Source organism: Cupressus sempervirens, chromosome 11 (assembly GCF_028749045.1).
Source record: "Cupressus sempervirens isolate cs-2001-9-10 chromosome 11, ASM2874904v1, whole genome shotgun sequence".
NCBI lineage: Eukaryota > Viridiplantae > Streptophyta > Pinopsida > Cupressales > Cupressaceae > Cupressus > Cupressus sempervirens.
This window is the reverse complement of record NC_143128.1, coordinates 333,727,682-333,799,770: the sequence shown is the minus strand read 5'-3', so window position 1 is coordinate 333,799,770 and position 72,089 is coordinate 333,727,682. Positions and strand designations below refer to the sequence as shown.

The 72,089-nt window shown below is 35.3% G+C and overlaps 1 protein-coding gene across 1 annotated transcript; it reads right to left on the bottom strand.

Annotated features, from left to right (window-relative positions):
• Positions 1–19,473: 19,473 nt before the first annotated feature.
• LOC149529447 (E3 ubiquitin-protein ligase UPL1-like) lies at positions 19,474–37,256 on the bottom strand. Its single transcript, XM_089810016.1, has 16 exons — positions 36,892–37,256; positions 34,617–34,715; positions 34,323–34,529; positions 27,724–34,183; positions 26,476–27,614; positions 26,046–26,363; positions 25,760–25,967; positions 25,399–25,676; positions 25,036–25,295; positions 23,359–24,475; positions 23,026–23,172; positions 22,840–22,920; positions 22,541–22,766; positions 20,442–20,581; positions 19,925–20,031; positions 19,474–19,828 (listed from the first exon to the last, which is right to left on the bottom strand). The coding sequence occupies exons 1-16, from the start codon at positions 36,922–36,924 to the stop codon at positions 19,726–19,728; spliced, it is 10,923 nt and encodes a 3,640-aa protein (XP_089666142.1). The 5' UTR covers positions 36,925–37,256; the 3' UTR covers positions 19,474–19,725.
• Between the last annotated feature and the right edge of the window lie 34,833 nt (positions 37,257–72,089).

Below are 72,089 nucleotides of genomic sequence, written 5' to 3'. Positions count from 1 at the left end.
TTATTTATTTATTTAAAAAACTAGAGAAGAGAAAGTGATGAAAATTAGAGGAAAAATAATAAAAAATAAAAATAGAAAAAAGGAGAAAAAATAAAGAGGGATTTCTATTTTCAAGGTGCATTGATGATGTAAATAGAAAAAAAAAAAAAAAAAAAAAATAGTTGTCATTCCATTTATCCAGGTGTGTAGGTGGCATTTTAGAAGTTTTTGGAAGATTCCTTAAATCATGCATTTAATAATTGTTGTGATCCAAACAAGAAATGTAATTTTCTAATTAGGCCACATGGTGGTGCTTAGTTGTATTTGGGTGAGAATTTAATATTTGTTTTGAGGTAGCTGTATTTACCTTTTATCCCACATTGGTTGTGTTTGTAATACCTTAGATGGTAAGTGCCTATTTAAGAAAGGCTTATGATTATTTTTAATCAAGCTCTTTAAGTGTAAGCTCTTCAAGTGTAATCTCTTGTAGTAAAGCTCTTCAAGTGTAAGCTCTTCTAGTGTAATCTCTTGTAGTAAATCTCTTCAAGTATAAGCTCTTGTGGTAAAGCTCTTCTTTTTGGAATTTCTCTATGGAAGCTCTTAGTGAAGCTCTTTATTTGAAGACTCTTCTTGTTGAAGCTCTTATTTGGGAGTTCTCTTATGTTGGAGCATTGTAAACTTCTTTTGGAAGAATTCACATCTATGATATCATCTTGTTTTTGTAAGAATTTTCAAGTATAATAAAAATATTCTTTGTGAAGTATTTTGTCTTCTATTTTTCTCCATATTGTTGTGTTTTTGGTTCTAAGTTGATGAGGGTAGACCAGCCCTTCATCATATGGTATCAGAGTGGGAGTTCTTGAGTGTGTAGACAAATCACCGAACGTGAGGTAGTTTTCACCAAGACCTTGGGTTGGGTGAAGTTTTTTAGAAGAAGTTCTTGAGTGTGTAGACAGATCACTGACTGTGAGGCAGTTTGCACAAGGATCATGATTTTAGCTAAGTGCGTAGACAGATCGCCAATTCTAAGGCAATTTGCACAAGGTTTTTGTGTTGCAAGAATTTTTTCTTATATAGACTTGAGCATGGAGAAGAGAAAGAAGAAGATGACTTTTGTTATTGGATGGATTCTAAGGATTCCTAGACTTGAGAAAATTAGAGCAAGAAATCAAGATGCATTACGAGTTGCATTATTTGATTTGCAGAAGCAAGTGAATGAATTAGAAATAGCATTGTGAAAGAGAAGAGCACGTCATCATAAAAGAGATGTTGACAATTCCTTGGATGCAGAAAAGAAAGAAGATCCAATGGAGTATCATACGTGGTACAAAAGAAGATCAAGATGATGAAGATGCATATATTTGTGAATCTAAAGTTGAAGAAGATGAAGAGCATGGAGATGAAAATATTTGTGAGCCAAAAGTAGATGAAGATGATTTGAAGACTGCAGCAATAGAGGATGCATATAATTCCTTGGTTGGAAGTCAAATGAGTGAAGTAGTTACTTTCCTTGTTGAACACATGGAATACGAAATCAAAGATGAAGATGTGAAAGAGGTTAATTCTTACGAATATGGAATGTTGTCTTTGAGATGAGTTTGAAAGATATTTATGATGGCTTACATGAGGATCTTGTTAGTGATGTGTGATATGCAAAGAAAGATTTGTATGGAGCTGGTGAAATTTTTACAAATTTATTAAATCCTATAAGATTGGAGGAGAATGAGAGTTATACTTGGACAAATTTCACTGTGGAGGAGTATTTTCAATAGAAAACACTTGTTCCAACTAGGTGTTGGAAAAGAAGAAAGGAAAAAATATATTCACAACAGACACTTGTTCTAGCTATGTGTTGGAAGAAGAGGAAAATATATATATAGACAGTGGCTACTGTTGGAAATAATCAAGACTAGCTAGGTTACTAAGACGGGAGGGACGAATTAATAACCTCAAAATTTTTGACAAATTCAACACTTAATAACATAATCCATTTACCATTAAGAGATCTAATCTACTACATGCATGAGAAACTAAAAGCACAAAAAACTTTGAATACAATATTTGGTGACCCAGAAACCTTCCAAATAGAAAGTAAAATTGGGGTGGGGATGATACCCACAAAACTTCAATACTACAGCATAAAGTTGGCTTGTTAAGGCTTACAATGATCACTTCTGATGATCTTCCCTGTTAGGAGCAATTAGGACTGCTAGGTTCACCTTGTTAGAGGTCTTACAAACATACAATGAAGTATGCACTCAGAAAAGAGATTTAAAGAAAATAATGTTAAGTCTACCCTATTAAAGGATTTGAAGTTGATTCACATGTTAGGATGAAACAGTAGATCTGACTTACAACTAAATTGTTGATAAAGATCTTTGAAGTACCAATCACCTCTTTGTAATAGATGTAACTTGACTGCTCCTAATTTGACCTTGCTATACACTTTACTCTACTTTTGATTCACATTTGCATTCTTATCATCACATTCACTATCACTCTTCTCAAAACATTACTAAAATTAGGTATGATACAATACATTACATATATAACAACCCAATTCACATAATAACAAGGTTGGCCAAAACACAAGTTAACACCAATATTACTAAGTCGGCCCAAATATAGAAACTTGGGTTCTGAAAACTAACTTGGTGAATTTTTGATACTCGACGCCCACTGCATTACTCGACATCATCATGCATTCAGTAGAAGTAGAGGCTTAGTCCATACTAATCACTTCAACATAGTTTCGAACTCAGTATACACTGGTCACTTGGTAGATACAATGTCACTCTGTAGAAACTGAATTCAATGTTTACCATGTCTGCACTTGGTAAACACTAACTTCTCATCACTCAATTAACACTAGCTTCTCATCACAAGAACTGATGACTCGATAGACACTCCAAAGCTTGGTAACCACTGAACTACTCGGTAAGAATTGTGAAACTTGGTAACCACTGGAATGCTGAGCAAACACTAAAAACTGATCAAAGAGCTTAGTAACCATACAAAATTTGAATAAGTGTTGTCATTAATAACAAACATGACTTAATGCCAACAATCTCCCCCTTTGGCATTAGTGACAAAAACACTAATTAGCCAAAACTTATGTACACTGTCATGTTGATTTTGAATTTTGATTTTTCAAAATTTATCTTTGTAATTATGTTGTATATACATTTGCATTTATCTCCCCCATACAATGTACATATCGTATCAAGCATAATATCATACTGATTTTATATACAAATATCTCTCCTTCTTATATACATGTCTCTCTCCCCCTTTTTGACAATAATGCCAAAGATTTAAAATCTACTTATATAGAGACACCAAAATGTGAGAGAAACTCATAATGTACCTTAAGAATAAGAGTTAAGGTCTTGTCCCAATTTTCTTGCAAAAATTTGCAAATTTGAAGTGCAAATTGGACTTCTGCAGAGAGTTCAATCATATGATCTGCAATTGAAAAATTATTGTCATGGATCAATGTTTTAGAATAAGCAATGTGCTTATGCATTGTATCCATGAGAGAAAGGATCATGTTTTGGATGTCTATGAGTGTATACCAAATCCTTACTTCCTCTCTTAATAACTCTGCCTGCATATCTGATAGGAATCTGATCCTCATGTGGTGTGCAAAGCTTGAACTAGGGTCAAGCTGCAACTTCTATGCACTAGCCTTCAAATCCTCATCAATCTTATTCAATTTTCCTTTAATTTATTTTGTATGCTCGATAACATCACATAACTTAGCAAAAAGAGATGTTACATTTGTTTAAGAATTTTCAAGATTTGCCAAAATTGAAGAGAGCTCTACCTGATGGATAGCTATCTGCTCATCAATGTGCTCAAGCACTATATTGTCAAACTTCTTCTTTGCTTTCTCTATTAGTTTATCCTAGCCATTGGAATCCTCATTGGATTTGCTAAGTGCCTCTTCTAATTACAACAAAATGTGTTGAGAAGAATCAACATCAACACCTATAGCCTTTTTCAAAATGTTTTTAGCATTCTCTATGATTCTAAATTCCCTATCTCTTTCTTCTCTTAGTTTCTTCTATTTAGCCTTCTTTTCAAGTAGCTAACTAACTAATCTCATCTGCTCTATAGTAGCATTGTCAAAATCCAACTTGGGAATCTCAATCTCCTTATCCAAATCTATGTCTTCCTCAATTTCTTTTCCACTAATCAGAAGATTTAGTTGTGTCTTTGGTTCAACTCCTAACATTAATGCTTTAGATTTTGAAATAGAAACAATAGTGGAAATAGTAGGGCTTGCAGTAAAACTTGTATGGTGCCTACTGATGGAATACTTACTGGAGTGCTAAAAGAATCCAAAACTAATGTACTTGCAAAGCTTCCCAAAATTGAAGTATTTACAAGTGGAATACTGACAGAAGTATGCACAATTGAAGAACTTACTGGAATATGTACACCTGAAGTAGCCAAAATTGAAGAATCCAAAACTGTAGAACATGAAACTGTACTTACTGCTGATGATCCTGACTCGAGAACTAAAGAAGAGGAAGTGGTAGACACTTCCATTAGAGATACTTTGAGTTGAGAGGGAGCAAAGATTGATTGGACATTTGATGTGTCTACGGTGGTAACAATTACACTTGCTAAAGTTGTCTCCATGCTTGATGATGTTGTTGATTTTACTGGAGAATGAGGAAGGGAGGCTAATGATAGCCGCAGCTATCTTAACTGGATCACTTTCTTCTTCTTCTTCTTCTTCTTCTTCTTCTTCTTCTTTCCTAGCTTCCTCCTTAGCTTCATCCTCTTTTTCTTCTTCTCCATCCTTCATCAGTTCCTGATATTCTTCAGCATCAATGGTGACACAAGGGGTATTGTCTTCTTCATTCTCTTCATCCTTGTCACTGTCATCATCATCATCTTTGATCTCAACATGATCTTCAATAGGTTTGTGAAGATGGAACACATTCTTCCATAAGTTTGTGGCATTCTTCACAGCATACTCAACATCTTTCATTAAAACAAGACAAGTATTGAACTTCAGAGTCATTTTGCTTTCATTGTCTTTTAGTGCTTTCTTCACCTCTTCATCTGTCAAGTTGGGCACCAACTACTTTAGAGTTTGAACAAAAATGTCCTTGATAGTCTGAATGGTGTTCTCCCATCTAACCTTGACCTTGTCCAACAAAATTGCAGGGATTTGTGATGCAAACTGATCAAGAGAGAATTTCCATCTGCCTAACTTATCCATGATCAAATCTTCAACCTCTTTTTGTTTTGCTAGAGACCTGGTTTCATATTTTAGTGGTTTGAAGTTGTTTATTCTAGAACCTTCTCTTAATTGTTTTAATCTTTCCTAAAATGTGGGAGGAGGTTGGTTAAAAACAACATCACTGTCATCTTTTCCTGCTTTATTCTTAGATCTTCTTGTGAATACAACTGTGGAGGGCTTGGGTGGCTTGGTGATAATCATCTTGCCTTTCTTCCTTGCAGGATCTTCTTCCTTTTCTGATTCTTATTCCTTCTCAGATTCCTCCTCAGCTTCACCTTTTCCCTTGGTAATCATAAGAGTGGCACTTGTTGTTTTCAATTTTGATATCCTCCTCTTTCCTTTATTTACTGCCTGTGGAAGCTTGATTTCGATTTCTATTCTGGCTTTGGTTTCATCATAGGTTCCAAAGATAGGTGTCTTTGGATCTACAGGCTCATTCATCAAGGCTTCAATTATTTCTTTTTTCTCATCAATATTAACCTCATAAGGAAGAGGTTTTACCCACACTATTCTAGGCCTTACTGCCTGGATGTATACCTTGTCACTATCAACCATAAAATAGACATCATCCTTATAGTCTTCAACCAATTTTTGTGGTATCCTGAACCTGTTATTTATCTTTTCCTTAAAAGCTTGAAAATAATTGTCCATGATGCTATCAAAATTTTCACCCATTTCAGCTATAAACTCATTAATCTGGTATAACACGGTGTGTCTTTTCTCCATACTGATGTGCCTTTAGAAGGGAAAAACTTTTGAACATAAAAGAATAAACATGTCAACAGTGAACCAAACTTACATGGGTTATTCTTCGAGGTTCTAATACTTTCCATATTCTTGTTCAGTTGTTTCAACATCAAATCTGATAGGTCATATTCCAAATTCTTCTTAACAACCTTATAAGCTAGGTCAACTGCTTCATACGGCACACTATTGAGTCGACTAGAGCTGTAAATCTTATGAGCTATGATATGAAAGCCAAATATGAGTTCTACATTAGATACATTGCTAATTTTCATTCCTCTATCGTCTCACTTGGCTAGGGTTTTCTTTTGTAGCTCATCCTGACCTAGGGTTTTTGTGACTTTGACCTTGGTAAGCATAGGGAGACCAGTAATGCGATGAATCATTTTCTTTGTAATCAAAATTGGCTGCTCTAACCACAATTGAACATTATCAACTCGGATCAAGATATACCTAATCTATTTAATCTAAAATTTTAATGGTAGGTTAGGAATATGGGTTAAGCCTTTCTCTTCTAGGTGTTTATGCTCGAGTTTAAGAGTTCCATCCACACAGAGTCCACCTAGAGGCACTATCCATTTCTAGGGTTACTATCTCCTATATAGCACATTTAAAATGAGTTCAAATGTCATTGATAAGAAGTACCTTTGGTGGTATCTGTGACTAAGCTCCATTCGAATCGAGCATTTTTGCGATCGCTAACACTAATTTGAAATTTGGAGCTTTCCACTCAATGCCTCGCACCAACATTTTAGATCCTTCCTTTGCCTTTTTACTGCTACTGTATGCCATGATCACTCGATAAAATGAGAAAATTCTTCAAAAAACTTCTACTGGAAGTCTTGCTCAAGATTTCTTAAATGCTCTGTAAATCACTATGTTCTGAATATACTGAATTCATGGTGGAAATGAAGTTGAATTCCTACCTTTTGATAAAAAAATTCCATTAACGCTCAGTATGATGAGAGCCATAATGATATAGTGTGTGACAGTTGGTCATCCACTATCTACACAAATCGCTTGGTAGAAGCTTGTAACTCGGCAACCAAACAAAACCTTGTTACTCTCGACTTCACTCGATATGACCCATCCTTACTCGGTGGTCAATGATGTTGAAATTTTGTGATCCTTTTGTATCTAGAATATTGATTTGGATCTTTTGCTTCCTTTCAATTGGTACTGTTTAAGATGTGACCTTGAAAATACAATTCATGTTCTTCCTTAAGAACTTAATTGGAAATGGTGGATTCACCAACTTCTTTAGTGACTTGACTATCATCACTTGAACTAGCATGCTCAGTAGATTTAGGAATCCATTGTTGTCTCATCTACTTCCTGATGCTATCAACTTTTGCTTTCTTTTCATCTTCAACTCTACCTATATTCATGCAAGCTTAGCTTATATGACTGAGACATGTGTAACATCTTATTGTAGTATATTTTCTTCTCATGTGATGTCTAACACAATTTATGCCAATGTGTCCATATTCTCCACAGTAATGATATCTACACCAAGTATTGTAGTCCCAACCAAATATTGCCTTTACAAATTGTTCAGCTGGATTGAATGGTTTAGATATGCATTCAGATGCCTTGTGACCTTGTTTCTTGCATTTGTGACACTTGCCTTCAAATTTTGGTTTTTCTTTGCATTCATTAGCTTTATGACCATGCTGACTACAATTGTAGCATTTTCCATTGAATTTTCCCTTTCCATTACTCCAACATTTATTTGATGTATGACCTATCTTACCACAGTAATTGCAAGTAGGTCTTTGATTCCTTTGAGCACCTTGTTTCGAGGATTCACCTTCTTCTTTGTATCCAAGTCCTACTTTACCTTTTTGCCTATAAAGATTCTACTCATTTTGTTGATTCAATTGATCCATGTCTGCTTGGGATTTCATTATTCTTTCATTGAGTTGCTTCTCAAAATTTAGATCAATTTTCATTCTTTCATTAATTTTCCTTTCATTGTTTAAATCATTCCTTAACCTTTCATTTTTAGATCTTAGACTCATGTTTTATTCATTTGCATTGGAGAGCTGATTGATAAGACTTTCTTGCTGAAGGGATTGATTTTGAATTTCATTGTTCCTTGCCTCCAAGTCTTCTTTTACCTTATTTCTTTGTTCCAAAATTTCACACAATCTTATTGTATGAATTTCATGTTCTCTTTTCAATTTTTTTACCTCATCTTGCAAGGAGTCATTCTTTTCTAGGAGTTCTTTGATTGCATAATTTGCTTAGGAGTTCTTTGATTGCATAATTTGCTTCATTTGAACTACTTGAGGAGAAAAATTCTTCAATCTTCTCTTCAACATACTGGTGGTCATTCATCTATTTTGCAAGTTCCTTCCTTCTTTTTAGGAATTGGGAAAGATGCTCTTTTGCTTCCTTGAGTTGAGCTAAGGCCATCTCTAGATCTAGCTTTTCATTGTCAATATCTGTGTCAAGTCTAAATATCTCCATTGTCCTTGATCTTTTCTCAAGCTGTCAAACTTTATCCTGAAAACCACAATGCTCTGATACCAATTGTTGGAAATAATCAAGACTAGCTAGGTTACTAAGAGGGGAGGGGTGAATCAATAACCTCAAAACTTTTGACAAATTCAATACTTAATAACATAATCCATTTACCATTAAGAGATCTAATCTACTACATGCATGAGAAACTAAAAGCAAAAAACACTTTGAGCACAATATTTACTGACCCAGAAACCTTCCAAATAGAAAGTAAAACTGGGGTGGGGATGATACCCACAAAACCTCAATATTGTAGTATAAAGTTGGCCTATTAAGGCTTACAATGATCACTTATGATGATCTGCCCTATTAGGAGCAATTAGTACTGCTAGGTCCACCTTGTTAGAGGTTTTACAAACATACAATGAAGTATGCACTCAATAAAGAGATTTAAAGAAAAGACTATTAAGTCTACCTTGTTAAAGGATTTGAAGTTGATTCACCTGTTAGGATGAAACAGTAAATCTGACTTACAACTGAATTGTTGATTAAGATCTTTGAAGTACCAATCACCTCTTTGTGATAGATGTAACTTGACTACTCCTAATTTGACCTTGCTATACACTTTACTCTATTGTTGATTCACATTCGCATGTTTATCATCACATTCACTTTCACTCTTCTCAAAATATTACTACAATTAGGTATGATACAATACATTACATATATACCAACCCAATTCACATAATAACAAGGTTGGCCAAAACACAAGTTAACACCAATATTACTGAGTCGGCCCAAATGTCGAAACTCGAGTTCTAAAAACTAACTTGGTGAATTTTTGATACTCGGCATCCACTGCATTACTCGGCATCGTCATGCATTCGATAGAAGTAGGGGCTCAGTCCATACTAATCACTTCAACATAGTTTCAAACTCAATATACACTGGTGACTCGGTAGATACAGTGTCACTCAATAGAAACTAAATTTCATGTTTACCATGCCTACACTCGGTAAACACTAACTTCTCATCACTCGGTTAACACTAGCTTCTCATCACAAGAACTGATGACTCGGTAGACACTGCGAAGCTTGGTAACCACTAAACTACTCAGTAAGAACTATGAAACTTGGTAACCACTTGAATGCTTGGCAAACACTGGAGACCGATCGAAGAGCTCGGTAACCATACAAAATCTAAATAAGTGTTGTCACTAATAAAAAAATGACTTAATGCCAACAGCTACTTCATTTTATCAATCCATATTCACACAAAAAAAATTGACCATGGGTGTCTAATGCAGGAGCATCTTGCATCACAAAAAAATGGGGTGTAATCAAAATTTATTACTAATTTATTTTTAAAAATGGAGGAGAGAGGAAGTGATAAAAATTAGAGGAAGAATAATAATAAAATAAAAAATAGAAAAAAGGAGAAAAAATAAAGAGGAATTTCTATTTTCAAGGTGCATAGATGGTGTAAGTAGAAAAATAAGAAAAATAGTTGTCATTCCATTTATCAAGGTGTGTAGATGCCATCTTAGAAGTTTGTTGAAGGTTCCTTAAATCGTGCATTTAATATTTTTTGTGATCCACAAAAGAAATGTAATTTTCTAATTGGGCCACATGGTGGTGCTTAGTTGTATTTGGGTGGGAATTTAATATTTGCTTTTAAGGTAGTTGTATTTACCTTTTATTCCAGATTGGTTGTATTTGTAATACCTCGGATGGTAAGTGCCTATTTAAGCAAGGCTTATGATCATTTGTAATCAAGGTCTTCAAGTGTAAGCTCTTCAAATGTAATCTCTTGTAGTAAAGCTCTTCTAGTATAATCTCTTATAGTAAATCTCTTCTTTGTGGAAGTTCTCTTGGTGGAAGCTCTTTGTTTGAAGATTCTTCTTGTTGAAGCTCTTATTTGGGAGGTCTCTTGTGTTGGAGCATTTGTAAACTTCTTTTGGAAGAAGTCACATCTATGATATCATCTTGTTGTTGCAAGAATTTTCAAGTATATAAAGTATGCCTTGTGAAGTATTTTGTCTTCTCTTTGTGTCCATATTATTGTGTTTTTGGTTTTGAGTTAGTAATGGTGGAGCAGCCCTTCATCAAAACCTTTGTCAATACAACCTCGCTCTCTGTCTACTACTTTGGTAGTCTTTACATAATTACTGTTATGTTGACATCAATGACAAACATAGTCATTGGTGCAACATTTCAATACTACCACATGCTCTGCAATGCTTGGGACACTCCCCTGAAGGTATACCATCAGCATTCATGCTAACACAACCTTCCTTAAAAATTTGATTTGCTCGAAGAAAGATCTAACTCCATTTTGATTAGAAAGAAAGCACAACTACTGAATGGCTCTTACTCTTTTGGGGTCAATTTTTATCCCATCTTTCGAGACTAGATGACCAAGGATCTTTCCCTCTGTAACACAAAATGCACTTCTTGGGTTTTAATAATATATCATGTTCCTTACATCTCTGAAGAACTAGCTTTAGGTCCCTTACATGCTTCTTTCTCCTCCTAGAAAAGATGGTCATATCATCCAAATAGATGATGATAATTTTGTTTAGCAAGTGACTGAAGGAAGAATTCATGGCTCTTTGAAAAGTTGTGAAAATGTTTATTATCCCAAAAGATATTTAGCTATATGTAAAGGTACCCCAAGGGGTGGTAAAAGAAGTCTTATGTTGGTCTTTAGGAGAAACACTAATATGATTGTAACCCAAAAAACCATCCATCATAGACATCATTTTAGATCCTGCTAACATTTGAAGGATGTGGTCCATGTTAGGCAAGGCAAAATTATCCTTTAAACTTGCTTCATTTAGATTCCTGAAGTCCATACAAATCTTGATTTTGTCACTCTTCTTACAAACAAGTAATATATTAGCCACCCAGGTTGAATGGTGGATAGGCTAAATTATGCAAGCTTTCAACATTTTGTCAACTTTCATGAAGATTGCATTAGCCGCTCTAGGATTATATTTTCTTAACTTTTTTCAAAAGGGGTGACTCCAAGCTTAAGTGGGATTTGATTTTAAACTTTAGATAAAAAAATAAATAGTGAGTGAATAGGAATGTAACACTGTAAAAGTATACATTGTTATCAAGCTATTGGGATACCTCTAGCCTATTACAGGTTAAAATGTATTGTTCTAGTAATCCTTGGAAAGAAGACAAAAGCTCAATTGAAATATGCAAGTAACCTTTGGAAACCTCAAATGATAGGATTATAAATGTGAAGCTCATTCAACAAGTGAGTTAGTTAGGAATACAAAAAGAGCGAGAGTATCTCAGTCTACTATGAGGAATAGAACCCTAATCGAGTAATAAATTTATCCAAATATGATGGTAAGAATGTAACTAAATGGTGAGAAGTATGTAACATATATTATTGAATCAGTAAGATAGAAAATGTAAACTTCTAAGTTAGGGTTATGTGTGTCTATTTATGTTAGCGGGCTTATTGTATAAGCATGAGTGATACTAAATTATAACTATCAAGTGTATACTCTTAGACCTTAGTATTAAAAATTTTGGATCAATTATAACCCTATAATATATAGTCAGTAAAGACGCAATGAGATTATCAACCTACTATGAAATAAAGGTTCAAGTTTTAGAGTAAAGTGATAGGAGGATTACAAGCTATGAGGCATGATAGGAAAAGTGATGATTTGATCTATACCTTGGTAAGGAGATAGTTGTAATAGTGGATAAGCAATCTTTGACAACATCCTTCTAATGATTTTATACCTACCTAATTGCAAACCTACAACCTAAGGATGACTTCATAAGTCATTTATGACTAGGAGACATGAAATATGGACTATTGATAAGAGCAACAGCATTTGCACTCTTTGATGATAATTATAATTTGTGTAACCAATGAAGTAATATAGGACAAGGATATATATGTATACATGATTCTACCAACTTTGGTGAAATTTGATAGCACAACTTCAAATTGTATATTGTGGTGAATTTGACCTAAGAAATATGGTGGGTAGATGTCGCAATATGTAGTTATAGTGAATGGAGGATAGGGGATTAGGTATTATAACTACAACTCAAAGTATAACTCTACCTGTTAGTAATGTCCCCACATGTTTAGGTTCTTCAAAAGGAGACCCTTATAACAACAAGAGGATAGAAGGAAACTCATTTTGGTTATCCTCACATCCGCACTATAGGGTGGTTTCTACTCTAGACACACCCCTTGGTACAGTAAACCCTAACCATAGGGTGATGTCGATAAAGATAGCTATGTAGTTAGTGTGTGGGATCAATCATAATTTGAGCAATATGGTCTTTAGACCACCATCTAATTTCAATGCAAGATCTCTGCAATGTATTTGGAAGACTTAAGATTTCTCCTTCTCCTCGATGACCTTGGTATGGCCGCAATATGTCAATAATGTAAATTTTGTAAGCAATTGGATTTTTTCCTTATTTGTCTAATTTCAATTTTTTTGTATATTCTTCCTTCTTACCAACACTATGATATTGCCTACTTAGCCAAATTTATTATTGATGGTTCTATTTTGCCTCTAAGACATGCTTCATTTCTTGATTTAAAAGTTTACTATTGTGGCCATTCTTGACTTCTTTTGTTTCATACTTTTGAATTGGATATTTCATCTTTCATTTTAAAATTTAAATTTTGAGCCACCTTCTTGTGAACTTTATTGTCAAAGTGACATATGATAGGCCAACCAAAGTGATTCCTAACAATCAAGTGGAGGTATAGAATCAAAGTATGGGGTTATTAGTGAAAGTATATGTACTCCACCCTCTCCTAGGACTTCTAGAATAGGACTAGTGGATATATGTTGACTGTTATGAGTAATGGATTGCACCCTAATATATACTAGTTAAGGTTACGAGTTAAGCTAATGGACTTTTAGATGCAAAAGGTGCATGTGTAGTGATGGACTTGTTTAGTGTCCTATCAAGGAATCAGTGCACAATGGAAATTCTAAGTTTAAAGTGATTATACTTTGATAAAGATCCAATTTATAATTGCAAGAAGCCCTATTGAGGGAGTCTCGTACAATTGTTACCTCAATGAGTGAGTATATGGAAATTCATAACACCTTATGGTATTATTCTAAGAGATTCTATAAGTATATTCATACCAGTTTAGAATGTTATATATGTGACCTGTATGTTTTAAGAAGTGTTCGACAAGGTAATAGAGTGTCATGAACATGCATTTATGATAGTACCAACAATATGTGTTTAATGCAATAAAACAGTAAGGTCTACATTTATGTGTCACTTGCATTTACTGTAAAATTGAGAACAAAAGTAGTAGAAGTGTGTTATAAATGCAATTAAAAGGTAATGTATGTACTTCTGTGTCACTAACATTTACTTCAAAAAACTAGGTCATGAATATAAGTAATATAAGGAAAAGGATCCGAAGAGGTTATTTGGATCATAGTTCAAAATCCATTCTCTGTAACTTATCGACGAGGCAAAAAAAAGTTCTCGACAAATATAGGAGAAAAATGTGTTGGTGCGTGTGTAACAAAGTTGCATCCTCATGGAATATCGATGGCAGACAGCCATATTTAGAGACTCTAAACTCTAAAGCAAACTAGAAATAGAAAATTGTCTTGGTAAAAAGATAAGCAAATATAAATGTCACGTAAAATATGAAACTAATCTACTTCTTCCTCTTGCCCTTCCCACTACAAAGAAAAAGAATTTAGAAAACTTACATGTGAATCCAGAATTTGCTTTGAATCCACTTGTGATCTATCTACAAGGCTGCCAAAAACTATTTCTTTCTACCAAAACCCTTCTCCTTCCCTCCAAACACTCAAAATTGCAAACCAACCAATGAATGGGCAAGTCATTGGGTGTCCCAATTTTACTAGTGTTGCCCAAGTGAAGTAGTTAAGTTATCATGATAAATTCATAATTTATCACAGAGAAGTGGCCAAATTATCAGCGAGAATTCAAGGTCTTCTCGACATGAATTTATTGCCAAAAAACCCTCATTTTGGAAAAGTTCTCGCTAGAAGTAGAGATATCGACTACTTCTCGAAGAGATTTTAATCTATGATTTGGATCAATACTTACCTATGACATGGATGAAGCTATATTCAAAGCCAATAGATTTAGGGTTATTGAGTAACAAGATATAGAATGCCATGAAAATGCATTTATGCAATTTACTTGTGACTTATCTTGGTAATCCTAAAATCTTTCACGTGATTAGATGAATTAGTGCTTAATATATGGTGGATCACCTTTCCATTTGTCATTAGCTTCATAGATAGCAAACAATGAAAGTACTCTCCAAGCTATTGAGTCTTTTTTTGGTTACATGAGTTATTACAAGTTTAACTCAACGATCTTTACAAACACAATAAAACTAGCACTTGCACCCAAAGGAGCAAGGGGTATGTTGATAGTGGCAAAAGGTGGAAGTCTATATAAGATAGTTGTCCATGTATATTTTTACCAAATATTTAATATGACACGAAAGGAATGTATACAACAAAAAATAAATTAAACATTTTTAATTTGAAATAAATAACAATCAAATCCACAATAGTCACATTCATATTCTTAAATTCATTAAGAAATGCAGAAGAAAAAACATTTATTTCTTGTTGAAACTTTGCATGTCCACTAGAATTTTTTTAATAATTTAAAAATTAAACTAAATTAGAATACATTTTTTTAATTTTTTTAATTAATTAAAAGTCCTAATGAATGGTGGTCCTTGCATAGGCATCGCCTGAAACTTACACCTTTCATATTGTCATTCCTTTTAGTTTCCTCAACTAGGTTCTTTAGGAAGTTTTTGCTTGGTTTCATCAAGTTTCACAAGGTTATACAAGTTTATCTGGGGCCCATCTTTCTTAGTCCAAATCCATATGTCTTGAATGGGAGAATCAGCCACCTGACTGATTTAAAAAATATAACTTTCAGTGGGGAGGTCCTCACAATATTGTTAGGTATCTTGGTATCCCTTTCTCTATTGAACCTTCTCTTAGAGATACATGGCTTTGGGTTAAGGAAAAAATCACCAAAAGAGTTAAATAAATGGCGCAACAAATCTATATCCCTAGCTAGTAGAGTTCAGGTTTGCCCAAAAATCCTCTCCTCTTACAACATATATTATGCCTCTGCCTGATGTTTAATAACTACCAAATCCTTGAAATTCAAAAGGCCATCAAGAACTATCTCTAGTCGGATGGCAAAGGTAACAAGAAGCTTTATGCTATTAAATGGGAGTGGCATCACATTGACAAGCTCCTTGGGGGTTTAACGCTAAAGGACCTTGAAACTCAGGGCTTAGCTCTTGCCTCCAAATGGATCTTTCACTCTTTGGATGGAAATGATCCTTGGAAAGTTCTTATTAGAAGTAATATTGAAAGGGGTTTCCCTAAGAATGCTAAATTTTGGAAAATTTTAACTTTTTGTGACTTGATTTGTGGCAACTTTCCTATTGTGGTGCAAGAATCTATTGTCTTAAAATCCATTTGGAAAGCCTAGAACCATGTTAGACCTTACATCATGAATAAGAACTTTCATGGTAACAATCAACTCTATGGTGAAAGATCCATTTGGTGAAATTTGCATTTAGCTGGTAAACCTCTTGCCATCTCCTAAGGATGCTTTGCCAAGTAGCAAGAATAGCTACATTTATCTACAGTGTAATTGAATATCATCAGCCATGTCAATAAAGTTTGGTACACTAATTTGATGTATCCTCTTGGAAGAAATACTTCGATAAGTTGTGGAAAAGCACAATTGATCCTAAGATCAAATGTTTTAAATGGTTGTTAATTTTGGATAGACTCCCCATTAGAAAGGGCCTTCCTAAGATGCATTATTGTACTATCTGTAGAACTCCGAAAACTAGGAGGCATGTTTTCTTTGATTGTAGTTTTTTTAAAGAGATCTGGGTCATGTTTGGTATCTCTTTTCCTACCAAATTTAATCTTTTTGAAATTATTAGTGGTCATATTGATGGGATTAAGAAGGATACTAATCCTTTCCAAAACATTCTTTCTTCTAACATTCTTTGGCAGATCTAGAAATGCAAGAACAAGGGAAGGTTTTAGAAAATTCCTAGGGTTCTTATTGAGTCTTTTCAAAGTCTCACTCAGTTTAAAATTTTCTTGCAAGTTCATATTACTATGAAAGTTGATAAAGACATTTTAAAAACTTCTCAATACTAGTTACGCCACCTTCTTCTCAATACTAGTTATGCCACCTTCGCCAGTGAGGTCAAGGATGGGCACTTATGGAGGAGGCATATGGACAAATTCCAACATTTTGAGCAAGCTATCAAGCTCCTGAATAAGGAAGTGAGGAGGACTAATAAAACACCACTGGCAACATGATCCTCTTGCTCAATCAAATTCAAAGCCAAAAGAACATTGTTTGAATGGAGGGCAGTCTAGGTTGGACAGCATGGGTGGATGCTCATGAGGATCTTCTTCATTAGTCGTCCTTTCTTATTTATCTAATGTTTATGGTCTATTAGTTTACTCTTTAATACTCTTGTGCTAAGGCTTCGCCTTGTGTATTTTTTAGACTCTTCAGTGAAATTTTATATTTTGATCTCCCTATATATAATACAAAAAAAGTTGTGTAGACAAAGCATGCTACCATTAGTTTCTCCACAGAACACATGTATTAATCAATTTTATTCTACATAAACATGATAGTTGATATTGGATATATACAAATATGCATAAATCAATAAACTGCATTGCATTGCCACAAGGGGTATCTTTTCAAAATACCTACAACACAATAACTTTATACATTATGGAAAGATGATATTGAAATGCATAAATATAACTAATTAAAAAATTGGTGAAGTAAATACAGATTCATATATTGAAAGTTGTTGCAATTGAGACTTTTTTTTTCTTCTAATAATAGTATATGATTTGTTTTTCATTCTTGAATATTGATCAAAAGAGAATGGTGGCTCTATACGAAGGTTGTCTAGTGAATTAACTCTTGATATAGTTATAAAAGTCAAACCTTGTCGTTCTATTGGACTAGTATCAATTTTTGTTTTCTAAAGTGTCAATCCTTGAATTAATGTATGGTGAGATCCCATGACATGGATGGTGGTATTTGTCTATGATTACCCAGGATATAAGTGTTATAAGTAAACATTTTGAGTCGTCTTAGTCCCAAGATGAGCTATTGCAATTATCAAATCAGATAGCCACATAGAGGTAGTTCTCAAGGTTTACAACCTAGTGTATACACAATATCTACCACTTCCCCAAGTGATCCATTTTCAAAGCCCATTTGAATCCAAAAATTTGTTGTTAACATTGATCGTTGGCCTTTATATAGCAAGAGTTCTTTATATACATTGAACACTTTTATAACGCACTCATTAAATACAAGATCTACGATAAAAGATCTTGGTTGCATAAGATCGCAATAGGAAAAAACATTAATGAAAAAATGCAAACCATTAAAAAACAAAACAACTAGTTGTTTTATGCATCGGACAGGTTTACACTGAAATACTCAACTATAGTAGCCTATCGGCTAAACATATGAAAAAACATAGATGCAGCAAAACATTGGCTAAGAATGTGCTTTACAGTTCTCTTGCTAAGAAACCGTGCACGTCTGCACCCTCCCATTATCAAATTTCTTCGTGGTTTAAGTTGCCACAGCATTTGTCAGTGTTTTGCTGGGTTTGAGCTTTTGGGCTTGCCATGTACAATCCGCGCCCATGTCTGCCAACTACTATTACCGTAAGTTATTTGTATATTTTGTTTATTGTTTGGAATACAACGTCAAGCCCAGTCCCAATGATTTCATTGAGCTTCATTGTTTTTCATCTACTCTCAATCAATCGGTGTTACAGCCCAATAAAAAATGCCATTGTGGTTAACCTGTGTTACAGCCCAATAAAGAATGCCATTGTCGTTAACCTCCTTTTAACTGTTTTTCCCTTAGTTGTAGTTGTTTCTTGTTTTAAATGTTTTTCCCTTAGTTGTAGTTGTTTCTTGTTTTAAATGTTTTTCCCTTAGTTGTAGTTGTTTCTTGGTTTAAATGTTTTCCCTTTGCTGTACTAGTTTCTTGTTCAAAACGCATCCATTGTCAGCAAAAATGGGGCACATATGAAAGAACAATGGATGAGACGACAAGCATTGCAACCAATGGGATGATAATGAATCGAAGCGCCCATTGTAATATGACAGAACGTTAGAGAAGTACTCAAGAACATCTCAATGGAGAAATCAAGAACAAGGAGTGGAGCATCGTTGAGAAATCTGCTTGATGTGAACAATTAAACATGTAGCTAAATATAAAAACTAAGAAATGAATGCGAATAAAATATGAAAGAATAAATAAAAATAAGAGCTAAGTTGTGCAAAGAGAAAACCCCGAAATGTTTAAGTTTGGTGATATGAGAGATAATAAGGAGCTTAGATATGAGATCTTGGTGATATGACGAGAAAGAAAAAGCTTCATGAAATAAGTCCAAAAAAAGTAGGAAGATAATAAACTTCATTACAAAAAAGAACATGGGAGATTAATATTTTTATAGAAAAATTCTCTCGCTTGCAATGTTGATGTGCCAATATTGATTTGTACACCATATATTTCAATGGATTCTTCTAAACAGGAATTACCTACTCAAAATATACCGAATTCTGTTACTTTTAACGTCACAAGTTGTGCCAAAGTAAGGCACAAACTTGCAAGACACATTATGGTTGATGTCTCGGAGCTTGAAGGCAAACCTCGCTGCTTTATTTTATCCTGTATGCCCATTTTTAAGAAAAAAATTATTAAATTTAATATTTATATTTTATTGATTTTCCAAAAAAGTGCTTCCAGAATGCTGGATATCCACAAGCGATAACAATTCCTTCATAAAATAGGCTACAAAGCACGTGATTTTATTTTTTCCGAATAACAATGTGCCAACGCTGTCCGGAGGTGAACTTGTACTATGACTTACAAGATTGCAATGACTAAAAACTACACTCGAAGTTTTACGAATATTTTGAAAGCGAGATGATTATTTTACTTCAGAATTCACTGGGTCAAGATCAATCATGTAAATCTGATAAATTCTGTAAATACAAAGCCCTCACAAAAATGAGGTCAGAGAATGCCTCAACAAAAAAATAGCATTCAATTATCCTGATTATATATACAGTACAGAATTTCACACATTTTGCAGAGAGAATCTTATTTCCGATTCACTCCCTAGACAGAAAGAAGTATTTTTCAACTATCTTAGAAACACTTTTAACCAAAGCCAAAACCTTCATTGGCCTCATGAATAGCCAGAAGCAAGCGTTCTTCCAATTGTTCTCTTGATGGATACTCAGGCAAATCTAGTTGATTGAAGCTGTAAGCAGAACAATTTAACTGGTCAAATTCAAGAAAATCGGTATAGACCATTACTTTAAAAAGGATGAATTCAATGAGAAAATAAGATATTTACCAGGTATGCGCTGATGGCAACCTATCAGGACTTCCATATGCCTTGTGAATTTGGAATCTTTGAAGGCCCGAGATGCCCTGCAATGATTTAAATCCTTCCAAGGGGACCTATTGCAAATAAAGATCCAGTGAGCATGTTTTGATACATACACAACAAAGAATAACTAAGATGACAACAAAATATCAAAAGATCCATATTTGACTGGATCTCTCTTTTCCAGCTTTGCTTCAGTTTCTATTAGATGCTCAACCATATTACCAGTTATAGTACCAACATAATTAAGAACAATTTGTATCCAATCACAGAATTAGTTCACTGTATGCAGTTGTACATGTAAATCCATGGGGCCAACTTTCAATAGACATCTTTAGGAAAACAGTAAATCATAATGTAAAACAGTTTTGTTCTTGAAAGAATCAAAATCTAGCAAAGAATATCAACTTTTGAGGTGCCAATAACGAACCATACTAGACAAGTCCTAGTTGTAAGAACATAATAAAACAGCTGACAACATTACCTTTGATGTTCCAGTTACAAACTGTATTAGCCGAGCCCTATCTTCCTTATTGAAACTCTGCACAACCTCCCAAAACCACTGGATAACAGGAGATGCTGCACTGTAACCAGCATACTCTGTATTTGCTCTCAAGTCATCCACTGCAAACAAATGATGACATTGTTATCAATGACCGATCTTAAATTGATAAATAGACTTACCATTCCACAAATAACACATAAATATACCAAACAAAACAATAAAGAACATTCATAAGAAGTTTATCAATTACAATAAACTACGAGTCTATAACTAGCTCAGATATCTTAAATAAAGATATCTGTTGAATATGAAAGACATCAATCTCAAAGTGCCAATCTCAAATGTTGGGTTTATTCATTTCAAAAAATAATATAAGCACCCCCATATTTCAGTTGTGTTACAGATGAACTGCACCAAACTTACTTAAAAGGTGAAGCAACAAGACATTATAGGAATGCAAAATCAAACTGAATTTAGTCGGTGAACATGGTCCAACTAGGAAGTCAAGCAATAAAAAAATTGAAAATTATTTTTTTTATAAGGTGCAAACTAAACCCACATTTATAATCAAAGAATAGTAGAATACAGATCCCTCAGCTGGTCTTGTGAAAATTATCTCTAGTTAAAGCTACTCCAAAATTATATTCCATAATGACAAATCAACATATGATTCTGTACTAATTGGACTGTCAGTCTTTTTTATTGGTACTCCATGATTAACCTGTCAGATATTAAGGTGTCCCATAAGGAGCTGGATAGTCAACCGACTCTAGAATTTCATTTCAATTAATTATGGAGCAGGATGTAAGAAATATACTTACGATATGCCCCAATATTTTGTTATTTGGGGTTGGCATTTTTGGAAGGATATGTGAGTAGTACCAAGCAAACAGAGTAGGCATGGATCAGCAACTTCCAACAGGAACAAAAATGCCAACATCACGCTTGGGTTACGTTTTATTTTTTCTGTAGCTACTATTTTTAATCCTTTTTGCCCAAAACGTCGTATTATTTTCTTCCAACTATAACTATGAAGTATGATTTTATGAAGTGGGCTTCAGTATCAGTTCCCCATTCCTAGTCAGTGATAGATGGCCTACATCTAGCTTTATAGTTATGTTTTACTACCACATTTGAAATCCTTCTTGGCCACCATCATAATCCATACCCCAAAGAACCACTATGACCAGGACCCATGCAGAAAATTATATCAATGTTAATGGTTGACCAAAGCGGGTCAATATAACTCACCAGGATTAAAGAAAAACCAGGACTGGAAATTCAAGACGAGGAATCTAAAAGCAAAGGATCAAGCAAACTCAATTTGTAAAATATAGCATAATGTGGAAGAACCTAGAATCTGTAAAATAAAAACAATTCTGTAAATGTCAATGATTGAAACTGTATATCAATGGGACTGCAACAGTGACTTGCAATATCTAATCAGGTTTGGGATCAAGCAAACTCATCTCACAGTAGAAGACAGGCATAAGCAATAAAGCAAACAACCCAGGCAACGCAATGAAACAAAGGAAAGGGAAAGGGAAAGGATCTGCTATCACCTTTCAAGAAAATTCATTAAAGGACCCTATAATAGAAAACTCTTCATAAGACCCAAAGAATAAGTGGTTCAATGAAAAAGATGGGGAAACGCTCAAATCAACCTTCTAGAGGAAACCAGACAATAAAGAAGAGAAACAAAATACAAATAAACATGGGAGGCAAAACACGTGTCCATATAAGTTTATAACATTGTGCCAGTTTCCAGATTACACATCATTTGAATTATGGACCAATACGTCTGGTCAAATATCATGAGTTGAATTTTATTTGGTAACTATCAAGTTTAATCCTCTTTCACAATTACAAAACTAGCGCATCTACTCAGCAAAAACCAATGTGGTCAGTGACAAACATCCTCAAAGAGAATTCTTGTCATACTTGAATATTGTTTCTCCTTTCATGGAAGAGTAACCACCCATGCTTGTGGATTTTAGATCAACGGATAAACAGATTAGCCTGAATTCTATTAAATTTCTGCAAACATAAAGAAAGAAAAGAGTGGAAATCAAACTCACAATCAATCTCTGGAAGACCGCTAATTAATAATTCAAGCTCCTTGTCATTGAAGATGGAAATCAAGTTTCTTGGAACCAATTCATTAAACCCCTCCAAGAAAGCATTTATTTGAGGACGAATTGCTGTAGTGAGGCGGTGTTCAGCAACAAGATCAACATATTCATGTTTGTTTTCCTCTGTAACTCTTATATTTCGCCCGCCAGGAATCAGCTCATGATCTGTGACCTGCAGATTAGCCTCAGTCAGCAAAGTGAGATACAGGAACATCACAGAAAACACCATTTACATGTCTCTTTACCTCTTCCTTCTCATAAAGTATAAGCTTTTCCTCATCCGCATCCATGCTAAATGTAAGATCGGGCATGTCCCTTATATCATTCTGTTCAAAAAAACCGCAAATTAATTCAAAATAACATCTTGCACGAACTCACCTGCCAATTTATCACCAAGAAATTCGCTCTTTCAATTCAGATTTCTAAATTACCTCAAGCATCCACTTAAGATTTTTATAATAATCAGGATCCACGGCCTCAATATCATGATAAGTAACCTTGGCTCCAAGTATGTGTTTGTAAAAAGATCGAGTAAAATGAACATCCAAAAGCTGTCCATCAAACAAAGCTTTTGCAACCTGCACTTTGCATGACACAAAATTAGACAATGGTTAAAACATATTTCCAAATCCTATATTGCAAATGCCCCTAATAGAAATATTTCACATTGGTGCATAAGATTAAAACTTCAATAATTCTGACACAACTGTTGTTACGTTATCATTAATATGTACAAGTAGAGAAGCAACTATTTACAAACTTACCACTCTCCCGACAAACTTGAAGTAAGAAAGGTGTTCAGTTTGGTAACAAGAATTTGGATTGGGCTGGAATGTAGCTTCATTTCCAACAGTAGTAAATAGCAAAGCATTCTTATCAAAGATTACCCTCGACAATAATTGATACCATTCCCGTGTGAGCCCACCAGCATCAATACCTTCCTCTCCTTGAAAGTGAACATTCAATCGTCCTTTTAGCTCTCTGGCTTGTCTCATTCGAAGTTGATTGTATGAATCCTCCAAGACATATGCTCTTCGCACAGATATGCGCACAGAACTGTAATTCTGGTGATCCTGATGCTGTCTTATTTTTGACCTAAAATATGCACGTTTGTTGTCAAATTCAATTAAGCGTGGAACCTTTAACAAAAGAGAGAGGGACTTCTCAAGCAGTCCTGAATTTTGGCGTACAAAAGCATTCAAAAGCCTCTTGTGTTTCTCAGCAAACTTCATGAGAGTGATGCCCTTTTCATCATTTTTTCTCTGCTGGGAAGTTGAACAGAGGGACTGTGTAGACTCAAACTTTAAGTTTGAAGCTTCTTTTACCTCAGTAGCAGTGGCACTAATGCACTCTAACTGACCAGATGTTGTTTGACCAGATTGCAGCTTTTCACATGTTACAAAAAATGCCTCAATATATGGCAAGACCCTTTGTGTGCCAGGAGGTAGTGGTGGTAAGATGCCATTATTACCAGAAGCTGAAGGTACAAGAGACAGTGAAGATGACCGATTTTCTATCTTGCTGATGCACAGGCTCAGTTCTTGCCATAAAGGCTCAAGACCTGCATTTAGGCTTCTGATTGTACCCAAACTCTCAGCATGCTCTTGCTCAGGCAAGACCTCATCATCCTTTTCTTTTTGAAAAGAAGCAGCAAGGGAGCTCAATGCCTGTAACACTCTTAGAATTGCAGCACCAGATAATGTAGTTGAAAGAACAATGGTTTCTCCCTCCCCAAAAGATTGCAATTCACTAACTGCAATCTTGCTCAAAGTCTCTGTAGCACTTGCCAACTCGCTAATGAAAAGATGTCTATGTGTAGGGACAATTTTCACTAACTTCATCAATACATCCATAGAATGAGAATATGCAAGTTCAGACAAGCTGCAACGTAATCAAAAGAAAATCAGTTACCAAAACAAACTCAATAAAAATTAAAGAGATTATTATTCTATCTAAAACAAAGTTACGCATTAGGAAATCTTCAACATGATTCCGTAGTATAGAAAAACATGTGAAATGGATGTTTATGAATAAGTAATTAAAAAAAAAGCAAAGAAAGATACTAGAAAAAATGTAAACTGCAAAGGAATTTTGAAAAATTTAAATGACCTTCACAAATGAGCAAAAAAAATTTGTGTTTAATAAAGAGAAACCTAATAAACAAAATCAGTTCAGAAAAAACAACAAATATGGCATTTAGCACCATTTACCTAGATGTTTAACAAACTCAATTAAAAGTTGAATAAAATTACATGAATATCCACAATATTTTTAGGCAAAATAACAAAATGTTGAGACTGAATAAATAAACACCAGCACCACCCAACAATTAGCCTCGCCCAACCTAAATTTCATTTGCAACGCTCCTACAAAATAGTAAAAGAAAAGCGAACAATTGATATAAGCTTTTCACATTGTAGCCACATATCTGTTGTCCTTACCCTTCACGTGCCAGCAAGGATGACAATAATCTAAGCTCTGTTTTGGGAATACCAAGAAGAATAGTCTTAGCATCAAATTTCTTTCCTGCTCCAGAAGATGAACCATGAGAAGTCATCTCCAACCTTGAAGAACCTAAATGGTCATCTGTTGTTCCATCTGGAGGAGCGGGCTTTTGAACTGAGTCCAAAGGTTGAGACTCAGACCCTGACTGAGCATCAATTTCAACACTCTGCATTATTACTTTGAGAAGACCCATAACCTGTATTCATCAAACAGGATGTCACTTGTTAACAAGGATTTAAAACAAATGCTAAGATAAACATTTAATTGAGAGCTACTGCTTAGACTTCTTGTACATTTACCTGTTCAAGATGAGCAGTGCTTCTTGAATATAGAGGTTGATTAAGAAGCTTTAACAATAACACAATAGGAAATTTGCCACTATCCTCCTCATTTATGGTTTCCAATCGATTTTCTTCATCGATCATCAATGCTTTACCCCGATCCATATCATGATCTCTTTTGGGTCTATAACATTTTATTTCTTCTGAATAAAGTAGATGTTTTGCAACAAGTGGATGGTTCTGAGCCAAATGTGTTAAAGTTTCCAATACACGACGTGATACTAGAGGTGGAACTCCTGAAAAGAATACCAATTCCCATAAGCATATAAAGTTTATTTGTCCAAATAAACAAATTTAGAAAGACCTCAGATAAACTTACCATCCAATAGTTGTGGCCGTGAATAATTCACATGTCCCAAACAACCATATAATCGATACGATGACATGCCATCAGAATCTGAATTTCCAGCAAAACCTTCTACATCAGGAAGCAACATATTCAAAAGAAGTTGAACAAGGGTGACTCGTGTAACACTGTGGGTACATATGTTAAATAATAGACGCTGAAGGAGTCCCTTGTAAACAGGCTGCAAGAACAATAATTAGTGTTAAAATATAGTGAGAACATGTCATACAGACAAGCAAGATATGACACCGTGATATACCTGTACAAGACGAAGCAGGCGTAGCATAGCTTTAAGAGCTTGAGCATCAACTAAAGGCTTCCCATCAGATTCAATCAATTTATCCCCAAAAAATGTTTTGAGGGAACTTGAACTTCCAACTCTGTCTGACCCCATGGAACCATTTCTACCTCCTATTCCAGAACCATTTCGTCTACTTCTATCAATCAATGTTCTCCGGGTTGCGCCTAGTCTATCTGTTGGGAGATAATACCCAAATCTTTGACGCAGTCTTCGTGCCTCAGTAACAAGTGATTCAGATATATTTGCTAGAACAGCCTCTGGAGATGTCAACAAAACCTGCATTCCAGAAAGGGTCTAATAATTCAGAAAGCAACACAAATTAAATATCTAAAACACAGACCAATAAAAAATTTACACAGCTTCATGAACAAAGAAACAAATAACATGCCTCAGCACGAAGATCAGGAGGGAGTGTAGCAAGTATTGAAGCACTATCCATATCAACAGGTTGTCCTTCAAACTGGCGAGACTGGAGCAATCTCTGAGCACGCTGTTGTGCAAGAACTTCTGCTTGGATGTCCGGAGGAAGCGCTGCAAGAAATTCTGGATCGATCTCATCGGTATTTGGTGGATCATTATTCACAGTTTGTGCTGGTTGATTCTGCTGTGAAGCAAGTACCTCGGTTCTTAAATCTTCAGGAAGGGCTTCTAAGAAGGCAGGATCAATAGAATTTGGTCCTGCAGCCATGTTTGTTTGCTGTTGTTCAGTGGAGGCACCATCAGTCACAGTCTGACTCATCTCTCTTACATTATCAGGTTGAACTGGGTCTCTATTGGTGTTTTCTACTTGCACACCTTCCATATTTCCTGATGTATTTATCTGGTTGAGATTTCCTGCTGCACCGAGAACCCTTCCTAAAGCCTGAATCCTTGTAGTCTGGGAATCTCCTAGAGGTGGTCTTTCACCAGTATCATCGTGGCCATCAGCACTTCCAATTTCAACTTCAAGGCTACGAAGACTTTCACCCAGTGTTGCACCACTACCACTGCTATCTTGGCTTACAGCCTCTACATCCCTCATGGATCGTTCATTGCGTTCATCCTGCACATCAAGATCATGTTGACCCGAAATTGTAGATTGATTTCCCTGTATCGCAGAGCTGTGTTGCAATTGTTGAGCTGCATCCGTACTTGTAATAACACCAATATTTCCCTCAGTTTGTGATTGTACTTGTTCCTCTCTAATTATATTATCTTCCTGTTGTTGTAAAGTTGGAGTACCATCTTCTGCAGCTTGTGCAACACTAGCTTCACCTTTTCCATGCGATACATTGGCATCATTTCCTTGAGCTGTTGGGCCATCCTCAACTGGTGTAACCCTTCGTAACTGAGAAACAAAGAGCTCCTCAATCCCCAATGCTATTGAAGAACTATTGGTTCCTCGAAGCTGCTGACTATCATCTGCCCAATTACTCAAGCGATTTCCTGGCCGTCCACTTCTTAGTGTTCGGAAGATAGAGTCTAGATCAGATTGAGCAGAAGTGCTCTCCAGATTCCTCTCTGTAATAAGCCGGTCACCTGGATTCTCTGCAATGACATACACACCTATACATAAGTTGTTTATACATTAAACCAATAACAATCAAGAATATCAATCATTTGAAACACAAAAAACTATCATAAATTAGTAAATTACCTGTAGACCGATGCAGCACAGATCTAGATGGAACAGATGGTACAAGTAAAGGATGCTGAAATGCTGCCCCACGGTCATCTGTTCTACCAAGAAGATTATAAATTGAGGTAGTGCGTCCCTGCCTACGATTTGCACCAAAAACCTCTTCAATTGGCATCACATGAAAAGGATCTGAAGGAAAATCACCTTCACGACCTAACACTTCAAAATGATTGAACATATCAATTCCATCTTCCAATCTGAATATGAAGTTATTCTCGTCATCATCATCCTCTTCATCTTCCAGCAGGTCATCGGCATCCTCATCAAAATCATCACCAAGCTCATTAACATCTTGGTCATCCTGGTCAGCATCTGGGTGTGATAAATGATGAACATCATCCTCATCTAGCTCCTCATCATCCTCCTCTTCATCTTCATCATCATCTTCTACATCTTCTTCTCCGCCATCGCCACTCATCTCCTCTTCCTCATCCTCATCAGCAGAACTATCTTGTCCACCATTATCCATGCTATAGTCAGCAACCACAGCATCTTCTTCAACACTCTCATGTGCGAAATCCTCCTCAGACCCCATTATCAAATTTCCAGCACTTCGAATGTGGACAAGTGCATCATGGGAGGATTCCATTTGGTCAAAATTTGAATCATTCTGCCGTGGTTGAGCAATTGTATCTGATGATGGCCCTTCTTGATTTTCTCCATCATTTGAGAGCTGATGATGATTTGAATCAGATGCCCCACGATTCCCCTGTTTATTTTCTGAATCTTCCTGACTTTGAATCTGTTCCACAGTTAAGGACTCCAAGGCCTTCACAATGCCATTCACAATCTTAACTGAATCAGGATGGTCTAAGTCTAGATATTGAAGAGTTGAGCATAATGCATGAACAGCTCCAACATCAATTAATGTTTTTGACACTTCAGCCGAGATATTTGAGCCTGAAGGTGAACGTGCCGCAAGAACATCATTCATAAAATCTATAAAAGCGTTCATTTGGGAATCAGGAGGTTTATATCCACCATCATCATTGCCAAAATAAGCATTGAGAAAATTGACAATCTCCATAAATACTCGTCTCCGTCCTTCCCCGGAACGGACACACACTGCCATCAGAAATTGGCTAGCTTTGTTTGAGAGCTTCTGTTTCCATTCAATATTTGGCTGCTTCTCTTTTGAATGATAACCACTATAAGGAAGAAGTCTATTAAGGACGTGGTACAAAGGTCCACCATGGCCCATCACTGTAGCCCCTCCTTGTAATGGACCCTTAGAGTGGCCACTTTCTGTATCACGCCGAAGGACAACATTTATTGCTGATGGATACATTAATAAGATTTCTGTAAGTAACTTCAAAATAAAAGCAGCTCTTGCTAAAGCAGCCGAAGATTTGCATTCAAGCTCCATATTATCCTTGCCAACAACGGCCTTCCCTTTACCATCTAAAGGGTTATCATCAACCTCCATATCTGTGGCAGAACCCAAACATTGAGATTTCCCTCCAACATCATCTTTAGCAGCAGGCGAAAATTGAATTATTACATCCAAAAGTTGCTCAATCACACTTGCAAAGTTATGGGATGATCTCTTATGGCTTTTAGTTTTCCCTCCTACATCAGAAATTTTGATAGATCCATTACCTAAGTTTCCAGCCAAGCTCTTTTCAACCTGAATGGCCTTATCCCCAGTAACCTGCTTGTCTTTTTCCAAAAGCTTTTCTTTTTCTTTTCCCTTTTCCTTTTCTCGATCTTTTGACAAAATAACATAAGGCCTCTCCCCATGCATTTCAATCTGACAAACTGCTCGTGCAGCCAAAATAAAAACCGCGGGATCTCTTGAAATAACAGGAGCCAAATTTGACAGGAAAGTGCGAGGACTCACTCTTCCACCAATGTTTCGAGTTGAAGCTGCTACAATACTGTGGCGGATTTCAGACTCCATGGCTAGCTGAAGGGTATGTGGATCTTCAAGAGTGTGACGAATGATAGTAGTTGCAACATTGTCAAATCCAGAAAACAAACACTTAGTTGGCAAGTTCAGCAATGCAGCCAGTCCACCCTTTTCAAGAAAGCGCAACGCTATAGCATGGACTCTTGTTAGCCTTGCACAGAGCTGAAGCAGAGCTTGTGTGGTAGTAGAGGGGAAATGAATATGAATAAAATTGCAGACAATGTCAATTGTTCTTTTCTGCTCTTCAGCTGTCATGTACCCTTCACCCACACTAAGAGCATGTTCTAGACTCTTCTGCTGGTTATCAACCACATTTTCAGAATTCTGATGGCTTCCATCTCTCCTCTTCAACTGATCAGCAGTCAACACATTAGAATCCGATTTTGGCTTGGCCTGAACCATATGACCCAGAACTAGTAAAATTGCTGTCACATATTTTAATTCTGGCATCTTCTCCATTTCAACTTCTGCAGGACAAAAGTTAGAGAGAACATCCAACAAAACACTCACCAGACCATTTTCAGAAGCCACTTGACAAGCTACATTGTCCTCATGTAAAATTAAAGCCAAAACATGTGACGTCAAGGATAATAAACTATTATGGCTTCCTTCACTTCCATTGCAGAGTTTCAGCTGGTCAACAAGGAAAGAAATAACTCTTCCTCTATCCTGACCATCATTGCGTGTGCACAAAATTACTAGCAAGTCCCTCAAGGGGAAGGCCAGTGAGTCCTTGGCCTGCAGCAAGTTAACACACGTGGATAATATCTCATCAATGGGAGGAGATTGTACCAAATCCTCTTCTTCCTCCGTGACCTTTTGGTCTGTCGCCATCTCCTCTGTCACTGAAGAATCTGTGCTCCCCAATGATAAAGCCAATGCTCGAGCAAGTTCATCATCTTCTTGTGAGGCCTCCTCTGGATGACTGATCAGCCACTCCATTGCTAGCTCAACACGATTGGACCGCACATGTCTGAGGGCTTCCTCTGCTCTTGACCTTGAAAATCCCATTTCAACAATCATTGCAATCGCTGATTCATCAAGAGGTGGCGCAACACCTTGAAATGGTGCATTACCAACATTTCCAGTAGCTTTAACCATTTTAGCATCAACTCCAGTATAGACATGCTTCATTATAGAACAAATCAAACTGATGAATTCAACACTGCACTGGGGAAATAAGGGATGATTCCACAAAGGACGAACCGCTTTCAACACTTGGGACTGAAGCACCTTAGCAAAATTTTCTGGATCCTTAGGTAGAGAAAATTCGCCACCAGCCACAGGCTGCACTAGATAATGCGACGAATTTGATGCTAAGATGGAAGTTGGCCTTACCAGGTGGTCCATAAGCCCTGCATAAGTAACTAATGTACTGAAAATCCAAGCCTTCTCACTTTCATCTTTATGCTCCAGTTCTTTTACTTCTGTTTCCATCATTGAAGGTGTCTGCATTACCGTCCAGAGTAATTGGCCAGTAGCTTCAAATGTTGTAAGTAAAGACCTTATCACACCATGAGCATAGAAACTGTTCAATAAAACAGGATTACATGATTCCTGCCGGTCCACAATAACAGCCTGAATGAAATCAACCACCTTACCCAGATAAGAACACTTTGCTGAGATAGGCATTTCTGTTTGTTGATTATTATGCCCAGCAAAGTTGAGGTCCTCCAGAAAAATGTTTGCAAATGTAGATGCAACATTCTTTGAAGCAGGACCAACAGTTGAAGAATCATCTCGGCGTCGAGAGGGAAGATGCATGACCTTACCCATTTCTGAAAATAAATGACTTATGTGGAATGACAATGACCTCAGAATTTCATAACAGAAAGAATGGAGTGACTTTGGCTTACTGCTTTCTGTTTTGCTTCTAGATGTTCCTTCATCAGAATGAGAAGAAATTTGACGGTTGGATATTTGTCGACTGCGAGAAGAATCCATGTTCAGCCTTCGTTGAAGCCTAGCACGATGACCAAAATCATGAAATAGGTGGATTAAATCAAACAGTTGATGTTCAGCATTCCAAACAGTTGACTGCCTATGCTGATTCAGAATAAGATCCACATATTGTCCAATAGATGAGGGCATAGGTTCATCTATATCACTAGCAGGTGCCTCTGAATCAGTTGTTACAGCCTTCACACTAGGCCCATCCTCTTTCTTCATCCCTACCTTTGAATCTTCAAAAAGTGCAATTTGCCACAGAATTTCTCTATGTATCCTACCAATATCCAAGAGTACATCCCTGCTTCCATTTCCAAATTCTGTCATTAGCGCTGCCAACCATCGATTCTCTCTTGTAGCATCAGCCAGAAACACAAAAAACTGTAGCACAAACAAGCACCAGAAGACTTTCTGGTTCAATCCATTTTCTGCAGCTAATAAATTTGTTCCAGCAACAGGAACTAATTCATCAATAGTAGCCCTCAGATGACCCCTAAGACATTCGCAATACACCTGTGCAAGTACATTTGAGTGTTGGTGAGTGAAGACTTTGGAAACTGCTACCATGTGAACAGCTACAGTCATCCCATCAGGAGATAAAGGAATGCCTGGAAGTGTTAGAAAACTCATGAGTGCTTCAATACCCTTCTTCTCAACAAATATTCTACAAATATCAGAAGTTTCTAATGCTCGATGCACAAAAACCATTGCATGGGAAATGCATAACTGTAGAAAACGCTCATTGGTCATATTCTGAGCAGCTGCACCAATGACTGCAACCCCTGCATTATGCTTATCCTCAAAATCTGTTTCCATAGGGACAGGACAATCCTTCATTTCTTTTGATTCCATACCTACTATCTCCATTGTAGCAATTCTCCTAAGAATTTCAATAATAACATCTACACCAGGTCCCCTTAGAGATGGAACATGGCGCATTAACTCTTCCATTGCATTAGCCAAAGGAGCAACCCCTTCATTCAGTGATAACAAATACTTCCTTGATGTGAAGACACCTACAAGAAACTGCAAAGCATTTCTTTCAGTAACTGCCTGCAACCCAACATTGTTGAGACATAGAGCATCCAGACCATTAGGGATACAGCAAAGTGCTTTTGAAGAAGGCAACAACAAGTCTTCTGAAATAGCATCCAAAAAAGCAGTGGGAAGTCCTGCTGCATGAAGCATTGGGAAACAAGTTGGATCTTTATGAATAAGTTCATTCATTAGTGTGACTCCAGAAGAAAAAATGTCACCTCCAAACTTATGGGAATGGCGAAATATTAATGATAAGCTTGATGGCAAAGAACTCTCCTCTGAGTTTGGAGCCCTTGCAGTGGTCCCTGGTGCATAGGTTGTTAACCCTAGAACCTTAAGCAAGGCCTTAATAAGACGCCTCCGACAATATAAAATCTGTCCTTCATATCTCAATTCATTGTATGATGATGATGTTGTAATGTCACTCCCTTGAGGAACCTCCACAATCCTGTTGACCTCAATTTGCAGCCTTCTGATTGAATTGTCTAGACCCCTAAGATCCCTGAATAATGTAACTGCAGGACTGCTGTAATCCATAAACTTTCGGAGAATCTTCACACCACACACAACAAGATGCATGTGAGTAGGATTGATGTCCTCTAACAAAGGAAGAAGGGCTGGAATCAGCCCTGTTTCTCTCGTAGGACTTGGAGAAGCTGATGATGATGTAACATGGGCCAAGAAAAAGTATAAAGCACCTTCCACTAATGAAATCGGGCATGCTTCTGTTGTAGTCAATGACATCACAGCCTTTTGGAGCAAGCTCAACAGAAACACGCGATTGGCTGCATTGCTAGCTATGTTTGGAACATTCAACACTCGACTCCTCTCTTGGGATGCAGATATTGCTGCAAACTGGTAACTTAAAGCCCACATAGCTAATGCCCTAATATTGTCAGGGATTAGGTCCTCAGACTGTAGGACCTTCATTAGTTCATTCATGAACTCTGGATCATTTGAAAAAAATGCCCCTAATTCTTCATGGGTATCAGTTGACTGCACAAGTACCATAAATGCTAGAAGCCTGATACAAGTATACTGCCTGCGACTGGCAAGCGAAGAAAAAGCACATGCATATCGGATTCGAGTCCATATGGTAAATCTCAACTCACTAGGTATCTGGTATTTATATACTAAATCCTTCAAAATATTAATACTATCTTTTGGTTGCGAAAGCAACTCAGGAACATGCACAACTTGTAAACCAGTTGTATTTTGACCACTTGTATTTTCTGCAGTGTCCAAAGCATTATCCTTATAAAACTCAAAATGCAGGGTAGACCCCAACTGGCTTGCTGAGGAATCGCAGCCATTTTCTACAACACATGAGAATAATCCCAGGCCTTCTTCTTTACTACCCCATCCCTGTGACAATGCAAGCAGACTTCGATTCAACACCGCACTTGCTGGTAATCTTCCACTAAGGTGAAGCTTTGCTGGGTTAATCTTTACAAGAGCCACAAGTGCTTGGAGAGCTGCCAAAAGTATTTCAGGGTCATTTGATGCCAGAAGATGTGTAAAGTGCTGCAAAGCACACCAAGTTAGAGGTGAAATTTTCATTTATCAAAAACAAATACCAAACTGCTTTTTCGACAAATATTACTCAAAGGATGAATTCCATATACAATGAAACAAAAAAGCGTAAAATTAGCAGACGCATTACCTCTAAACCACTGAAAGAACCCTTATCTCGACAATTTTCAAATATTATAGTAAGCACTCTCAGAATTTGCATAACTGCACCTTTTGGAAAAGGTGTTTCTTCATCCAACATATTGTCAGATAACTGTAAATCATTTCTGGAACTAACATATTTACTTAAAAATAGGTTAAAATGTACAAACAATTCTGTCCAATGATGGAAGCTACCCTGTTGTACAAAAAATTCAAAATTAGAAACAGAATGAAGAAGAAACTAACGTGAAGTAACTGGCAAAGAAGAAAAATTAAGACTTGCCTTATCATCATAATCCCAAGTGAATCTTGAGAGAGGAGTTTCAATCTCCTCCAGTGGGGTGCTGATTATGCTTTGAATGAACTCTATTACCCTCCGAGGCTGCATAAGTCTAGCATTAATAAAGCAACAAAACCATATGCACTGCAATTCTATAAATAAACTAAAAATTGTAAAATTGAATAACACGATGGCTTTCCCCTTGTGAAAACAGTGTTGATTGAAATTAGAACAAGTATAGCACCACTACAATTATACCAAAAAAGTATCTAAATTCACTTATATGCAAGTAACTAAATTCATTCATTCAAAACTCTATACATATTTTAATATATAGAACAATAGTATTTAAAGGATATGGAATCTATTGGCTAAAGACACAACTTAGGACAGAAATTCACACTGCATGTCCACGAATGCTTTTGGTTACAAAAACAATTATTACAAAGATGGAGAATTTTACAAACCTTAGAATACTTTATAATATTGCACAGTTGCATACAAAAGGATGAGGATTCATTTATAGAGAATAGAATTTCACTTGGTATTCTACTACCTTCAGCCAAATAAAACAACCATTACAAAGGAAAATTTGGAAAACAATCACAAATCAAGCTACTTTGCAGTGGCCAAACTCCAGTTTGGAAATAAACAACTGAAACAAATGCAAAGCACAATAACATTGTGACATGCATTGTCTTCTACAATGACAAAATACAATGTGGAAGCAACATAAATACCCTCAAAATAATCAGCTGCGTTAGGACTACATATCCAAATGCTAATTCTAACAATTATTCATAGAGACAGATAGATAAAAGGACAAATGATGAAATAAGTTCTTTCGCACAACCCAAGACTATCAGCATGATACTGTCATAAGTATATGTATGATCAAATTATATACTTACCAGTTAGAAACCAAAAAAAGAGAACTCTCGGAGGGCAAACTCTAAAAAATTAAGAAAACTACTATCAAAATAACTGCAGATAAGTTATATACACCGCTATTAGGTATGAATAGTTCATTGATGGTCAGAATAGTTGAAACTCTTAATATAAATGGTAAAATAGGAAAATCGGATCAATTTAAGCTCATAAAATGTGCAAGAGCCAGACAGTCAAAACAACAACGCTTGGAATCTTGAAACTCATTCTACAATGATTCCTGGAGCACTTCCATGCAAAGCAGACTACAATTCATTCCAAACGGTGATCAATACATGTTGGCTACAGATCCCATCAGATAGAAGTAAACTAAGTTATATATAGGAGGACCTGTTGAAATTTTAACATTTGCAGGGCTGGTTGTTTGCTCCAGCATCTAGGTACTGGGATATTGAAATTCATCCAAAAATTGTTACTGAAGCATTTACCATGCAAACTAGACTACAGACCACAATTCATTCCAAACCATGATCAATATGGGCCGGCTACAAACCCTACGACGTAGAGATAACCCTACTTACAGTGTTGTAAAGGAACGCCTTTTGAGATTTTAACATTTGAAGGGCCGGTTGTTTGGTCCTGCAACTAGGTCTAATTCCCATGTTACCCAGATCTCTTCGAATAGAGCACTCAATGTGGACTCCTAGAGAATTCTGCAAAGCCAAATTTGAACTCAAATGTTCTAATAAGCCACCCTTGTGTGCACAAATTGGCATACGAGCCCTACGAACTGATAGACACATTTTAATGTATGAATTGGCGGCGTTAAGGCTCCTATGCATTCAAGTTAAGGCACCGTCATCTATAGCTTCCCAATCAAAGTCAACATAAACTTCAGGGAGCCAATGTATTGATTAATTGGACCAGAACAAACATCTGCGATGAAACTCAGCATACAAGACAACAGTAAAAGCCCAACCCACCAAAATTCATTGTCATAAAAGAAACACAACATGCCAACGCGATGTATAGACATGCAATTCAAGACCCACAGCCACAAAACTGACCCTTTGAAACCCTAAACCCTGCAATCAAAAAACCCAAGGGCGAAAAAGAAAGCCATCTCCAAAACCAAAAAAAAAATCAATTTTAACTAAACATAACTAACTGTAGAACGCCCTAAATCATTAAACCTCGCGCCAATGAGAGCAAAACAGCATCAATTAGCATGATATTGCAATAGGAAATCACGGAAAAGATAAGGTTTTAAGAGAAAATAAACGATAGAGATGCCCAGAAGACAAACATTCGATCCCATAAACCTTCTGATGCAGATAAAAACATAGAAATTTAATGAGAAAAACCAGATGAGAATCGGTATAGTAATTACAGGATCAGTGTCCGATTTCCTAGCGGGCCTCATACTGTCTTCTGCAATCAATTGGCGCAGCAACAAAGGCTGCCTGTGCCTTAGGGTCCCTATTTTGAAGACGTCTGATAGCCACCGTCCTTTTTAATTTCGTTCTTTTTCCTCAGCCCCTCCTTTTTCTCTTCTTTTACAAGCGGTGAGCGATAAAAGAAACTAGAAACCCCTGCGTCTTCCTTAAAAGCAAAGGAAGGTATTAAACCGCAAACATGACTTTTGTCTTTCGCTCTGATTTGGGGGCGAAAATATGCGTATATAAGAATGATAGGCTAGACCCTGTAATGCCCAAAGAAGAGAGAGGCTTCACCGTTGCTTTTGGCATATGCTTTCCTTCTCACTTCCATCCCTTTGATTTATAGTAGGTTATATGGCAATTAGATTACCCTAACAAACATCATTTGCTTGCATTTACCAATGCCATTTGTCTACCTCATTTGCCTAATAAAAGAAAAGCAAAATCTCCTTTTCATGTATTAGATGCCCTAAACCCTTATTTTGGGTACATTTTCATTTATTTATATTTTAATATCATTTTAGTGTTCTTGGTAAATATGGCTACATAGTTTTAATTGATTTAATGATTCTTTTAATTTCATTTTTTTCCATCTTTGAAATTTGAACTTAATTATTATCAAATGAATTTCAACTATTAGTTCTTTCATTCTCATGTTGAAGTCAATTTTACAAGTGCATAAATGACTCAATTTAGTTATAAAAAAAATATGGTTTTCATATTTGAAAGTTTGAATTGTATAAGAAATACAAAGAAATCCATTTTGAAATAATCATTCTTAATCATTTCTTGCAGCAAAAGATCAGTCAATTACTCAAACCAGGGAAGGGGAAGAACCTTCCCAAGGCAGCATGAAGATTACTACCTGGAATGCTAGGGGTTTAAATGCTCCTAAAGAAAAACGCTTATTAAAGCAAAATTTACAACAATTTGAATCTAAAATTATTATATTACAAGAAACAAAACTAAATAAGGAAGAAAGAATCAAGCTAGAAAAGGAATTAGGTTGTTTGAACATTAACCTACAAGAATCTAAAGGAGCTTCAGGGGGATTATGTATGATTTGGAATCCTAGGAAAGTAATTCTAGATGTATTAAAATCAAATAATTCATGGATGAGCAGCAAAATTAAAAGCATAAAGACTAACTTACAGTTAATTATAATAAATATTTATGGACCTGCCCATAACATAGATAAAAAAACTTTTATGAGAAGAAATAAGTCTATTTATTAAAAATCATAGCAATAAACACATTCTAATAGGTGGAGATTTTAATACTATCATGAAAATAGATGAAAAATTCAGAGGCATCCAGCAAATCTCCCAAGCATCTATGGACTTTAAAGAATGGATAGACCTTAACAACGTATTTGATATTCCTATTAATAATGGTAAGTACACATGGAACAATAGAAGGAAAGATTTTTCATTTATCACTAAGAAACTGGACAGGTTCTTTCTCAAAGGAGAACTAAGAGAATTAGTTTTAGATATACGATCTTATAGCAGGATTGGACAACTGCCCTCTTAGAATTGAATTTATTGAACCTACAAAACCTTTTAGAAATCCTTTTAAATGTGAAAAAATGTGGTTCTTAGACAAAAAAAATTATGGAGCTTATTAAAGTATGGTGGACTCAAGGCAATTTTAAAGGTTCCAAATGTACATATTTGTCTCTAAGATGAAAATGATTAAAGAAAATATACTTCAGTGGAATAAAGAACAATTCAACAATATATTTAAAGAAACAATAGACAACAAGGAAAGCTTTAAAAAATTAAACATAGAAGTAATTAAAGAAGGAATGAATAACGAGAAATTTTCTCTAAAAAAAGAACTACTCGCCAAACAAGAAAATATTATAGCAAAGGAAGAAGTCTTCTGGTGACAAAAATGAAGAGAAAAATGGCTAGAAGAAGGAGATTGAAATACAAAAAAAATCATAGCAACACTTTGTATAACAAAGCTAAAAGCAAAATTATAAAAATCAAAGATTGGACAAGTACTAACACTGAAAATCCACACAGTATAGCAAACATTATTGCAGGTCATTTCAATAATTTATTAAATAATTTTGGTAGTTCGAATATGATAGCTCAATCAAAAATGTTAGAAGCTATCCCAAAAGTGGTTACTACAGAAGATAATAAAGTATTAAATACACTCATATCTCTGCAAGAAGTCATATCGTCGATATTCAACATTAACCCTGACAAATCTCAAGGTCCAGACGGATTCTAGGCTTTCTTCTACCAAAAATGTTGGGATATTATTGGAATTGATCTTTGGAAAGTCATTGAAGCCTCAAGAAATGGTGGATCATTACTATCAAAAATCAATAATACCTTTCTTACCTTGATACCCAAAAAAGAAGACTCTGAAAATCTAGGGGATTTCAAACCTATAGCTCTTGCAACAACATTTATAAAATCATATCCAAAATTTTAGCTAACTGACTGAAACCAATTCTCCCTAAGCTCATCTCAGAAGAACAAACAAGTTTTGTACTAGGAAGATCGATTCTAGACGGGATTATTATTATTCAAGAAATGTTGCATTTGGCCAATAAGAATAAAATGGCAAGCATGTTCATGAAACTGGATATTCATAAGGCATGTGACATGGTCGATTAGAGGTTTCTATGCAAAACCTTAGAAGCCTTCAGATTCTCGCACCAATGGATTAATCTTATCCATCAATGCATCTCAACAACTAAAATATTAGTTCTTACTAATGGTACTCCTAAAGGCTTCTTTAACACATCAAGAGATATAAGACAAAGAGATCCTCTATCACCTTTCCTATACATTACCATGGCTGAAGCTTTTGGTAGAGCAATAACCAAAGCTCAAACTAAAGGCAGAATCAAAGGAACAATTGTAACCAAAAATGTCCCTAATATTACTCACCGACAATATGCAAATGATACCTTTCTGCTGGGAGAAAGTATAATAGAAGAGGCCCTAACCTCATGTCTATTATTCAATAGTACATGGAAGCATCAAGACAAAGAGTGAATGTTGAAAAATTAGATTTTTTTTCATTAATACCAAACCTAAAATAGAAAAATTGAACTGTAATATTATGGGATATAAAAGAGGCACATTCCCATGTAAATACTTAGGAATAGAGCTAGAAAAAGATAGTAAAACAAACAAAGGGATGGCATAACATCCTTGAAAGAATGGATAAAAAGATAGGAGGTTGGAAAGATAAATGGCTCACAAAAGTTGGTAAGGTCACAAAGATCAAAGCAATCTTATGTGTCCTCCCAACCTATCATCTTTCTTGCTTACCTCTAACTAAAACTATTAATAAGAAGCTAGAAGCAAAACTCAAAAGTTTCTTATAAAATGACATAGATGAACAGAAAAAATTGGCACTTATAAAATGGGAAAACATATGCAAACCAAAGGAACTAGGGGGTCTAGGTATCAAAAACTTAAGCTGGCAAAATGAAGCCTTAGGGGCCAAATTGACTTGGCGACTATTCCTAGAAAGAGACCAAAAATGGTCAAAAAATTTATATAACAAATACCTAATGTAGCCAACCCTTACTCCTTGTTTAGAAAGAGGAACCTACCTAAAGGATGCGAAAGCTGGAATTTTATACCAAAAAGCATATCCTTGATTAGTAAATATCTCACTTGGGATGTTGATAATGGTGATGAAGCTCTCTTCTGGGAGGACTCCTGGGATGGACACCTCCCAGTAGATAGCTTAAGTATCCCAGTAATCATTAAAGATCAATTAGTCAAACTTTGGGGGCTTAAGGTCAACAATTATAAAATTAAGAAAGATATTCATGGCAACACAAGTTGGGAATGGAAAACTTTAGATAATATTGACCTAGAATCAACAATAAAAGAGGTTTATGAAAATATCATGCATAAGAGAAAAATAAAGCAATTAGTGAGAAAATACAAACTTATATAGGCAACATCAAAAGATGGTAGATATAACATTAAAAATGGATATAGAATAATCACTCAATCACAAAGGTGGGAAGAAGTTATTCTTCCCCTTAAACTTTGTTGGGACTCCTCTTGCCTACCAAAAGCAAGCTTCTTTTTGTGGACTACCTCCCAAAAAAGGATTCTAATAGCTGACAGACTCAAAAAGGTAGGCATTGAGAGCCCATCAAGATGTGTGTTATGTAAGCATGATAGTGAAGATATTGATCGTCTCTTATATAATCGCTTATATACAAAATATTGTTTGGAATGGCTCCAACAAATGCTAGGTTGGACTACTCCTTTGCCAGAATATTTGGATGATCTTCTTCAGGGTTGGCCATCTGATAGTAGTAGTTGTATCTATGGTAAACTCTAGAATATTTGTCCATCTATCCCTATATGGGAAGTATGGAAAGAAAGAAATAGAAGAATATTTCATGATCAGCACATGTATATATTTGAGCTTACTAACAAAATTGAGGCTTGTATTGTTGAAACCTTAAATTCTCACCTTAGGAAAACCCCAAAAGAAGAAGGATCCTTCTCAGATTGGGATGGTTAAATGAAAAAGAGTTGGAAAATCCAAATTAATCCCCCACTTTTGTATATAAAAAAAGAATCAAGATGCTAAGGATAAGTGTAGATGGATACACCCCCCCCCCCCAAGTGGTTGGACAAAATTATTTTTTGATGGAGCTTCGAGAGGCAACCCTAGGATTGCAGGAATAAGATGCATCATTAATAATGATTCTGGCAATTGGATCTCTAAAAGGGCCAAATCTATAGGCTCCACCACAAAAAAACTAACAGAATTAAAAGCCCTCCAAGAAGGTCTCCAAATTTGCCTAAACCTAAGAATTACAAAACTTATTATTGAAGGAGATTCATAGATTGTCCTAAATGCCATTAGAAAAAGGGAGACCCCAAACTATTTAAATTATAAATTGGAAGAAGTTCTAAAACTTCTAGGCCTCTTTGAAGAAATTTAGATTCAACATATTTGTCGGGAAGGTAACAAAATAGTAGATTAGTTAGCAAATAAGGGAGTTGACAATGAAAATATATTAATCTATAATATTAAGTAGACTAGTAGATTGGATTGATCAAGTGGAGGACGCTCCTGAGTAGTTTTCCACCCTTCTTTCCCTTCTTCTCTTTTAGTCTCAGTAAGTATTTTGGTTTATCCCTAGTTCTACCTTACTATAGCTTGTTTGTATCTAGGTCTTTACTTCCTGCCCCTTTTTTATTCCCTTTGACGTATTTCTACCACTTTGTCTATTGGCTTGGTCCTTTGTTGTCTTTGTCTCCCTACTTTTTCTCTCTACAACCATTTGTATAATGGGGTGCTCCTCAATCTTTGACCCAATTTTATAATGTAAGTATTAAGGACATAATGCAAATATATTAGCTTTTATGAAACTACCTTATTTCTCATATGTGTTTTAAGTAGTTTAGAACTTAGATACTTAAATAATTCATTACTAGTGTAGATAATGGATCCTATCAATGGGGATCCTCCTATTCCCATCTAAACTAATCTCATTTATGATTGCAACTGGATTTTATAATAAATCTTGATTTACTAGCATAGGTCAAATAAAAAGTATTAGGCTTCATACTAAGTTATATATTGGCATCCCTATAAGCATTGAAACAACTTTGTAATTTTATGTTGCTTATTGGTTAATGAATGGTCTGGTAGGAACTTGCTCTAGGAATTGATATCAAATAGGTACTAATTTATAATGGCATCTAAGTTAATTAGAAATTAATAAGCAAAACATATGTATAACCAGTGTAAAAATAAACCTTAGTCCTAATTATTAATACATCTAATATAATCTACAAGATACTCCTTAGATGTAAAGTCTGGCCTATTGGTTATCGTATCCCTTCTAGGATTTAAAGTGAGTTTTATGGTGGCTTGTAAACGATACGGTTGGAACCCTATTTTAAGACTTTTCAGGTATAAACCAGTGGTCTGGTAGCTGTGTAAATATAGATGATATAATAACATATGGCTCATTTCACAAATATAGTATTAAGGCACAGATGGTTAATTCAAATTACATAACAATGTATGCTAGGTTTAGCCTTTTCCCAACTATCCTAAAGGAATCCTTTTTCATCGTAATTTGTATGACCGTATTTTGAGTTTAGAACTATGACTTTGGAGTCATCCTTTCCCCTTCATCCATCTAGATTCGTACTTCTTAGTGTACTTTGGTAGAGAAACTATCAAACTAGTATTCCAACTGGTAAATAGTAAGGTGACTGTTTCGTATTTTCCTTCCACTATCACTTTAATTATCTGACATCAAATGAGATATGAGCTTTTCAGCCTTTAAATCTACTTAACTTTTATTACACATAACAAAGAATCTGCATTTTTATTACATCCCAAAGGGTAATTAGCATTCTGTGTAGAGTGAGGACCGAAGTTATGGTAATACAAAATTTAATGCCCCCTTGTTAATTCTTAGTAGTGATTAGGAAACTTACATATTAATGTTCAACACACTAACACTTAATAATGAGTATGGGATTAGAGGATTGTAAGAATCCCACCGACAGAAGAGTTATTAAATTAGACTAGGCCTAAATAATAATAATTTACTGTTAGGCGTGTTATTAAGAGTTTTATGGATAATGGTCAGTATAAACCCTTCCTTCTTGTTCCTTTCACATGATCCTAACTATTAACCCCTTGTTGGAAGTTAGTGGTTTCTTTTGATGCAAATTCTTGGAAGAGTAATTTTCCCTGGCTGGGCTTTAATCACATATGGGTGGAACCTGGCCCTTGCAAGTTCTCAGTGGATCTTTCTCGATTCTAAACATATTCAACACTTTGTATAATTTGATGATTTAAGTTTTTATATTCAGTAGGGAATGCCCCTTTTAAATATGTATATTATAGGACTATCGTCCTAGGCTAGACTAGAGGTTGTATTTCTCTGTTCTTTCCTACTAGTGCCCATTTGAACGGAGCAATCTGTAATTTCTTATTTCATATAATATAAATACAAGGCTTCGGTCATTTACTAATTTTTTTAAAAAGTCTAAAACAACATCACCTCTAGGTCATTTCACTAATTCAATGTTCCATTTGCTGCAATTTTAATTGATTTAGCACTTCTCTTGATCCCTTTTTAGTTGACCATTACAAATTGAATTAATGTACCCTTCGATGGTTTTCAACTCTCAAATTATCAATTCTTATATTCAAATCAAATTCTCAAGCACAAAAAATGGCTTAACTTAGTTATAAAAAAAATTTCACTCTCATAATTGAAAACTCAAATTAATGATGAGCTCAAGCCAATACATTTCCAACTAATCATTCTTGAACATTTCCTATAGCAAAGCATCCAAATTTTGTACCTTAAGTAAAAAAGGACATCATCCTAGGTCATTTTGTCAATTTGGTGCCCTTTTTTATTTGAGTTTATTTTATTTGGTGTTCCCTTTGATCCCATTATGTTAACCTTTAAAACCTAAATATAGCCCCTCCTCAAATGATATTCAAATCTCAATTTAACTTTTCTTATATATTTAAGTCAAATTTACAAGCACGTAAATGACTCACAGTTTACATGTACAAATAAATTTGACTCATGTTTGAAAATTATTTTTATATCAAGATCAATCCTACTATCTAGCCAAATGATTCTTTCCATTCGAGTAAAACTTAGAGCATTTGAATCTCAGGAGACACCCTCTAAGCCCTAAGTGTTATGATTTAATAGTGTTTAATAACCAAGAAGCTAAGACAAAATACATCTAAGGGTAGCTAATTCCTATGATGGATGCATTTGAACAGAACCTGGGCTAACTATATGGCAATTGCCCTTCTACTCTTTAGGCTTTGCAAAACCTAGGCAGGTAGACCTTAGATTCATTAATGTCAGTAGTGCTAAAACATAAAACTAAATATAAACAAAGCTCATAATACCCTGATTCTTCTACACTTATGCAATATAATAGGTATGCAATAGCTAGTTACAAAACCTATGAATTCACAAGCTGAGTGAGGGTCTTCCTTTCAACTCTACAAACAAAATAGGGAAATAATCACTTTGATAAATATTGAAACAATATCCACATATGAAACAACAAAGGATGCACATCACCTAGCTAAGATTGGTGCCTAATTTATTGGGCATTTGAGTCATGAAAGATACAACATAGTAACAAAACTTGTGAATTAGCTTAAGATCTATGAAATGGTATCTTACAACTCTTCATAACTGTGCTTTCAACCAAGCCTTCTTATCAGATCCACCTGTAGAATCAATGAAACCATAATATCCTTCAAGCAATTTTAATCAATTCCTTAGATTGAAGCCTAAGATATTAATCATGTACCCTACAACAAGACACTAAAAGAGATAAAAACCCTTCTTCTTTTTTCAGTCAAATCTCACAGGTTTATAAAATGGAGAGAACAAAGACCCAACACCAGATTTCAATAATATGCTCATGAGATACGTACAATATGTTGTTCCTACACAAGAAAATGTTGAGAATGGTGGAATTACAACAATGAGACTTTCGCAACAAGTTGGAACCAATCCTATAGAATGAGAAAGAAGAAGAAGTAGAAGAATGAAGATGGGTCGGATCTGATTTGATGATGCCATGTGTCATCTTCATTCTTCATCATATGTTGAAGAAAATCCTCTCTCCTCTTTCCTCAACCTAAAACCCAAATCAAATCTCATCGTTGTTGCAACAAACTCACGAATATCTTCAATAAATGATGATGAGAAAACCCTCTTGGAAGAATATCAAATTTGCTGCTAAAACCACTACCAAAATGCCTACTAAAAGAATTCATCAGCAAAATAGAAGTTGTGGGATAATCTTCTCCAAATTTGGCCTATACCTAGATGAAAAATTTGTGAAATGATGCCTCGAACTACCATTGATGAGTCATAAACAACCATGAAGAAGAATAGTTGAGAAAGACCTTGCTGAACAAACCCTGGAATATCTCTTTACCACTAAGACTTGCACTTGTTTTATCTCCAAAAATGAAGAGTTCGTCTTCAAATCTTTCCAACGATATATGATACTCATATACTTGGTGAAGATTTGTAGTAGAAATCCCTCTTAGAAAGACATGAAGTCCAAAAATCAAGTGCGAACCCTTCTCAAAAATATTTCATTTTATTATAAAGTTTGAGTGATGAGCAAGTTTCCCTTCTTTTGATTGGTTGGAAATTTTCCAATTGTAGGCCTCACCTATTTTGGGTGCATTCACCTTGGAGTTTTCCACTTTAGGGATTCTTCGTTTAATATTTTAATATGCAGGATGAGCATTCACACTTTAATATTTATTTTAAACTTTATCTTTTCCCTCCAAATTTCTCACCCTGCTCAACCGATTTGACCACCATGTGGCAACAATGCATTGGCCTGTGGATCCTTGTCACATTACACTCTAGGACCCTACCATGTTATTGACATGTGTCACAATCTGATTGGTTCTTAGATCCACCTCATCCTGCCATGTCACTATAGGCCAACCGAGTGTCCCTATCACATGTTGAAATCTCGTATTTTTAGGTGATTTGGTGTCACTCTCCCAAAAATATGAGATGTTGACACATGTCCTCCTGTTGATGTCACCATATCTAGCCTAGATGTCATGTGTCACTTCCACATTCACTAATATGACATGTTCATCACCACCTAGACACCACATCATCATCTTTGTCTACAAGCTTGTTGGACCCATTGATACCATGTGTCATAATTTTTGTGTTTTTGTGTTCCTCTAACAACCTCTCACAAAAACTTGTGATTGGGCCACATGTTGCCTCTATCTACATCATCATTACCAGATCTTACACCACGTAGCCCCTAGTTGTATTTTTGTGTTTTGTCTCCAAGCTCTCCCAAGAATGTGATTCAATGACACCTGTCATCTTTGCTTTGTCATCAAGTCTCAAATTCCTTCCATGTGGAGATTAGTCATTCATTGTTATTATTGCCTTATCACCTCCATATCTATGTGCCATATCCATCAAAAGTTTCCTCTATATATGTGCCAATTTGATTCTAGGTCCCACACAACCGGACCACAGTGTGTCACAAAGTTTTCAATTTAACATTTCACTATTGTTTGTTTGCACATAAAAGGATTTAAGAATTCAATCACATAAAGGATGTGGGATAAAATGCTTTGAAGATTCTTTGTAAACTTATGCCAAAGCAACTACAAGCACAAAAGCAATGTCCTACTTTATTCATTACAGGACATGCCCGTCATCTTGGACCACTGCAAAATGTTGTTAGATGTCATTAAATAGCTCTAAGAATGTTTTAAAGAAATTTCCATAGTATTATGCATTTTTTCAATGTTACTCACACATTGACCTCAACTAGCAATAGAGGCTTATGTTTGAAGATCAACATTTCCCTTTTTCACAATTTTACTAGACAATACGTGCATTTTATCTTTGCCCACACAAAGAAATACAACCTATTGGCACATATTTCCTTTGGTAGTCACATGTGACATATACCAATCAGGCCCTATACGCAATTGTTCCTTTCAATTACCCTATGTGCACATGGATCCAATTGGATCTGAAAGGATTTGACCCCACACACACTCTTCTTACAAGGGACACGCCCTCTGTAGAGAATAACGCCTATCTAATTTGAGATAAAAGGCATCTTCCAAATCCATTGTGCTTGATTTTCTCTTTATTGGGTGCCTCCATAACCAACGTGCCCAAATCAATGTGTTGACCCTTGCCTTGAAAATAGATTCAAATGTCAATTAATGCAATTGTTCACCTCATATCAAATTTTACAAAATCTTAGTCGGCATTGTTTTTGAAACAAATTCATTTATTTCTTATGACTTCATGTATAGGTGGGAAAATCTTCATGATGGAGATTCTTTGTAGGCATGATTATCTCTGCTCCTATGGTTTTTTTAAATTTAAACTATGGCTTTAACTATGGCCAAAATGACCCAACATTATTCATCATTATAGGGATATGCACTTCAAAATTGGATAGTGTTGGAAAACAAAATGGCCTAAATCCCTGCTATTTGTCACTATCCTTCCATATAATTATATCACCAAGTTGACCAATTGAAATAGAAATGGGGTTTTTCCTATTAGTGTTAACTAGGAAATAGTGTCTTCTTTGGCAAATATTTTTCCTTGCAATAAATGTTTGTCATTTCTCCACTCTACTAGCATTTTGTGCATGCTCACATGGTTAATTGGTCAATCATTTCCCCATCACGTTAATAACACATCATTGAACCACTTATGATTTCAATTTCCATATTCATGATACAATATAACAACTTTGAGTCGAACATCACATTAATTGGACTTGGGGCTATCTAAGTATTTGGGGGGCATCTTTAGTGTATAAGTAATCACTCTATGGTAAGGTTGATCTACCATGTTGACCACACTAATGCATATCGGGTCAAAACAAACCATCTTTCAACAAAGCATTAATCAAAAATGAAACAAGTTCACCTATTAAGCATTGATGAGACAACTTGATGACCATGAAATCAATCTAGTCCCAAAGCGGCCTGACTAAAAATGGTACGTAAAATCCACTTACATTTGTTAGTCCCAATAGTGACTTTGTTTGGGGATGCATGCCCCTTGTGGGCATGTCAAGAATTTAGCAATCTCTTGGTTGAAACAAACCACACCAAGAACTTATTCAACAACACTTTATTGAAAGTAAGAAACTCCTACATCTAACTATACAAATGACAGCCTCGAGCCACCAAAATTTCAATGAAACACCTTGCCTCTGTCATAAAACTAATTATCATTTCTTTCTTCTTAAGGCAAGTTGGAAGTATCATTCACATTAGTTTCACCACTCATATGTACATCTTCAATAAGCTCATAAGGCAAAGCAAAATCAATCTCTTCACTTTCATAGTGCATATACAAACTAAGAATAACTTCAAAACCTTTCTCACTATGAAAGTATGAATCAACATACTCATGAGTATTAGGACCAAACTAAAAATCATCTTCCTCATGATACTCATGCATATTATCAAGCTGAAAAGGTGAAAAACCTCACTTTGATAGAGGATGTTATACATACCATGATTATGCATCTCTTCTTGAGCAACCGGCTGGCATAAATGAGCAATCCAACTTGTACTCATCAATATCATCAACATCAAAATCTGAAACTACCTAAATGTGCTCTAATATGCCAACACACTTCTCAAATATCTAGTTATAAATCTCATGAGAATGCTCGCCATTAAAGTCTTGACAAAGAGAAAGTTGGTCTCCATCAAAATCAGCATTGTATAATTCATTGACAAACTCACAAAAGGTGTCATTAACCTCGTTGTCACTACCAACATAAGAAAGTGTATAATCAATTTTTTTACTAAAAATAGACATATCATCTTCATGAAAATCAAAACTAATTAGCCCAAGTTCCTCTATGCATACTTCAAAAAGTGGATTTACAACACTATGAAGAGACACCTTATAAACATTATGACAAGGGTTGGGTTGATCAACATCAACGTCTTCATCATATAAGGGGTTATCAAATACCTTGAAGTCATTTTCAAAACCACTGTCATGAACACTTTCAACACATGAGGAAGAAAAATCATAACCATCACTACATGAAGACACAACATCCACTTCACCAATTAAGCATGTGGAATATTAATCAACATTATTTGCATTATCTTCTTCATAGTGACTAATAGGGAAAGGCCACCAATCATCCTTCAACTTATTAATAGGTGTTGATGTACCAATATTGGAATCATATGTATGCTGAAAATCACAATCACCTATTGTAGGAGTTAAATCATAGAAGGATAAAATTGAGCCATTCTTATTTGCAACTCTACCATATGTTGGAGGTGATTCAACCAATGATTTGAAATCATAAATCTCAGGCATAACCTCATGGTGTTCCTCTACACAATTAAGTGAATCATCCTTGTGTATGGTGCATTCACTTATAATTTATTTATCCTCGTATTGTCTAGGCAAATCCTCTTCAAGCTTTTCAACTACAAGCTAATTTGTACAATGCAAAAATAGAAGTTCATTTTTAGATTCAGAAGAATAGCCCATACCTTCACTTGTATAAGAATTCTCACTCTCATCATTGATCTCTTCTTTCCACTTTGCATCTAATTCATGTGAAGAGAAATCAACACCATCCATTTCATCATTCTCACCTGAACAAGAAGCTTCAATCTCCACCTCCTTTTCATCATGGGACTGTGGTACATATCAGTCACTTTCTTCTTCATTAGATATTTCCTCATGCCATAATAGATCAACATTTTTGTTTTCATCCTTTGGAATAAAAGTTCCAACTCCTTCATCCTTATGGAACTATGACACATACGCTAAAACTTCACTATTTGTAGCATTCTCAACATAATTAAATGTAGATACTTAAAATCATCCCAAACACTATATCAATTTATTTAATATTTCCTTTGACATTATAATTAATTAACTATTAATTATTTATATTTATCACATTCTTCTACTTATTTAATTAAATTTATGTAATTAAATAAGTTTGTTTCCCTAATGGATTTAAATTTAATTTAAATGTATCCCCCCTAATGTATTAAATTTATTTAATACATAATGCTCCATAAAAACCCCTTTTAAATAAATATCAATTTATTTAATTCCCTCCACTTTATTAAATTCTTTAATCCTGTGATTAAGTTAAATCTTATTTAATTTAATCATAATCCTATTCTAAAACATAGTCTATACCCATCACTCTCATCCTTCTAAGCTTACCCATTAATTAATCCCACTTAATTAATCCTAAACACCTTTCTAAGCACATCTTAATTCCTAAGTATTTACTCACACATGTGTGAGCAACTCAATATCCAATAAAGATTCCATTTCATTATTTTATCCAAAAAGTCTTACGCTCTTACACACTTGTCCCCCTTTCCTTTCTCCAAGGTTTCTCACACATCTATGAGCAAACCTTGAGCGATCACTTTCATTAAAAAGGCTTATGTTGACCTTTGTGTGACTTGTCTCCTTAGCCCATGTGTCTCCCTTGTGACACCTATGTGGATGCCACCTCCCCAAGGTCTCTCTCAAACCTATACATATAGCCCTTGTCTCAAGCATTTCTCATCTCCCTCATTTTCATTGTTATCATGCTAGTATAGTTGTAGAGCTTTTAGTGATTTTATGAATTGTTACTAATCTTTGGTAGTTGCTAGTTCATTTTTATTTGTATTGTTAACTTAGTTTATTTCTTGCATCCACATTCACCTTCCTTGAGTGCTTTAAACATGGTCGTATCCATAGCCATTGTTTGAAACACTCTCTTCATATCTAGTTAGTTAATACACTTTGCATTTCATTTCAAGCATATTGGGATTCAATAGTTGTGTTTGGGAGAGCACATTCACATTCACATCCCTCAAATCTAAAGCACACCAACAATGCCTCTTATGGGTGCCCTTGTTGAGCTACTTTGAGGTTGCATGAGGATGTTTCCTTTCAGTTGTATTAAGTTGTAAAACTCAATCATAGGGTTAGTTGTATTTTGCTTTCTTTTGGATATTTGATATACACATGCAACTAACGTTTGCTTGTTTATGCGTGCTCCTGACAGGTTAGGTTTTCATGCATACATAAAAATCCTCAAAAGGAGAAGCAATTGTTGAACACATTTCATGCATTTGAAACTCATTTTGTGGTTCACATCTATTATTTACTAATGCAACATCATAGACACATGCATTCCCCTCAACAACATTAGGAGCAACCCTATTTTGTAACAAGGAATCTTCATCAATACATGCTTTTAAATTTGCATTTTCAACATGATAAGTTACTATAACTTAGGGACACCTACATGCTGGTTTGAATTTGAAACATCAACATGACATTGATTTCTATTCTCAAATGCATTTTACCAACAAGCTTTCTTAGAGAAATGATTCTTAGTTCATCCATATTTCATGTTATTCTCAATCTTTGTAGTTGTCCAGAATGCTAGATGCAATGTCTTCGATTTTGTATGTATCCCTCAAAAAGTAGCTCATTTTCCCTTCAAATGCATCAAAGTAAATGACTACACACATTTGATCATTGGGCCTAAATTTTTTAGGGATTCCACCTAAAGCTTTGCCAAACCTAATGTTAAAATTAGGAATCAACTCTTCACCCTCAATCCTAATTTTCAATAAATTAGTAAATGCATCATGTACACTTACTCTCTCACCAAATTGCATCATAAAGGTTGCATACAATTCACTCCAAGAAGAAATTGAACAGGTTGGTGTTGTGGTTCCACAACACACGCCCCATTTTCAACTCCAGAAATGGGGACCCCCTTTTTTTAGCTTGCAGAAGTTCATTAATCAGAATAGGGTATCTTCCAAGGTGTCTTAAGGAGTGAAATTTTCGTAGTTTGGGTTTAGGAGTCTAGTTAGCTAGCGTCATTTTTTTTAACCCTTAACATTAGTATATTGATGTTTATCTTTTGTATAAGTCATCATGACATCATCATCATCCATAGCACAAAATAATTACCATGGTATTGCATGTGCATTTTCAAAATAGGCACCTTGGGATTTCAGATATAAGAAGTAGGAGTTCAAGTTTATGACAATGTTGGGCTATAAAGAGGGAACAAATAATCAAAAAGGGCAAAATAAGTACATTAGAGTGCTCCCAGACCTCATATGAGAAAAACTCAAAAACCATTTTCAAAACTAAGAACTTCGATTTTTAGGTGTGCAATTTGAAGTTTTGGTGAATAAATTATCTCCATTGTAATTTTGAGATATGCATAAGTTGAAGGACTCCAGAAGGTGCGCATGTGAGAAGGTGCACAATTTAACAAGTTTTGACTTGAGCAAAGTACATAAGTGTACAAATAGACCTAAATCATCAAAAAGATCAAAATAAGTACACAAGAGTGATCTAAAACCCCATTTGAGTAAAACTTAGAAACCATTTTCAAAACTGAGAACTTTGATTTTTTGGTGAATTGAGCACCTTGCAAAATTCCCTAAAGGTGCTCAGGTGTGCAATTTGAATATTTAATGAATGAATTGTCTCTTAAGGTGTGCAAGTGTGCATATCTAAAAAATCTAGAGGCCCCTCGAGGTCTTGAACAATCCCATGGCTTCCTTGTCTTCTGCAATAACTAAGATCACACTTCATGATTTCCATAGGGAAGTGAGGGTAAAGTATGAAGCTTTAGACTTATTGGCTCCTCAAGAAATCATATTTTCTATCCAAAAGTTCAAAGAGAAACATCCACACATTATTTTGGTATAAAAGGGAAGAAAACCCAGATGCTGGAAATCAAGTTTTGATGCTTAGAAGATTTTTTGGATTTTTGGGTCCTGACACCAAGGTGCGTAGGTGTGCTTTTCTCAAACGTGTGCCAACAGTTAATTGCTAGTTGCTATTTTGGAGCATTCCATGCATCAGAAATGCATTTTGAGAGTATTTTAGCTCCCAAAGACACCTAAAGAAGGTGGACTTTCCATTTTTAGAGCTCCCAAAGACTCTTAGATCATCTCATGGCTTCTATCTTCTTATCTTCTCATTCTTTTATTGTTTTAAGTCATGTAAAGGCTCATGCACCCATTAATTGATATAAACAAGGGTGGAGACCTACTTAGCACCATTTAGACAATCAATTTGTATGTAATTATCTTTATTTAATTAGTTTTTTAGCATGAGTTTGCATTAGAAGAGTTCTCACTCCTAACACAAAGGGAGGAGATGATTTCTTATAAATACATGGATGTAATATGTACTCTAGGCCATTATTTTGATGCAATAATCTATGTTGTTGGTGCTCTTATTCTGAGTGTAGTTATTCTTGCTGGAGTGTGCTATTTTTGTGAATGCATGTTCATGAATAATAATGGAGCCAATGGTTTTATTTTGTTGTTATGATTGTGCCACCTTTTAGTTTTGGTGTTTACCTCGTATTAACAAATTTTACTGATGTACAGAGTTGGAGAAAGATCACCTATTGTTCCTGCATAGCTTCTTGTCTCACATGAGCACACTTTCTATGACCTTGTGATTTGATGAGAAGTGAAACATCTTTCAGTTATTATTGAGTTCCCATCGATGATTGCATCAATGGAATTGAAGCGTTGCTCCTATTTTCATTGGTTTCCTACCTGATCTTTTCTATGATTTAATTTTAGATGTGTTGTTACCGTGGTTTATGTTCATTAGGAATTTCCCTCTCAAGTTATTTGTTTTCATCTCTAGTTACCTTATCTTTGTTATTTGCTTTTCTAACACTTGGTTGAAATAGGAATTCATATAGTTGCATCGATAAATTGCATTCATCATAAAACAAAAAATACCAAAAATATATCTCTTTTGTGGTTACTTTTTCAAACAACAATAAATCAAATTAGATTATTCAAAATTAGTTCAAACCAGAAAAGGCCTCCTTGTGAACATACACATTTATCTTCAATTGAGCAGATTTCAGTAGGTCACAAGATCGCTCGGAACCTTGGAGTTGATCTTTGATTAGCTTTTCAAGAGAGGTATTAGAAAGGTTTCATGTTATTCAACATCGTGCAAAATGACAACTCAACAAAAGTGGCACTAGAAGGAGGGCCTAAATACCATTTGACTCAAAAACCCAAGTTATTGTTTGAAATTTCTGTAATTTTTGGAAGTTCCAAAATTTTTCAAGTTTGTCACTATCAGAAGGTGTGTAGGTGTGCTTTTTGAAGGTGTGCTTTTCAGAGGTGTATTTTTCTAGAATAAATGTAAGTTCCCAGAACTTAGTCACTTTCACAAGCCTCACAATGATAAAGGGATACCAAGAACTCCACCCATTCACATTATAAATTCCATCATCATCATCCACTCTACATTCTACTTCACAAATTCCCATCATTATGCACCATGCCTTTCTTCAATGTCCAAAGTTTACCTTTGAATCTAATAGGTCTATTACATGACTTGCCCAAAAATCCTAAATTTTTTTGCCCATGGTTCATCTATGAAGAATGTCAAACAATAGAAGATCATATTAAAATTTTCAAGGAAATCTGTAATCGAAACCAGATTCAACATATGAATGTGATCTGTCACCTTTTCCCTTATACTTTGGGGGAATGACATTCAATTGGTACCTCAATCTACCACCAACATCAATAAGGGATTGGAACTCTTTTAAGAACAATTTTATGGAACAATTAAAGATCTATATTGATCCAGATATCCTACATCATCAATTCATCTCAATTAATAGGGATCCCCACGAGACTATTTCCTAGTTTAATCATCACTTCTATAAGATGTATCAAAGAATGTAGTTTCCTTACATTGTACCACAGGAGGTTTCCATCCATATCTATTTGGGAACAATGGATTCATTAACTTCTATTTTTCTAAGAAGGCTCCCACCTAGAGACATTGATACCATTGAAAAGGTCTTCAAAGATTCTATTACATTCATGAAGTAGTTGAATACCCATGGTGGAGGAAACTTTGTGTCTTCCTTCATTTTGAATAATATAGTAGCCATACCACCATTTCTTGTAGGAGCATCTACTATGGCCAATCAAATGACCTTATTGAATCCAATACCTTTACTGCAACAAGTTAGTGTTACTCTAATGTCAACAATTACGTATCCAAGGAATGAGCCCCAAAAGACTATATTATTTGAGCAAAAGACTTCTCGCACTGCTAAAATCGAGAATAATATGGCTAGTGAGGTTAAGGCTATGAAGGAGACAATGTCTCTTTTATCCAATGAACTCATCAAAATAAAGTTGAATTCCTCAAGAAACCAAGGCAATTATCCAAGACAACTTGCTACCAAAAATAATTATTCTCAAAATTAGAGCAAATTTTTTGTCCTCTACAATAACATCAACAATGAGAATAATGGTATTACACGTATGAGTCCAAGTGAAAATGGATATGGATACTTAGATTAGACTCCCCAAATCATGGAGGAACAACCTTTGCAATTTAGTGAAACAGTGTTTGAATCATATGATAAATCCGTAGAAGGACAAAATGATGAAGACAATCAAGAGGAGTTTGTGTTCCCATTCAATGAAGAGAAAAAGCATGCACCCTCTAGGATACATGTTTATTGTATCAATAATACGAACACACAAAGTTTGAAAAGTAGAGAAGAGTCTCTAATGGATGATGTCTCTCTATGGTTACATCCCACTCCTCTAGACATGTAGGTTTGTAATGCTCCAATTCATTATGAGGCTCCAACCAAGATTACCCCGATAGTTCAAAAGGAATTACATATAAAGGACAAGGTTTTGAAAGGTTTTATGGATAACATAACAATAAATTTGAAGTATCTTGGAGAAGGTCATAATCCAAACATCCTTTTGCTTCCTAACTATTGTCACCTCCATCAAAGAATTCATTCAGAGTTGGATTGTGCTAGTTGCTAGGATACAGTATCTAATGTGTTACTGTAGACAGATCGACCTATTGAAAGTGTTGGAAGTAATGCAATTGTTTCAAGTTTTGATGTTGCAATAAGTGTGGATATCCCAAGAAATTTTGAGGATGAAGAAAATTTTGAAGTTCCAAAACTCCATGGAGTTACAAAAATTCTCAAAGTTGCAAAAAATGATGGAAATGCAAAAGATCCCGAGGTTGGTGAGATTTTTGTATCAAGAAGTCATCAAGAAAAAGATACCAATGCTTCCTATTGTGATATTGATTCCCTATTGAATAATGATAAGATACCTCCCTCAAGACAAGATATGTCATTACAAGAGATGGATAGAGTGCTTAATTTGGTCTCAAGCTTGACTAAGGAAATGGTCTATTTGTGGGTATTCTACACATATATTAGACCATGCAATAACTGAGTCATGTAAAATCCATCAATTTGGGTTCCATTCAAAATTAATTTGTCCTGATTTCTTATTAGCTTGGGAGATCACAATGGAGGGCAAGTATGATTTTGAATAGGATTCTTTAGGACATGATGGAGAAAACACCTTGATTAATGACATTAATGAATCTTGTAATTTGAAAGGGAGGCTTATGATTGAGTTTTCTAGTCCCAAGGTTTAAGGCTAATGATGGTGATAATAAGGACCATAAAAACAATGTTGTATCTCTTGGGTCTTCTTCTAATAGCTATATTACATCATCAATGTTAGTGTTTCCATGTGCACATGGAGTTGTGTACTTGGAGATAAGACCATGAGAAGGAGAAATTACAATGTGTAAGTGTACCCCTATGGTGGGGGACTCGCTAGATCAAGAGATATCTTCCTATTATCCCTCTCAGTTTGATGATTTTCAATTTGAATATGATGTTAAAGGTAAGATAACTTTTTTGTGGATTAATCATGGCCATGAAGAGTTACCACAACTAATTTTGTGTGATTTGTACCCAGATTTTGAACCTAGATTGTCCAAATTTTATTTTTCTGAGTACAAAGACAAGTCAATTTTGTTTAGAACTATATTGGGTGGTTCATTACTACTACACATAATGAGAAATCTAGTAACAACAACCCCACATTCTTTTTATTTTAGAGTTTTTTGTATATATGTTTTTGTTTTTTGTTTTAATTCTATTTTGTCTCATTAGTTACGTGTTAGTTTTCTTTGAGTCTAGTCTTTTTGTTGGGGGCTTTCTTTTTCTTTTCTAGTCTTTGAGTCAGGGAATTAGTGTGTTTTGTTGGGGTTGTCCCCAACTAGTCTCAACTTTAGGAAGAGGTATTTCTTTGTCAAAGCATTCATATGATTTTGTTTCTTATACCAACTAAAAAAAGTGTTGCTTGTAGTTGTAGAGGACTTCTAGTCTTAAAATGAGAATCACAGATTGATAGCTCTCAACACTTTACAAACTTAAGAATTGATTATCTAGGTGATTTTTGAATCTAGGTTGACAGTAGTAAGGGATAATTGAAAACTTGTTATTTGAAATGAAGGGTCCCTTCAAAGAACCACTGAGATCATTATTTGACATGAGAGTTTCTTAAAATTTCATCAAAAGAGGAACACAAGAGTTATCAACTGAAGTATAGATCTAGAAAATAACACCAATACCTTGGCCACACAGTCTAAGCGTGGCCAGGGTAGAAAAGAAAGAAAAAAAGAATCACAAAGGTGTTAAATCTAAAGATTCTAGACAATTATAAAAGGTAATCAAATATATAAGGACATGCACTTGAAAATAGCTATCTTATTCTATGAAAATGCTCCAAGGAAGAATCAAGTGGAAACACATGAGCTCCACGAAGAAATCTAAAGAAGATTACTAAAGACTCAAAATGGAAAGAATTGATAACTCACCAAGAGCCCTCAGAATGGATTCTCTCATCTGGTTAGATAGTAATCAACAAATAGGTTTACAAGGATTCCTAATGAATAGACTGGTCAAGCTAAAAAAATTCTCCAAGTTGCTAGACACTCATGATAGAGTACACCTCAAAACATTAAAGAAAATTGATACACTAAACACACACTGAGTTAGAAAATTTGAGATTACGAGGTTTTGACTTTCAAAGGACTTGAAAATTGCTTGAAATATTTAAAATCGAGTTGTCACTTGACAATGTTATAAGAATGCTTATTGATGAAGAAATACCTTTGTTATTTCTTCCTTTTGTTGAGGCTATTTGTTGTGGTTCCACAATACACGCCCCATTTTCAACTTCAAAAATGGGGACCCCCTTATTTTTGGCTCACAAAAGCTCATTTATTGGAATAGGGTATCTTCCAAGGTGGTTCAAGGAGTCAAATTCTTGTAGTTTGGGTTTAGGAGTCTTATCAACTAGCGTCATTTTTTTAAACCCCTAAAACTAGTATATTGATGTTTATCTTTTGTATAAGTCATCATGGCATCCTCATCATCCATAGCACAAAACAATTACCATGGTATTGCATTTGCATTTTCAAAATAGGTGCCTTGGGATTCTAGATAGAAGAAGCAGGAGTTCAAGTCTATGACAATGTTGGGCTATAAAGAGGGTACAAATAATCAGAAAGGGAAAAATAAGTACACTAGAGTGCTCCTAGACCTTGTTTGAGAAAACTAGAAACCTTTTTCAAAACTAAGAGCTTTGATTTTTTGGTGCATTGAGCACCTTACACAATTCCCTGAAGGTGCTCAAGTGCACAATTTGAAGATTTGGTGAATGAATTGTCTCCAAAAGGTGCGTTGGTGTGCATTGTAATTTTGAGATATGCATAAGTTGAAGGACTCTAGAAGGTGCACAATTTTACAAGTTTTAAAGAGAAAAGTACATAGGTGTGCAAGGTGCACAAATAGACCTAAATCATCAAAGAGATCAAAATAAGTACATAAGAGTGATCTAAAATCCACCTAGAAATCATTTTCAAAATTGAGAACTTTGATTTTTTGGTGAATTGAGCACCTTGCACAATTCCCTAAAGGTGGCAAGTGTGCAATTTGAAGATTTAGTGAATGAATTATCTCTAAAGATGTTCAGGTGCACATATGTAAAACATCTAAAGGCCCCTTAAGGTCCTGGACATTACCATTGCTTCCTTGTCTTCTACAGCAAATAAGATCACACTTCATGATTTCCATAGGGAAGTGAAGGTAAAGTATGAAGCTTTAGACTTATTAGCTCCTCAATAAATCATCTATTCTATCTAAAATTGTTGGAAATGAGAATGGAGTAACTGAGAGGGGGAGGGGGTGAATCAGTTACCACAAAAACATTTCACAGTCCCTTAGATGTCTAAAATCTTGATCTTAGTTATAGATTACTGAAACTTGATAATGCAGCAAATACTAATAATTATTAAGAACTGATAACCAAAACAATTCAGCAATCATGAACACTAGAGACACCAGATTTAACGTGGAAACCCAATATGGGAAAAACCACCAATGTAACTAGTTACTGTTTTTCACTCTTTTGAAGTGAGCCCTGTTAGGAGCCAACCTTGTTAAAGGTTACAAAACACACTGTTAGGTGTGACCCTGTTAGAGGATTTAATCACCCTGTTAGGAGTGGCCTTGCTAGAGGTCTTTAGAACAATTCAACTGAAATGCTACCTTGTTAGAGGATTTACAATAAGGCTGTTAAACCCACTCTGATAAGAGATTTGAAATCACGGCTACAATTGTTAGAAAGTAACAATGAATGATCTGAATATAATGCAACTTATCTTTGTTGATACAAATCTCTGTTCTGCTTCACTAGATCCTCTCTGATCACATAAAAGCTTTGTAGCTCCACAAGGATATCTGATCCTTCAAAAATTTGCTTGCACCTTCACAATTCGCACATACATCTTATCCACACATGCACACTTGAATTCACAACTTGATCCTTCATATATACCTTTCTGATTATCAAGTCGGCCTTAAATACAAGTTAAAATTATTAATAATTATACCGTGAGTCGGCTACATTCATCACATAAATCAATTTTAGCCTTAATTCCACACTTTTCAAAAATCCTTCGCTAACCAACCCAGCTCGGTAAACACTGTACCATAATGATCTTTAGTGTTAACCAAGTGAGGCTTGGTAAGCACTGCGAATTGTGCAAAAATCCTTTGGACACCGAGTGAACTCGGTAAACACTGACTTTCCTTCGCTTACCTTCCCAGCCCGGTAAACACTAACTTTTCTTCGCTTACCTTCCCAGCTCGATAAACACTAACTTTTCTTCGCTTACCTTCCCAGCTTGGTAAATACTCTGTCACAGTTTCCTTCGATCACTGAGTGAGCTCGGTAAGCACTGAACTTCCTTCGTTAACCAAGTTAACTCGGTAGAAGCTATCTTTACAGTGCAATAATGCTCGGTAGACTCTGTAAACTACTATGCTTACCTTTTGAGCTCGGTAGACTCTGTCTGATGACTGATATGACATTTGTGTAACATCAAAGACAACACTCAATTAACCAATTGTATCCAATAATCTCCCTCTTTGGCATTGATGGCAACACAACATGTCATAGCAGAATGAAATTTAAAAACAAGTCTTTCTCTTATAGTGCGGCACAATATGTCAACATAATACTTCTCCCTCTTAGATAGAAACTTCTCCTTCTTTTAGTAATCTCCCTCTGTGAAGGAATTGTATAACAGAAAGATATGACAATTTTATTCTCCCTTTACAAATGCTTACAAATTTTAGAATAGATATTACAGTTTTACTCTCCCTCTTTGACAACACATGCCAAAGGCAATACGACACAGTAAAAGCTCTTCTCGTATGCCAAAAGTACTCTCAACTGGATTACAATGTACCTTATGTACAGATTCATATGCAATGACTTCAATACTCTGCTGCATCAACTTGATAGATTTTCAACTTGTCATAGGTTGATGCATCACTTAAAAATTTATTTTAGTGAACTTCAGATAAGGGAGTGACCCCTAACTTACCTCTGAGATACAAGAATGTATCCTTAGTTAATGGCTTTGTGAATATGTCAGCAATTTGTTCCTTTGTATGCACATATTCCAGTCTGATCTCCTTGTCCTGCACCAATTCTCTGACAAAATGATATTTTATTGCTATGTGCTTGGTTTTGGAATGCATCACTGGATTCTTAGATATATTGATTGCACTAGTATTGTCACAGAACATAACAACTGGTTCTTTGATTTCCATCTTCATTCCTTGTAATAACTGCTTAAACCTAACAATGTTGGAACAGTTTACTGCTGCAGCAACATACTCTGCCTCTGCTATAGATTGGGATGTACAATTTTGCTTTTTGCTTGTCCAAGAAACCAATCTCTTCCCAAGAAAGAATGCTCCTCCACTTGTGCTTTTTTTGTCATCAAGATTCCCTGCCCAATCAGCATCAGTAAAAACTTTCAGATCCAAATTACCTCCAAATTTGTACCATAGTCCATAATCTTCAGTTCCTTTCAAATATCTCATTATTCTTTTAATTGCCATTAGGTGAGTTTCTCTTGGTTTTGCTGAAAATCTTGCAACAGGAGCAAAAGTTTCCCCATAATCTATGCCTTCTTCTTGAGAGTATCCTTTGCATACCAATCTAGCTTTGTTTCTGGATACCTTACCATCTTCAGTCAATTTGTTTCTGAATACCCACTTGGTTCCTATTATATTCTTATCTTTAGGCTTGGGTACAAGAGTCCATGTCTTGTTCTTCTCTATCTGTTCTATTTCCTCATTCATTGCCTCAATCCAACTATCATTTGCCAATGAGTCTTTAATACTTCTAGGTTCAAAATCAGCAAGTAAACAAGTATTTTTCAACTTACTTCTTGTTAGGGTTCCTTCATATTTGTCTCCAATGATCTGATCTTGTGTATGATGTCTTCTGACATATTTAGCTAATACAGGTTCTTTACCTCTTGAATGAGTTTCATTGATATCTGCTTGTGCTTCAATTTCATATTCAGGTTGTTCTGGCTTGGTTGCTTCAGACTCGGTAGACACTTGCTCGGTAGTGTCTGAATGTTGTTGTGGCTCGGTTTGAACTATTTGCAACTCGGTTACTAAAGAATCAGGAGTTGAGGATTCTTGAGTGAATGGTATACTTGGTATAGTATCAGGTTCAATGTAAACAAATCTCTTGTAGTCTTCAGGTATCTTTTTGCTTTCTTCTTCTGATTTGTTTGCAAACTCATCAACTTTCACATGTGCACTTTCTATGACTTTGTGAGTGGATAGATTTAAACATCTATATGCTTTGCTTTTGCAAGAATAACCCAAAAATATTCCTTCATCACCTTTTACATCAAATTTTCCTTTTCTAGATTCTTTCAAAATATAACATTTGCTTCCAAATACTTTCAGATAACTTACATTGGGTTGGTAGCCATACCATAATTCATAGGGAGTCTTGAATGAGTCCTTCTTCAACTGTACTCAATTTAAGGTATGAACTGCAGTGCTGATGGCTTCCTTCCAGTATTTGATAGAAATGTTTTTTTCTATCATCAGGGTTCTTGCACAATCCATAATGGATCTGTTTCTTCTTTCAGCTATTCCATTTTGTTCTGGAGTTCCTGGTGCTGAAACCTGTCTTTTAATACCTCTTTCAATGCAGAAGTTATTGAATTCATGTGGAATGAATTCACCACCTCTGTCTGACCTTAAACATTTCAGCCTTTTCCCTATTTCTTTTTCAACTCTTGCCAAATACCATTTGAATTTCTCAAATGCTTCTGATTTATTCCTTAGATACATGACAGTCATCATTTTTGAATAGTCATCAACAAAAAGAATGAAATTTTTTTCTCTAGTATAGCTTTCTATTCCAATGGGGCCACATAAATCAGTATGCACAATTTCTAATATATCTTCAGACTGATAGTTTTTACCTTTAAAACTAGTTTTTCCCATTTTACCAATCTGATAATTCTTGCATAGACCAACCTCAGGTTTCTTAATGTTAGGAATGCCTCTTACTTTCTTGAATTTGCTTATTTTTACCAAATTATCAAAATTGACATGACACAACCTTTTATGCCATAACCAACTCTCTTCAATTTGAGCAATAAAACATGAGCATTCACCAAGTTCTAGATAGAACAAGTTACCTTTAGTTTGGGTGCCAGATCCTATCAGTTTTCCTTGCTCATTCAACAATCTCGCCTTTCCATGCATGAATTCTACCTTGAATCCAGTATTTAGTAACTGTGCAACACTTAGCAGATTATGTTTGAGACCTTCAACCCAGTAGGCATTATTACATATAAGTTCTTTGGATAGACAGATTCTTCCTCTTCCTTTTATGAAACAAGGTTCATTATTACCAAACCTCACACTGCCACCATCATAGTCTTCAAACTGATCAAACTTAGTTTTATCACCAGTCATATGATGTGAGCAACCACTGTCTATAATCCATGTATCATTCTTACTTACATGAGAGATAAGAGCCATTTTATCTTCATCATCACTATCAAAGTCATCTTTAACAGCAATATAAACAATTTCATCCTCACTATTATCAAAATCCTTAGAATTTTCAGCCATGAAACATGATTTCTTACCTTTGTTCTTGGATGATTTAAAGTCTTTCTTGCCATTCCATTTGTGATCTTTCTTTTCATCATTTTTTTGCTTGTTTGGGCACCTTGCTACAATATGACCAATTTCATCACAAGAAAAATAGATTAGAGGAACTTTACCTTTGTATTTTCCTCTGCCTCTAGAATATTTCTTGGCTAGTAGAGCTTCAATCAGTTCGAGATCACTATCTGAACTTTGGCTTGATTCATTTTCACTTTCTGACTGTGATTCTATCTTCTTTTTGCTTTTCTCTTTGAGTGAGAGCTTGGCTTGAAATGTTGATTCAATGTTTTTGGAGGCTAGAACATAGTTGTCAAAGTTATCTAGTTCAAATGCAGTTAGTCTTCCGACTATGGCCTCAAGATTTATCTTATGATTTGCTTCACACCTTCTTTCCTATATTGCAGAGACTCTGATTGCATAAACGGGAAGCAAGGTTCTGAGAACTTTGCTTACAATTGTTTCTCCTTTGATGTCACCTCCAGCTACCCTGATTGCACTTACACATGCTTTAACTCTTTCAACATACTTTGCAATGTTTTCATCCTCTCTCATCCTCATTTGATCAAATTGTCCTCTTAGACTTTCTACTTTTGCTCTTCTCACATTATCATCCCCTCCATAGATCTCCTTTAGCTTGTTCCACATGTCAAAGGCAGTTTTGCAGTCCTTAATGTCATCAAATTCTTCATAGCTGAGAGCAGATGCTATGTCTATCATCATATTGTTGTGAGTCTTCTTTTCAGCAATATCATTAACTGACAATGTGCCAGAAGGTTCTTCATATTTTTCTTTAAGGTATTTCAGTCCAGTATCACCAATAGTAGCCAGATGAAGTTTCATCAATTCTTGCCATGCTGAGAAGTTATCTCTGTTAAGTTTTGGAATTTCTCTTTTGTAAGACATCTTGATCTTTGGCTTAGAACCTTGAAATCCTTTCCTGCAAGCACCAAAAAGCTCTAATACCAATTGTTGGAAATGAGAATGGAGTAACTGAGAGGGGGAAGGGGTGAATCAGTTACCACAAAAACATTTCACAGTCCCTTAGATGTCTATAATCTCGATCTTAGTTACAGATTACTGAAACTTGATAATGCAGCAAATACTAATAATTATTAAGAACTAATAACCAAAACAATTCAGCAATCATGAACACTAGAGACACCAGATTTAACGTGGAAACCCAATATGGGAAAAACCACCAATGTAACTAGTTACTGTTTTTCACTCTTCTGAAGTGAGCCCTGTTAGGAGCCAACCCTATTAAAGGTTACAAAACACACTGTTAGGTGTGATCCTGTTAGAGGATTTAATCACCCTGTTAGGAGTGGCCTTGCTAGAGGTCTTTAGAACAATTCAACTGAACTGTTACCTTGTTAGAGGATTTACAATAAGGCTGTTAAACCCACTCTGTTAAGAGATTTGAAATCACGGCTACAATTGTTAGAAAGTAACAATGAATGATTTGAATATAATGCAACTTATCTTTGCTGATACAGATCTCTGTTCTGCTTCACTAGATCATCTCTGATCACATAAAAGCTTTGTAGCTCCACAAGGATATCTGATCCTTCAAAAATTTGCTTGCACCTTCACAATTCACACATACATCTTATCCACACATGCACACTTGAATTCGCAACTTGATCCTTCATATATACCTTTCTGATTATCAAGTCAGCCTTAAATACAAGTTAAAATTATTAATAATTATACCGTGAGTCGGCTACATTCATCACATAAATCAATTTTAGCCTTAATTCCACACTTTTCAAAAATCCTTCGCTAACCAACCCAGCTCGGTAAACACTGTACCATAATGATCTTTAGTGTTAACCAAGTGAGGCTTGGTAAGCACTGCGAATTGTGCAAAAATCCTTTGGACACCGAGTGAACTCGGTAAACACTGACTTTCCTTCGCTTACCTTCCCAGCCTGGTAAACACTAACTTTTCTTCGGTTACCTTCCCAGCTTAGTAAACAGTAACTTTTCTTCGCTTACCTTCCCAACTCGGTAAATACTCTGTCACAGTTTCCTTCGATCATCGAGTGAGCTCAGTAAGTACTGAACTTCCTTCGTTAACCAAGTTAGCTCAGCAGAAGCTATCTTTATAGTGTAATAATGCTCAGTAGACTCTGTAAACTACTATGCTTACCTTCTGAGCTCGGTAGACTCTGTTTGATGACTGATATGACATTTGTGTAACATCAAAGACAACACTCAATTAACCAATTGTATCCAACAAAAAGTTCAAAGGAAAACATCCACACATCATTTTGATACAAAGGGGAAGGAAACCCAGATGGTGGAAATCAAGTTTTGACACTTGGAAGATTTTATGGATTTTCGGGTCATGTCACCAAGGTGCGCAAGTGGACTTTTCTTAGAGGTGCGCCGACAGTTTTCAAGAAGTAGTGTGCCGACAGTTAATTTTTAGTTGCTATTTTAGAGCATTTCATTCATTAGAAACACATTTTAATGACACTTCAACTCCTAGAGACACCTAAAGAAGGTCAAGCTTTCATTTTTAGAGCTCCCAATGACTCCTAGATCATCTCATGGCTTCTATCTTCTTATCGTCTCATTCTTTTATTATTTTAAGTTAGGTAAAGGCTCGTGCATCCATTAATTGATATAAACAAGGGTGGAGACCTACTTAGCACCATTTAGAGAGTTATTTGCATGTAATTATCTTTATTTAATTAGTTTTTTAGCATGAGTTTTCATTATAAGAGCTCTCACTTCTTACACAAAGGGAGGAGATGATTTCTTATAGATACATGGATGTAATATGTACTCTAGGTTGTTATTTTGATGCAATATTATATGTTATTGGTGCTCTCATTCTGAGTGTTGCTATTGCTGGAGTGTGTTATTTTTGTGAATGCATGTTCATGAGTAATAATAAAGCTAATAGTTTTATTGTTTTTTTATGATTGTGCAACCTTTTAGTTCTGGTGTTTGCCTTTTGTTAACGAATTCCCTTGACGTATCGAGTTGCAGAAAAGATCACCTATTGTTCCTGCATAACTTCTTGTCTTGCATGAGCACATTTTATGTGGCCTTGCAATTTAATGAGAAGTGAAACATCTTTCAATTATTATTGAGTTCCCATTGATGATTGCATTAGTGGAATTGAGGAAGCATTGCTCCTATATTCATTAGTTTCCTACCTGATCTTTTTGATGATTTAATTCATAGACATGTTATTATCATGATTTATGTCTGTTAGGAATTTCCCTTTCAAGTTATTTGTTTTAATCTCTCATTACCTTATCTTTGTTATTTGCTTTTCTAACACTTGGTTAAAATAGGAATTCATATAGTTGCCTCAATAAATTACATTCATCATAAAACATTTAATACCAAAAATATATCTCTTTTGTGGTTACTTTTTCAAGCAACAATAAATTAAATAGATTATCTAAAATTGGTTCAAACTAGCAAAGGCCTCCTTGTGAACATACACATTTATCTTCAATTGAGCGGATTTTAGTAGGTCGCAAGATCACCTAAAACCTTGGAGTTGATCTTTGATTAGCTTTTCAAGAGAGGAATTTGAAAGGATTCCTACCATTTAGCATTGTGCAAAATGACAACTCAACAATTGGTAAAAGGAAAAACACTCTCGAGCATCATCCTTCAATGTTTGAACAAATAACTTCATGTGAACATCCTCATGAGCAATCTCAAAATCATCCATCAAGTTAAGGAACAATTGGATATGCTGACTTGTTGAATCATGTTGTTTTCCCATAAGTTTTTGGCAAATTATCTCTAATGTCATTGGGAATAGCATTTAGGAAACCATGAATACCATCGAAACATAATGGCAAGTACCTCTTAGTAGAGATAGATCTACAAATACCACTAATGAGCATACTAGGTGAGATGAAACTTGACATACTTCACAGACTTGAAACTCATCCACCACAAAAAATAATCATATCTATAAATATGCAATGGATCTACATACTTCTCTACTAATTCTCATATCAACATACTTCAAGCTTTAGTGAAAATTCTAACACTAACCTTCAATGCAGTATGCAATAAACTGCTTGATAATTCTCCTATTTAGTGTTGTAATTACTTGGTGGACAAAACACCTTTTGCATAAAAAACTTTCATGAAAAGAAAAACTCATGAAAATGAAATTACCTCCAATGCTCGATGGTTGAACATTACTTCTCTACTTGAAACAACAAATCCAATGATCACATCAAAGCTTCTCATGGAATTCAAACTGTAGATTCACCACCATTGCATGAAGGGGATATCATTTCTTAATATGAGGCATCATGTATTATAAATTTTGTTTCAACACATCACCAAACACAAAAATTCAATGAAATCTTTCAACCTTAGCCAAGAATATGAAACCAATCTTCAAATTTTCCTTCTATCTACTATAGTTTGATCATAAATTCACTTATATACTGCTCTAGTGCATAGATCCTTAATCAGAGTTTCCATTCACACTTGGTGAAGATAAATTTGAAAAAGTTTGAAACAAGATGCAAGTTGCTCCAAATTTTCAACAGATGAAGAAAAGACTCACATGACATCCATAGATTTATACATATTTGATAGGGCTGAACATTCCAATCCTTGACTCTATGACTTGACAACAAAACTTTGTAATAGGATGAACCACATAGGACACTCATACATGGCTTTATGAACATAATTACTTGTAGATCTACAAAGTTAGTACTATCATGAATAGAGAAATACTTGAGAAAACTAGAATTTAATGAGATAATGGAAAAAACATTAGAACCTCACTACTGGAAGTGTTCTCTTCAATTCTTTACCCAAAAGAGTTGCCATTTTGTTGGCTTCCGATTTAACAATGTTGAAATAACTAGGAAGCTAAAAAAAATACATCTAAGTGTAGCTAATTCCTACAATGGATATCCTTCTACTCTTCAAGCTCTGTAAAACCTAGGCGGGCAGACCTTAGTTTCATTAATGTCACTAGTGATAAAACATAAATTTGAATCTAAACAAAGCATATAACACCCCGACTCTTCTACACTTATGCAATACAATAGGTATGCAATAACTAGTTACAAAACCTGTGAATTCACAAGCTAAGTGAGGGTCTTCCTTTTAGCTTTATAAACATAAAAGGGAAATAGTCACTTTGATAAAAGATTGTAGCAAGATCCACATATGAAAAAACAAAGAATACACATCATGTAGCTGAGATCAGTGCCTAATCTATTGGGCATTTGAAACATGAAAGATACAACATAATAATAAAACTTTTGAAATAGCTTAAGATCTATGAAGTGTTGTCTTACAACTCTTCATAACATTGATTTCAACCAAGCCTTCTTATCAGATCCACCTATAGAATCAATGAAACCATAATATCCTTCAAGCATTTTAATTAATCCCTTGGATTGACGCCTAAGAGATGAATCATGTACCTCACAACAAGACATTGAAATAGATACAAATTTATTTTATTTTAATCAAATCTCACTGATTTACAAAATGGAGAGAACAAAGATGAAATCCATTTTTATGAAAAACTTGATGTTGTCCTTGATTTTCAATGAAATAAGATTCTAAAAACTCAAACCCATAAATACCCAACACTAGATCCCATTAATATGCTTATGAGATCTATACAATATGTTGTTCCTACACAATAAAATGTCAAGAATGGTGGAATCACAACAATGAGACTTGCTCAAAAAGATGGAACCAACCCTACAAAATGAGAAAAAGGAAGATAAGTAGAAGAATGAAGATGGGTTGGGTATGATATGATGATGCCATGTGTCCTCTTCATTCTTTATCATATGTTGTAGCAAAGCTTCTCTCCTCTTTCCTTGACTAAAAACCCAAATCAAATCTCATCATTGTTGCAACAAACTCACAAATATCTTCAACAAATGATGATTAGAAAACCATCTTGGAAGAATATCAGATCTGCTGCTAAAATAATTGCTAAAATGCCCACTAAAAGGCTTCATTGGTAAAATAGAAGTGTTGGGATAATCTTCTCCAAATTTGGCCCATACTGAGATGAAGGATTTGTGAAATTATGCCTCTCACTACCAATTAATGATTTACAAACAACCATGAAGAAGAATAGGTGAGAAAGACTTTTCTAAACAAACCCTAAAATATCTCTTTGCTATGTAGACCTACACTTGTTTTGTCTCAAAAATGAAGAGTTCATCTTAGGAGCTTTCCAACAATACATGATACTCCTATACTTGGTGAAGATTTGGAGTAGAAATCCCTCTTAGAAAGACAAGTAGTCCAAAAATCAAGTGCATACCCTTCTCAAAAATATTTCATTTTATTATAAAGTTTGAAATTTTATAGTAAAAATATCTCCCATTTAAAAATAGGAGTGATGTGCAAGTTTCCCTTCTTTTAATTGGTTGGAAATTTTCCAGGTGGGCTCCACCTATTTTTTGTGCATTCACCTTGGATTTTTCCACTTCAAAGCTTCTTCATTTAATATTTTAATATTTAGGATGAGCTCTCACACTTTAATATTTATTTTAAACTATTTTCCCTCCAAATTGCTCATCTTGGTCAACCAATTTGATCACCACGTCACAATAGCGGATAGGTTCATAGATCCTTGTCATTACTCTATCATTGCACACTTTGAGACCATGCCACATCATCAACATGTGTCATAATATGATTGGCTCTCAAATCTATCTCATCCTGCCATATCATTGTATGCCACTTGGGTGTCCCTACCACATGTTGCAATCTCATTTTTGCAGGTGTATTAGTGTCAGTCTCCCAAAAACATGAGATGTTGACACCTATCCTCCTATTGATGTCACCATATTTGGCCCCAGATGCCATGTGTCACTTCCTCATTCACTTCTTCTTCCTTGTCATTACCACATAAATGTAACATCATTATATTTGTCTACACACTCACTGGATCCATTGGTGCCACGCGTCATCGTTTCATGTTTTTGTATTCCTTTACCTCTCATGAAAATCTATGATTGGGCCATGTGTCACCTCTATTTGCATCATCATTTCTGGCTCCCACACTATGTGGTGCCCAATCATGTTTTCATGTTTTCGCTCTGAGCTCTCCCGAGATCTCAATTCGACAATACCTGTCATCTTTGCTCTGTCATCAAGTCTAGGGATTTGTACCACACAGAGATCAATAATTTGTTGTTATGATCACCTTGTCACTTCCATATCTATATGTCATGTCCATTAAAGTTTCCTCTACATACACACCAACTTTATTTTGGGCCCCACAAAATTAGACCGCAATGCATCATAGAGCTTTAATTTCTAACACTTCACTATCGTGTGTTTGCACATAAAATGATTTAAGAAGTCAATCACATGAAATATGTGGGATAAAATGCTTTGAACATTCTTTGTAAACTTATGCCAAAGAAACCACAAGCACAAAAAAAATGCCCAACTTTATTCAACACAAGACATGCCTCTCATCTCAGACAACTGTAAAATGTCACCAGATGCCATTAAATAGCTTTGAGAATGTTTTAAAGAAATTTATATAGTATTGTGTATTTTTTTTGTGTTACACATGCAATGACCTCAACTAGAAAAAGATGCTTATGTTTGAAGATTAACAACTTCATTTTTCATAGTTTTATTGGATAATACATCCATTTAATCTTTGCCCACGCAAGGCACTACAACCTATTAGTAGGTATTTTCTTTGGCAATCACATCTTCCATATACCAATCGGTCCCCATATGTAACTATTCCTTTTAATTACCCTATGCACGCATGGATCCAACAGGAGCTAGAAGGATTTGACCCCATACACACTCTACTTGCAAGGGACACACCCTTTGCAGAGGATAGTGCCTATCTAATTTGAGATAAAAGGCAATGTCCAAATCCATTGTGCTCGATTTTCTCTTTATTGGGTGCTTCCATAACCAACATGCCCAAATTAGTATGTTGACCCTTGCCTTGAAAATAGATTCGAATGTCAATCACTGCCATTGTTCACCTCATATCGAATTTTGCAAAATCTCACTTGGCATCAGGCTTTGAAACAAATCCATTTATTTCTTATGTGTCAATGCACAAGTGGGAAAATATTCATGATGGAGCTTCTTTGTAGGCATGAGCATCTCTTCTCCTATGACCTTTTTGTATATTTAAAAGATGCCTTTAGATT

What these genes read in the sequence shown, in the direction of transcription:
- LOC149529447 (XM_089810016.1), bottom strand. Translation starts at nt 36,924, where the DNA reads ATGAGGCCCGCTAGGAAATCGGACACTGATCCT. An exon ending in CGGTCTTCCAGAGATTGATT is followed by an intron (nt 20,582 to 22,540) that starts GTGAGTTTGATT and finishes ATTTGTTTGCAG; the next exon opens with TGGATGACTTGAGAGCAAAT. An exon ending in TTGCCATCAGCGCATACCTG is followed by an intron (nt 19,829 to 19,924) that starts GTAAATATCTTA and finishes TTCTGCTTACAG; the next exon opens with CTTCAATCAACTAGATTTGC.